Below are 72,089 nucleotides of genomic sequence, written 5' to 3'. Positions count from 1 at the left end.
TCATCTTCTTTAAGTCAAGGAAAATCCAATGAGAGACCATAATCACTTTTGGACTAAGCATATAATATCTTGTTAAAATAGATTTACGAAAAATGGACATCAAATAATTCTAATTACTTGATACCATCCTTCATTGGAATCTAATTAGAGCTATGATTATTCCTTTTGGATTAGAGACAAGGTTAGGGCATTCACAAGAAAAAGAATTCTAAACTCAAAATGCAAATGTTTAACGTATCTTCATAAACAATGGTCAACTACATAGGAGTATAGACTTTCCCATTGGATAGGCCCATTAAACATAGTTGTTGCGACCCTTTCCTCATGTGTAACCAAGCAATAGACTCTTAATCCATGAATACTCTATTTTCTTTTCTTTAGCTTCTATTTGAAATAAAACTAAAGGGGCGACACTTAAAGTCAATCAGATTATTACGTTTTAAACACGTACTGATATGAAACCTGTATGGGCCAAGCAAGGAAAGGTATATGATATAGAACTCCACTTTGATTCCTCATCTCAAATAGATAGGACAACATCCTACATGGATAATTCTTCTATCTACTTTTTGTGAGATTCGAGAGGAAGGTAAGCCACGGGGTTCTAGAGCATAGCCTTCGAAGAGAAAAACCTTTTTTCTAAAAGTGTACATGTTGTGTTTATAATTTAAGTCCTTCAATGCGTCCCCTTCATGGGCGGAGCATTCAAAATGATATGTATGACATTAATCTATCTTAGTATTAGATCCTTCATGTCCTTAAACACTCTTAAAGGCGAAGTATTCGAATGGATAAATCTATCTTAGTATTAGATCTTTCATGTTCTAAAATGAAAGACGTTAGATGGACTAAAAAATTGGTAGACGCATATGATGAGAGAAAATCCTGCTGGTAGAAAATCATTTCTAGGAAGTTGATAAAAAAGGGATTTCGTGAGGAGCGAATTAAATGCGTAAAAATATTAACAAATTATTTGTATAGGCTATCAATAAAAATCGATTTGAGGGCAATCGTAATCGAATGATCGTGGATACTATCGACATATAACTTGTTTGATTGACACAAATATTAACAATTTATTTGTTTAGGCTATCAATAAAATCGATTTTATGACGATCATATACAAATGATTATGGTATTATCGACATATAGCATGTTTGGTTGACATAAATATGAACAAATTATTCGTGTAGGGTATTAATAAATAGTGATTTTAGGACGATCATCTATGAATGATCATGAATATTATCGACATATAGTGTTTTTGATTGACACAAATTTTAAAAATATTATTCGTGTAGATTATTAACAAATAACGGTTTTTTAGAGTGATCATACCCAAATGATCGCGGATACTATCGAAATATAGTGTATTTCTTTTGATAGAAATATTAACAAATTATTTTTCAAATAATTATGGATATTATCGACATATAACATGTTTGGTTGACATAAATATTAACAAATTATTCGTTTAAGGTATTAATAATTAGTGATTTTAGGGCGATTAGCTATGAATGATCATGAATATTATCGACATATAGTGTTTTTGATTGACACAAATTTTAAAAATATTATTCGTGTTGATTATTAACAAATAACAATATTTTAGAGTGATTATACTCAAATGATCGCGGATACTATCGAAATATAGTGTATTTCTTTTGATAGGAATATTAACAAATTATTTGTGTGGGCTAGTAATAAATATTTAATCAGACGCAAAATTTGCCGCCTGACGGGCTCGAATCTAGAACTTTAAAAGAGGCTGGAGATATCCACCTCTTGTTTCCGATAGGTTAGGATAGGTTAGAAGAGGTAATAACTTTTTACTCTAGCTAGGACTTAATTTAGCTTTTTATTCCGGTTAGAGCTTGATTTAGCTTTTTACTCCAGCTAGGGTTTGATTTAGCTTTTATTCCGACTAGGGAATGATTTAACTTATACTCAGACCAGGGCTTGATTTAACTTTTTAATCCAGTTAGGGCTTGGTTTAGCTTTTTACTCCGTCTAGAGCTTGCCTTAGCATTTTATTCTATATAGGGCTTGATCCTTTTTTTCTAGAGAATGAGTGATCATGAACTTGCAATGCATCCAATGAATGGATGTCTTATAGTACTTTGGAGAGGGTTATTGGCCCCAATATATATTGTTTCAAAAGATTTGTTTTTCAAAGTTATCTTTATAGCTATTTAAAATGGTTAGTTGTCGGTTTGGTCAACCAAATTTTATTCACAAGAGAACATAGCTCTTTTTACGGAAAAAATCTTTAATATTATAGTACTGTTTTTCATATGTATTTTTCACATGGTTCTTCTCAATTGTTTGAAATGTGATAGTCTTGAGTTGAGTGAATATTTATTTACAAGAAAACACAACTCTTCCTAAATTATTTTGAAAATTGTCTCTAATATAGGTGATGCATTTTTTTATAAAATGCCTATAGTATTAGGCTTTGTTTGGATTGGGGTTATTGTAATAACCTAGAGGGGAAAAATGAGTAATGGTTGGTGATGATTTTGAGGAGATTAGAATATTTTTGGTAAAATTATTTAAAGGGTATTGATATATAATAATAAAATAATAAATAATAATTTAAAATAAAGGGTATTTTAGTATTTTTGGTAATGAATTAAGTGATGTAATTGATGAGAGAGAGAGTGAAAAGATGTTTGAGTGGGTTGAATTATTTAAATAACTCCAACCGAACAAGACATTAGTATTTTATTTTAAATAAATGACTTTACACCTTTGGTAAATTCAAAGTAGTTGATTTGGTCAATTTTTTTCATTTTAGGAACCAAAATAAAACCCTAACCACTTTAGCCATCGTGATATTTTGAATTCAAAATATTTTCAGAGATGATGAAGTGGATCTCGTGTATGAATAATTATCCAAAATTTTAATTCTTATAAAAGTTGGGTTAAAACGTTAAATCTTTGATTTTGTCTGCATATTTTAATTACATATTTTTTCTTACACGTGACAATTGAGATTAGAAACTAAGTGAGCAATTCTCTACAAATCAATGTCACATCCCACTAGTTATTGCAAAATGTGAACTAGAATATTTAGTTTTGTTTAATAGATGAGTCACTAAATGAAAATATACTGAATCATCTTCATTTTTAACCACATGATCATCTTCATCATACATAATTCTTAATATATTCTAGCTATAAGATTTGTTTAGAGACAGAATTATAAGAAGTGGCCCACCCCACCGCCAAAGTTATGGCTGGGGAAATTTCATACCAACCAATGTTGGTGGGAGCCTCTAATTATTATATGAGACTGAGAAGTAGGATTCCCAGTATCTATGACCAGTGTCCCAATAATAAATTGGCACTCTCTTCAAGAAATAGATTTAAAAATATATATCCACTTCTTTTGTTTTCATTTGCAAATATATTATTTTTATTTAAAGATGGTAGTAGTTTTCGTTTAGGGAAAAAAATTTATTTGTAAAAATTGCTTAACTTAAATGATAAAAATTTGTGTCAACAACAATAAAGATCTAAAGTTAAGGTGGGACTATAACTTTGAAAATAATAATAATAATAAATTGACTCCATTACTATTTAAGTTTCAAATTTTAATCATTTCATTTAAAATAAATTTTGAACTTTAATTTGTGTAATATGATTTTCGAATTATCTTAAGTTTAGTAATGTTAGTTTTTTCTTCAAATAGATGAGTTTAAATATAAAAGTGTTACAAATATAACATTATTAGTTTGCAAATAATAAAATAGAATAGATGTTAAATAATAAATATTTGTAAAAATTAAAATTCTAATAAAAATCGTCTAATAATCGTGCAATTATTTCAAAACGACTCTAAAGATGAACTGATGTGACTTTTATAACGATTAGTAATGAAAGAGAGTCAACCGAACAAACTAAGCGGTGTCAGACAAACTAATTAATGGTGAAAATCTCTACCCAAAATTCTGACTGACAGTATAAAATTTCTTTGTCTGAGAGTCGGTAAACAACGATGAAAAAAGTTATGTCAAATAAAAAATAACAATATACATATATGATATTAAAATAACGAGAAACTCGTACAAATTATTAGAGTATAAATGTCTTTTAAATTAAGACAAATTCTAAAAACACTTTATTAGTAAAATAAAAAATAACTTCATATTCAATAATATCATCTACTTTGCTGCAAAGATGAGATTGACACGAACCAAGAAATAATCAACAACATGATTGAAGAGTATAAACAATAAACAACTGATGCGGTGCGAGTCGAAGAGGCGTTTATGCGAAAGTTGCAGCATCCGAAAATATCTCGCAAGTGTCAGATTTCGACGATTGCCTAGTGTTTTTCGGGCGGAAATGTGGTGCTGTGAAGAAGTCATGGTTTTGCCATGAGGTATGATGGTTTAAGGCCATCTGACGACGTTTAGGGGCTCAAAATCGCATTTTTTATTAGTTTCGGGTGTTTTTTGCAATTTATTAAAAGTTGTTTATTTCTTTTGCAAGCTAGGGTTTGAGTATTTAAAGAATCTTAAAACACTTTGTTATGGAAAGATTATTAATTAGAAAACGAGGTTTCCTCAATATCTATCAACTTTCGGTATTCGTAAGAATCAACGAATCTTGATAAAGGTTCATCCTAGCCACGCACGCTGCATCAGTTGGTATCAGTTTCCAGTCGACCCTGAGGTATGCCGCCCCGAAGACAGCCGCGCAACCCTACCCCTGGTGCTGATGATGGTGACCTTGCTGAGTTGCGACGTGAAAACGCTGAGTTTCGCCGTGATAACGACGATTTGAGGCGGCGGGTTGAATGGTTGACGCAACGGATGGATGCATCTATGCACATGCACCACCCTGAAGATGATGTTACGATGACAGATGAAAACCCTCTCGGTGGTCTTCGGAATCGATCCCCTGAACGCCCCAATCATCGCTGGGAGCAGGCTTTCAGGGTGGACATCCCTAAGTTCGATGGTAGTCTACCACCGGAAGAGTTTATTGATTGGCTTTCTCAGGTTGAAGAGATTCTGGATTTCAAGGAAGTTCCTGCAGATCGTCGTGTACCCCTTGTTACGATCCGCTTACATGGTCGTGCACAAGCATGGTGGCAGCAGTTGAAACAGACACGTGTTCGTCATGGTAAGGCAAAGCTCACGAATTGGGACAAATTCAGGAAGCATATTAGGGCTGCGTTTCTACCATATAATTACGAACGTAACCTGTACCAGTGGTTCCAGAATCTTCGTCAGGGTTCTCGTTCCGTGGATGACTATTCCACTGAGTTTTACACCTTTGTGGCTCGTGTTGACCTGTCTGAGTCCCCTCTCCAGTTGGTTTCTCGCTATATTGGTGGCCTTCGCCTCCAGTTGCAGGATATTTTGAATATGTTTGATCCCTTGACTGTTTCTGAGGCACATCAGCGTGCTTCACAGGCTGAGAAACAGCTAGCCAGGCGCGGTTCGGGTAGCTTTGGAAAACAGGTTGTCCCCACTAGTGGCATTGGTTCTTCTTCCCAGCCGGCCCATCCCACCCCAGCCCCCCCTCGCAGCACTACAGCCCCCCCGCAGGGACGTTCCAGTGGCTTGCGTTGTTTCAATTGTGGTGAAGTTGGCCATCGCCAAGCAGAGTGTCGCAACCCAAAGTCCACCAATCGTGGTCTTTTTACTGAGGTGGATGATCCTGACTCTGCTCTTCCTTCAGATTCAGCCCCAGTGTATGATGTTTATGATGATGAGGCAGCGGAGGAGTATGTTTCTGGTGATGTTGGCCCCCTTTTGTTGATTCGTCGATCATGTTTAACCCCTCGTGCTCCTGACAACGAGTGGTTACGCAATAATCTGTTCCATTCCACTTGTACCATCGGTGGCAAAGTTTGCACCTTCATCATTGATGCTGGGAGTTGTGAGAATGTGATTTCTGAGGTTGCAGTTTCGAAGCTGGGTCTGTCCACTGAACCTCACCCCAAGTCTTATCTCCTGTCCTAGCTGAGTCAAGGTACGGATGTTACAGTTTCCAAGCGCGTACTTGTTAATTTTTCCATTGGTTCCCATTATCGTGATGCTGTATATTGTGATGTGGTTCCTATGGATGCTTGTCACCTTTTACTTGGTCGCCCTTGGCAGTTTGATCATTCTGTTATACATGATGGGCGTGCTAATACCTACACGTTCTTATTTCATGGTACCAAGATTGTGTTGATGCCAAATCAGCCCAAGAAGGGTGTTGCCCCCACTCATCATGCGTCCCCCCTACCACCTTGTTGTCTCGGGGTCCTTTTCAGACCGCCATGGTCGAATCGGGCATGGTGTTTGCTCTATTTTGTTCGCTGATTACCTGTGGTGCTAGTTCTGAGGTGCCTATTCCAGTGCAGCCGCTGTTACAGGAGTTTGCAGATGTTTTTTCTGAGAATCTGCCTTATGCCTTGCCTCCTTTGCGGGATATCCAGCATCACATTGACTTGGTTCCAGGTGCTGCCCTACCCAACCGTCCTCATTACCGCATGAGTCCCAAAGAACATGAAGAGTTGCGTAGACAGGTGGAGGACTTGCTGGCTAAGGGACACATTCGAGAGAGCCTTAGTCCCTGTGCTGTTCCGGCCCTTCTTACCCCAAAAAAGGATGGGTCTTGGCGTATGTGCATTGATAGTCGTGCTATCAACAAGATTACAGTGCGTTATCGGTTTCCTATTCCCCGGTTGGATGACTTGTTAGATCAGTTGGGTGGTGCTTCTTTGCTTAGCAAACTGGATCTCAAGAGTGGATACCATCAGATTCGTATTCGCATGGGTGATGAGTGGAATACTGCCTTTAAGACTCGTGAGGGCTTATATGAGTGGCTGGTTATGCCGTTTGGTCTGTCGAATGCTCCTAGCACCTTTATGCGTGTGATGAACCAGGCTCTTCGCCCTTTCATTGGGAAGTTTGCTCACAATCATGCTGTTAATCGCTCCACTAGTTTCAGTCCTTTCCATGTGATTTACGGGCTGTCTCCGCGTGCTCCTCTTGATTTGTTAGCGCTGCCCAGCAAGGTGCGTCCTCATTCCACTGCTGCGGATTTTGTTGGTCAGTTGGCTCAGGTTCATCAGACCACTCATGACTGTTTGGTTGCTGCTACTGCCAAGTACAAGGAGAAGGCTGATTCGAGAAGGCGTGCTGTTGATTTTGAAGTTGGTGACTTTGTGTGGGCTATTCTGACTAAGGATCGTTTTCCAGCTCATGAATATAACAAGCTTGCTGCTAAGAAGATTGGTCCTGTTGATATTGTGGAGAAGATCAACCCCAATGCTTATCGTTTACGCCTTCCCAGCCATGTGCGTACCTCTGATGTGTTCAATGTGAAGCATCTTGTTCCTTTTGTGGGTGAGTCTTCTTCTGATGAGGATGATGCGGTTCCAGATTCGAGGACGAATCTTTTCTACCCTGGGGGGAATGATGCGGTGCGAGTCGAAGAGGCGTTTATGCGAAAGTTGCAGCATCCGAAAATATCTCGCAAGTGTCAGATTTCGACGATTGCCTAGTGTTTTTCGGGCGGAAATGTGGTGCTGTGAAGAAGTCATAGTTTTGCCATGAGGTATGATGGTTTAAGGCCATCTGACGACGTTTAGGGCTCAAAATCGCATTTTTTATTAGTTTCGGGTGTTTTTTGCAATTTATTAAAAATTGTTTATTTCTTTTGCAAGCTAGGGTTTGAGTATTTAAAGAATCTTAAAACACTTTGTTATGGAAAGATTATTAATTAGAAAACGAGGTTTCCTCAATATCTATCAACTTTCGGTATTCGTAAGAATCAACGAATCTTGATAAAGGTTCATCCTAGCCACGCACGCTGCATCAACAACTCACCAAAGACTGAGAATATTATTTGTAATCACAACATGATTGAAGAGTATAAACAATAAACAACTCACCAAAGACTAAGAATATTATTCGGATTACAAAATTTCGAGACAATAAATCCGATTCAACTAAATAGAATATCGTATCAAACGAAACACAACATCAACTCAAATCGAATAGTAGTAATAAGAGTAATTAATGCATTATCCAATGCTAAAAAAATTCATCGAGAAAGCCATGAAGAGAATGAATTTGTAACTTTTATAGAGAGCAAAATGGAGAGCCTCTCTTCACTCTAACATAATAATTTTTTTTATTAATTTATCACATTGATAAATATATATATAATTTTTTTTGAATTCTCCCAAAATTTCCCACATATAACACATATTTTAATGTATTCAAATTAAATTTAATAATTTGAAATGCGTAAATCACACCAAAATATATTAATTTTAAAAATAAATACGTCTAAAAAACATAAATCATACACAAAGTTATATCGTTATGATATTTTATGAAAATATATAGTAAATTTATTTCTCAATGAACTTTCCCAAATATTCTACACATCATATCTTTTTAGTCATCTATTTTTTTTTTATAATTTGAAATGTATAGATCTAGTAAAATAAGTCTAAAACATATTTATATATTCTTCTATTTATAAACTTCACGTTTTGTTTATTTGAAATCAAATTTGAAATGACAAAAATTTTAACATAATTTAAAGATAAATTTTTTTAATGAAAACAATCCAAGTTCATCTCTCACATAGAAAATAGCCCAATAATTAAGATTGCAAGATGATTTTATAGGTATAATTCAAATTATAGTTCAATTTGTTGCATATGTATTATACAAATATGTTAAAATTCACAATTTAAGTTTCCCCATTCTCCATTTCAAGTAGGAAATTATTTATTTGAAAACAGTATCGCCAAATGATTTTAGAAAAATGTCATTAAAAGATACGTGTATAAACGTATTTTACTAGAGTCTCTATAAGGGGTTTGTTTTCGGTTACACCCGGGAAAGGGTTTTCACGCTATATTCTCTACACCCGTCAAAAGACGGTTTTAATTTATTAAAACAAAGTCTGTTTATGATAAAATTTATTTATAATATATTTTTTTATTAGTAGTCTGTGGTCCTAAACAAAGATAAGTTTAGATTACGTAAATAATTATACAAAATTATTTAAAAGGGCGTACATACGATTCCTTTGATATAAAACTGAGTAAAAACCCTAGAAAATATCATAAAAGTGTTAGAATTTAAAAATAAATTTTAAACGGGTTCTTAGCCAAAATATTTGTTTAGAAATATTCCAAAAATATTTAACTATAATTTTTTTACCTTTCAAAATAATTTGAAAATGGATTAGGGTTCCAAAATTATAAAAATAATTTTGGATTTTGAAATGGCTTTAATACCGGAATCCTAGGGTCTGGGTCCGGTTTTAGTCAATCTGGGCTTGGGTGGCTTGGCCTAGAATAGGGTGGTCTAGATTAGGGCTCGGGGGCATGGGTCTATGGATCGGGAGGGCACGGTCTTGGGTTTGATAGGCTCGGTCATGAACTCAGACTGCTCGGTGATCGAAGGGCTCGGTCTTGAGGTTTAGGAGGCTCGGTCCTTAACCCAGGCTATTCGATCCTAGGTCTGGGAGGCTCGGTCCCAAGTTTAGGCTTTCTCGGTCACGGACTTGGGAAGCTCGGTTCCATGTTAGACTTCTCGGTTCGAGGTTAGAAACCTCGGTCGCATTCCTTAGTCCTTGCTCAAGAATACCGGTTCTCGCTCTCAGTCCAGACTTAATAACATCGGTCCTTGGTCTTGGTCTGGACCGATGATTCTCGGTTTAGTTTCTCGGTTCCGATCATACAAGACTCGGTCATCGGGGACCGAGTGTTCTTGAATTGGTCAAGAATTGTAGGTCTTGTATATTTTGATATAGATCATGGAATCATAATCTATAAGTTGCAATCAACTCATATGATGACTGTAAGGAATAAAAGCCCTAACCTTAATCACGATCAAACGATCTCTACAAAAATCAATTTCTCAAAACCATTTTTAGGTCAAAATTTGGGATCTTTTGAATTAGACCATTTCAAGATTTGATTTTTGTTTCATTAGCATTAAAATGATGAACATAATTGAACACAACCAAAACAAGAACATCATTCAATCTCTGTAACAACTTTTGAAGATGAAATTCAAACTCATTTTTTTAATATTTCAGTTTGATTAAACATGACCGGGATGATGTTGCAATGATCTAGAAATCATCCTAACATGTTTAACAACTATTTGAATAAAAAAAAATCAAGATTAAAACTCAAGAACATAAATTTTAAAAAATCCATAATTTCAATTCAAATTTTCATTTGTTTTTATTTAAGGTTGATTTAATCAAATCTCTTTCAACATAAAGTTCATATAACATCTAAAGATTGATTTTAAACAAATAAATTACATAATTGAACCCTAAAACAGATCAAACCGATCAAACTTAGAAAAAACTAATTTTCAATCACAAATTGAAATTCAATGGATCTGGAAGCATACCAACAACTGGGGAACACTCCAAGGAGTTGTTGAAAACTTTCCCGAAGCCTAGATCGAAGTTGTGATCACTAGAGAAGATTTTACAAAAATATATTCTTGGTCGGAATTTGATTTCTTCGATTTGAACTGTAATATGTGATTTGTGTTTGATGGATTGGAAGAGGATCACCTAAATAGTATCTATACTAGGTTTATGTCAGTTGAGATGGAGGAATTTAACTCCAATTTTGCGATTTGAAGTTTTATCCTTAATTCTATCCTTATCTTTGGCAAACTAGTTTTAAGGTAAGGTGGCGATTCTAGAAACATGGCTATTGATGGTGATGATAAGGCGAGCACGTGGGAGCAAAAACGGAAGGATTATGTTGATTAACAAAGGAGATAATCCTTCTGGAAGATCGTTGGAGTTTGTCACGACTGTCTGGAATTCGCGAAGAAGATGATCAAAATGACGTTGTATTGATCAGTCCAAAATGCACCCTTGGCATTTCGTTCGCATCTGGGCGGCTGGGCGAATGGGTGTCATCGTCCAATTAGTTGATTCTAGGCGGCTCAGGCGCGCTTTGGCTTCGTTACATCCGGTTGTGTGGATAATTCCAGGGTGCTAGATGAAAATCCAGTGCTTATACGATGGATGATATCCTAGCTGCAATAATTAAACATAATTTTGGCTGCAACCAATTATAAATTTTACCTTAATAAAAAAAAGTTATTTAAAATCGAGTTTTAATCCCTTTTTGCGTTTTTCTTCATAAAAAATTCCAAAAAAATATTTTTTGGAAATATAATAAAAATTAAGTTCATTATTTTTATTTTAGGTATTTTGAGTATTTATTTAATTATTTTGAGCCATAAATTATACATAATTTATGATTAAAGTCATAATTAAACAATTTTAATCCCTATGAATTTAATTTAAGTAAAATTAATACAATATTTTTATACCAAATTATTTTTGAATTTTTATTTAATTTTTCTAACTCTAATTTGATCTTTAACATCCTTTTATGCTATTTTGAATTTAAAAATTCAAAATATTTTTTCATATTATTATAAAATAATATTTTATTTTTAAATTAGGGTAGATCAAATTTACATACTTTATTCATATTTATTAAATTAATTTTAAATTAATTTTTAATTTTAATTAAAATATATATTTTTTATTTCTCCCCATATTTATTTTACCTAGTTTTTAATTAAAAAATTTAAATAATTTATTAAAAAAATAATTTTATACCTATATATTAAATTAAATTTTAAAAATATTTTAAATTTAACTTTTAATTCAAATTTCCGAATAAGTTATTTAAAAATGTTTTTATGCCTTCTTTCCATATTTATTATTTGTACAATTAATTAATTTTCTTTTATTCATTATATATTTTATTTATTATTTATTAAAAATGATTAAATATATATACCTACATAACTCTTCGTATCTATTATATTCACAATTATTTTATCTCTTTTTTTAATTTAATATAATTTTACATTAGATTTAAAAAATATCTTAATCTTTATTTAAAATTTTTAAATAATTTATTACAAAAATAATTTTATACATTCTCTATATATTTATTATTTATATAATTAATTTTTTTATTACTTATATATTTTTTTTATTGATTATTCAATTATTTTAACTGTTTTATGATTAATTTGATATAAATATATATTAGATTTTAAAAATATTTTTACTTTAGTCAATTTTCTTTTATTTTATTCATTATATCTTTTATTTATTAATTCATTATTCTAACTTTTCTAATTATTTTAATATAATTATATATTAGATTTTAAAACTATTTTTCTTCAATGTTTAATTCAAATTTGTTAATAATATATTAAAAAATTATTTTTATACCTTATCTGCATATTTATTATTTATATAATTAATTAATTTTCTTTTTTTTATTATATATTTTATCTATTATTCATTAACAATGATTAAATATATATATATATAATTTTAAATTAAATTCAACGATCACAAGAAGTTTAATGATTAAAGTATTCATATTTTATATTTTAAACTAGAATTTGGTAAGAATTTATAAATATCAAAATAATGCATATTTGATGTGATGACATATATGAGTCCCTACTCAAATACAATTTAATATTATTACAAAATGTTTGAAGTTAATTAACGAATAATATGTGGTTAATTGAGAAATGATTTAAGCGATGTCACCATATTAGTAAATCTAAAATTTATTTTCGATTGTCAAAAAATGATCAATATTATTTTAAGTGAAAGAATATTATGTGTTTACTAATTCTTTCTAAAATAAATAATTTAATAATTATTTTTATTTAACTATTATTAATATTATTTTTTTCATAACTTAACATGATAATATATTTATAATACAAATTTAATATATAAAATAATATTTTAAATATTCCAAAAATTAGTAATGAGATAAGGTAAAAGGTCCGTACAAAATATTCTAAAGTAAGGTAACAAGATTAATAACGAAATCAATTAGAATCTTTAAATTAATGTCACAAAATTAGTAGCTTAAAACTTAATTTGGGTGAAAAAAAATAATAATTAATTTTTTAAAATAGAAATTAAACTATTTTCTTAATTTAATCATTATTATTATTTATTTTTTATCCGATTATAAAATATTTTACAATAAAAATATTATAAGTAAAATACCATTTTAAATGTGCGGAAGATTAATACTAAACGATGATAAGAGTTCACTATAAAATGGTCGAAAAATTATAATAATATTATTAATGAGAGGTTGGGTAAAAATATTGTATTTATTTTACCCAAACTAATCCCAAAAAGGGGTTGAAATAATTTAATTGTGATTTTAAAGATAAATTATGTATAGTTTATGGCTTCAAATAATTAAATAAATATCCCAAAATACTCAAAAATAAAATAAATGAACATAATTTTTATTATGTTGTCAAAAATATTTTTGTGAAAATAAGGGAATAAGATGCAGTAGGATTTGTGTCAAAACTGAAAAAAAAATGGTTAAAATTCGATTTTACATAACCATTTTATTAAAATTCGTTTTTAAATCGCCTTCATTACCCTAGGCTAAGGTTTCAAACCATACCTAGAACTAGGCTGGCAAGGACAAAACTGAAATCAAAGGATAAGGTTTCAGAAGCCAAATTCGATATGAATTCGACTTCGAAATTGACCTAGTTTGAGTGTAAATACTCCTTAGGTCTTCTTCTTCCAATAATCACGGCTTGTTTGGAGATTTCCATTAGAGCTTCGGCGACTAGTTTTTGAAGAAATCATTCTGGTGATTTAAGCTTCGATCCAAAGTTCTGAAAAAGGTTTCTAAAGACCATTGGAGTGTTCTCCAATCAATAGTAAGCTTCTAGACTTACTGTAATTCAAATTGTGATTCAAAATTGAAAATGTTCATGTTCGATCGGGTTGATCTTATTTAGATTTCAATTTCGTGTTTTCTATAGTTAAAATCAATCCCTAGATGATGTCCAAGCTTTCTCTTGAAAAAGATTTTATTAATTCAACTTCAATAAAAAGTATTCAAATTTGATTTGAAAATCTGGAAAATTTTAAATTCGTGTTATTGAGATTTTAAGCTTGAATTTTGATTCAAATAGTTGCCTAACATGTTTGTAAGCATTTAGGATTATTTTAAAATGATATTACATACATCCCAATCATGTTTGATCGATCTAAAATTTTAGAAAAATAAAGTTTAAATTTCAGTTGGAAAGTTGTTACATATCTTGTTTGATGTTCTTATTTTGGTCGTGTTCGATTGTAAACATCATTTCGAAGATGTTGGAACAAGAATTAGGCCATGAGATGACCTCATTCAAAAGTTCCTAAATTTTACCCTAGAAATTGTTTTGAAAAATCAATTATCTTAGGGTTCAATTGATCGATTTAGGATTTGGGGTTATGATCCCTACATTAAATGGAGTTGTTAACAACTTACAGATCATGTTTTCATGATTTGTATCAAAAGATAAAAACTGTATTTTTCATGCCAAATAAATAACACTCGGTATTCTCGGACCGAGTCCTGTAGGACTGAGCACCGAGAAACAGGACCAAGAGTTCTCGGTCACGATTGAGACCGAGGACTGAGAAAATTGACCTAGGAGAGAGATCAAGAACCGGTGTTCTTGAGATAGGATAGATTCTTAGGACCGGTGTTATTGAGGAAGGACCGAGAAATCTGACCGAGGGTTTCCAACTAGGATAGAGAGTTCTAACCTAAGACCAAGACTCTTAGGACCTACGACCGAAAAAATTAGATCTGGGATCGAGACTCCTAGACCTAGGACCGAACAATCCGAGTTTAGGACCGAGCCTCCCGAACCCCAGGGCCGAACCCTCTAGTCCTCCGACCAAGTATCCCGAGCCTTGATCCAGAGCACCCTTAGTCTAGACCGAGCCCATCCGGTCTCCAACCAGTAAAAACGAACTCAAGCTCTAGGACTCTAGTCCCAAGGCCTGTTTGATTCTACTTTTTAAAACCCAAAATTATTTTTATAATATTGGAACCTCAATCCATTTTCAAATAATTCCGAGAGATATTGTACTCAACCTTTGTTAACTGCATTCGTAGGTACTCTCACCTTTAAAGAATTTTAAGAATTTTGTACAATTATTTACGTAATCTAAACTTATTTTTGTTTGGACTCCCGGACTACTAATTAAAAGAAATAAATGTTATAAATAAATCTTTTGATAGCCATATTTTTTAAAAAATAAAACTATTTTTAACGGGCACGGATAACATAGTGCGAAAGCCTTTCTCGAACGTTACCAAATAAAGAACCCATTATGAAAACTATGGTATAAAGTACGTTTATATACGTTTATTTTACTGATTTTTCTAAAATAAATTGGTTATTCTGTTTTCAAATAAACATTATTTTTTTAAACTAATTATGTTTAATTAATTTAAATCGAATTGCAAATTAAATCATCATTTGGTTGCAATAAATATTCAGATTATTAAAATTGGAATAAAATTAATTATTTTTACATAAATAATTTTAAAAGCTGATAGGTACTGACAAAATATTTTTATAAAAACATTTATTTAAAAAAAAAGATGCATGTCACACAAATAAAGGTTGAAATTCATCGAAACTCGGATCACCATATTGCCACGTGTCATCCACGTGCTAAGCTACGGAGCCATGAATTTTCCATACGATTACAAAAGTCAGTCGGAGATTAGTTGTACTTAGATCATACAATTATAATTAATAAGTCTAAATTCATTTTTGGTGAAAAAATATCAATATTAATTTTAAAACATATTAGTTTTTAATAAGCTTTCTTTTTAAATTAAAATTAATTATTTTTTATTTAAACATTATTTCTTTTATTTTTTTATAACACAACCTAATAAAATATCATACAATAAAATTATAATTAATAAACAAAATATAATAAATAGATTACACATGTATTCAAATAATAAAATAGATTGATAGAAGATAATTGATAAATAATTGACATGTTTTAAATAATTGATAAATATTTGTTATTTTAATTTATAATATAATTATAAATATATTTTTTTTTACACAAAATATTATAAAATTGAATTATTATTAATATTTAAAAAAAATAATTAATGTTATTATTTAACTAAAAAATTAAAATTATTTATATAATAACACTTATGTATAAACATATGTAGTATTGAAAAATTTATGGTGATGACATAAAAATATGGTTCAATATTATTTTTTTAGTAAACATTACCAATATATTTTAATTAATATTTTGATTTTTGATGAACAATAAATTATTTCTACAATTTTTGAGAAGATAGAGTAGAAGCTGAAACAATTATGTACGAGAGAGAAAAACCACAAAACATATATTTCGTTCAAATATTATTTTCGTCAATTTGAGATAATGTGATAATTCACGTTAAAAAAAATAGAAAAATTGAATTAAATCAATAGAACGAAAAAAATTAAAATTTTGAATAAAAATGACTATATTTGTAAGATTTTATTTAAGTTGTCCCAATCTCAGAAAATATCTATAAAAGAAATATTATAATAAATGTGAGATTAGATAACTTTTGTACAATAAACAAAAATGGAACAAGTAAAAGAATAACATACACACATTTCTCAAACTTATATATTTTATATAGTTAGTGTCTAACAATTATGATACTATAAAATTTATATCAAACACAATATAATTGAAAATTTTATGTAATAAAATTTAAATAATTATTAATATTTTTTAATTCATGTGTAAAGTTGTAAATACAAATTGAAGTTAAATGTGTCCTTTTTAATATAAAAAAATTTAATCAAGGTAAAAATATATGTTTATTGTATTTGATTAAGTTTTTTAAACTATTAAATATAACAACTATTGATATATTATATTTTGTGAATCATTTTTTTATAAAAATTTTAATTTTTAAAATTTTATGTTTTAATTATTTCGCTTATATATTTATCCGTTTACATTACACGAGAATCTTTCAAGTATATAATGTGTTTGAGATATTGTTTATTTAGAACTCAATTAATAAAGTGATTATTACAGTATTTTAGTTATTGGTATGATACGACTTATTATGTGTAGAAATTGGTTATTTATTTATTATTTAGGTTGGATTAAATAATAAATAAATATGTATTATAAATAGGGTTGTGATTAGGGATGACAATGAGTACCCGTATACCTGATACCCGTGGTTACCCGATGATCAGGTTCGGGTATTTTAAATCAGGGCTGGGGTCTAGGATGTGGAGTGAAAATGATTACCCGATCGGGTTCGGGGTCGGGGATAGAGAGTGTGCAAAACCCAAACTCGATACACGAAATACCTGAAATATTAATATTATATATATATATATATTAAAAATTTAAATGACTTTTCAAATTTTACATTAATACCATAATTACAAATTTACATTAAATATATTAATTAATTAGTTATATCAACACTCAACCACCCACTCCACCACGCCATCATTAATTTAATTTATATTCCTCATACTCTCATTTCTTTAATAACAAATATTTTCCCTCACTATTCACTTTTTATTTTAAGATTAACATCTCTTATCTTTCTTTTGTTTCAACATTTTTTTCTAATTTTTGTTGAACTTCTCTTTAATTCTTATTGAAGTTCATATATGTATATTGTTTAACTTTTACCATATAACTATACAAGTAAGTAATATTTTCATATGTGTTTTTAATATTTAGTATTTAATATATTTGAAAATAATAAATAAAAATTCATATTTTAATCGGGTAATGGGGTATCCGTCGGGTATCGGGTACCCGACGAATCAGGAATGAGAATAAAAATAGATATACCCGTCGGGTTCGGGGTCGAAATGAGTAATAAAATAAAAATTGGGTTCGGAGATGAGTACTTCACTACCCGATGAGTAGGGTACCCGTTGGCATCCCCTAGTTGTGATCCCCGGTTCATAGGAATCCGTTTTATATTATCATAACTTCTATCGTTAGAGAGAAACAAGAAATATGATATATTGAATTGGAAGAGCCAACCTCTTGTAACTCAAAATCTTTGTCAATGAATTGGTACGCTTACGATTAGTTAATAATCTCAACTTATGGACATAGAGAATTATAATTTTACTTATAATTCATTATGCATATTAGATATTATATGTAGTATTATAAATCAGGAACAAAAAGAAATTCTATCAAGTTATTAAGGAGCATGGACTAAGAAATTGGCTAAGATAGGTACTTTGTTATAAATTAGACTTAGGGAGAGATGTTTTAAAAAAGGATTATAATTTAGAATGAAACTCTCTCTTATTTTATTTTTCTATCTTATAATAGTGGGTTACATCCTTATTTATACTCATAATCTTAATTTTTAGAACTCACTTTAGTGTTCCATCTCTATTTATAATATTTATAACTTTCTAGAACTCTATAGAATTTTTTAAAATCTTCAAGATAAGATTCTCTAAAATCTTCTAGATAAGATCTCTAGAATCTTCTAAATAAGATCTCTAAAATCTTCTATTATATATTATGATATTTGGGATATATTATATAACCAAACTAATACTAATCTAAAAGATTAAAATTCAAATTAAGTTTATATTTCAAGAAATTTCGGATAGGAAGATGTTAAAGCGCATTTATCTCTATAAGAACCGTGCGTTGCGTTTCGATGAGTGAAATGTGAGAGAATGGATGTCATAATCGAGTTTTGAATACAACAACATTTTAATTTATTTTTCTTTGAAAAAGTAATTAGAACTAGGGGTGTTCAACCTTTTATCATTCTGGCACCGATTTATTTTCCGCAGGAACTCCCTTACCGTCCTGTTACCGCATTAAATTTGGGATGGATTGGTTCCTCATCACTGGATTTATCATGAATTCCATATCAAGATCAGATTAGAATTCGGACACATCAATATGTTCTCATTTGTCTCTGAGTGCTTCTTCCGTCGGAAAGGAATACTTACTTCAACCGTAATTGTTCAAATTGATTTTGGTTGTTTTTTTATAATAACATGATTGTTTAATATTTTATCATATATTATTAAAATTATCTTTTATATAATTTATCATATATAACTTTTTTTTTAAGAATATAATATAAAAGTTCCTTTAACAAATTTCCGAAACCGAATACAATGGGATAATACTAAAATATGAGAAATAATCCTCTTTTCTAGCATAGCGGAAATATGATGTGGATATTCTCACCTTAAGGTCTTGGGTTCGAGTCTGTCAGGCGGTAAGTTTTACGTCTTGTTAAATGGTTAAGTGTGTTTGCAAGTTACATACTTAATTACGTTTTCAAATATGATAAATGAATCATGTACCCCATCATCCTACATAAATATATAAAATAACATTAAATTTATAGTATATTGTTTAAAAAAATTAATAACTGAAATATTAAACAAAATTAAATGAAATTACAATGTTGTCTATTTATTTTAGTCATATATAATATTAGTTGGATTACCTTGCAAAAAAATTCATACAAAGTGTTCATCACAAGCTGATTATCAAAGAACTATTTTGATTGTCAAAGAACTATAATTGATGATCATCTTCTCATATCAAGGGATTAGACTACACCTTTTTTCTTCTTCTGCAAATTTATAAAATTATCACAACACACTATTTATCATACAAGAGAAAAATGTAATCTTTAACGATTATTAAATCTATAAGTCTCATGATTGTAAAATGGAAATATATATATATATGTCTTTTTTTTAGAAATGGCTTACGCCATTAATTAAAAAGACCCGAAAAAGGTAAAAGCAGTACAAGAGTTGAAATTGAGTTTATAAAAATTTGTTCAAAGTCAACACACGATGGCCATTAGGAATCCACATTTGGCTAAAGAAATGCGCACGAACATGAAGTCAAAGTACAAAAGTGAATAAGTAATGAAACTAGCAATCAATCAACTAAAACAAGACGGTAGGGGGTGATTTCCTCGGACTCGTCTCTATTGTCTTTTCCCTTGTTCTTTCTTTCCTTCTTTCTTGTCATCCTTAGGTCATTTTGGGATATATTTCCGGATAGAGTTCTGGCTTCTTCGTCTTCGCTAGCTTCTCTTGTCATTTTTTTCCTTTTGGGCTTGAGTTTGGAGTTGATCGTATGAGTTATTTCCCTTAAGGTGGTTTCTTTAACAATGTTGCGGCTTTCTTTAGTTTCAGAGCTCATGGTTTCGAGATGCTTTATCATCCACGTCGACGCCGGGTTTTTAAAACCTAATTAGTGGGAAAAGGGCCTCAATTTTAGGCTCGGTGGGATCGAGATCGGTTTGGCTCTCGTTCACGTGTTCGTTGTGAATTTCATTTTCTTTGAGGATTTCAATATAGGATTTCTTGACCACCTTAACATTCTCTTGTTCGGGGTGGTCACATACTTCTTTTTCTTTTCCCCGTCCTCTTTTTCGGTTGCTCGTACATGAATTCAATGGTGGTCATGTTTCCATTCTTGCATCTTAGCTCGAATTTTTCCGGTTTTATACTCGTTGAGTCGATCTCAATGCAAATGTAGGCAAAGGTGACCCGTTCAAACAAGTCAAAGTCGGGATCGAGCTTAAGAGGTTTTTCAATGAGTCCGGTGAGGTAGGCAAGTGCTTTGGCATTACAAAGGTGCGGTGGGATGTTTCTTTTTCTTTTTTTTTTGGGAAAACAATTTAGTGCCATTTCATTAAAAAAACCCAAAAGAGAGAAAAAATACAAAAGTTTAAGATCAGATCTAGACAATTTTTAGATTTAACAATGAAACAATAATTGAATTATAGACAATAACAATAATCAATTAGCGCATACAGCGTTTTTACTTTTATTATACTTGTGACATTCTCAAACGAAATATCTCATATATGGCAGAGCTTTCTATTCTCTTCATTCCTTTCGATTCCTCTCCAGGATTGAATGAGTGCATTTCCATCTGAAGTTATATCTCTCCAAATATCTTCAGCGGTTCTACTTCTTCCACTGTGAGTTCTTGAATTTCTTTCTTTCCAGATATTGTAGATTACTATTCCAAAGTAGCATTTCAACATACTTACATAAAAAGATCTTCCTTTTGCTTTATTCTTCATCCACTCTTGGATTTCTTCCCATATTCTTAGTCTCCATGCTAAAAGTGAGGAAGAAGTAGCCAAAGTTGTTGACTTTGACATTTTTGAGTCCCTTTTCGCTCCATTATCGGAAAAGGGCAGCCTTGCTTGCTCGGAATGGGGCCTTGTGGGTGCCCATGAAGTGACCGTCGACAACTCGCTTCCAATCGTTGACGCATCCCTCTTCAATTTCCAGGGGGAGTTTGATTTGGAGCGGGTGTTCGAGCATTTTAATTTTTAGGCTAGGATCCACATTGAACTTGCCTCCATTAGCTGTCTCATTTTTCCCCAAACCTTGTTAGTTTGCATGTTCAGTTTGTGTTTGTTTGTGTAGTGTAGGCATAGGTTTTAGGGCATTTATAGAACTCCCTCATGACACTAACCGACCATAGAACGATTTCCTCATATTCGGCTTTGTCGAATGATTTCCAATCTTGCTCGAATTAGATTTTTAATTCGCAAATAATTTGATCGCTCCTTTCATTGGTCATGACAAGTTCAAACCTTTAGAACTGGGCGAGGGACTTGAGAATTTGGTTCTAAATGCCCACTAGATTTGCGATTTACGATTTATTGAGGTTTTGTGTGGTCGGGATGTAGATGTCGTGACATGCCGTAGTGGCTGATGTGAGCCCGAGTGGAAAAACAGTATTGTGACCGGTCAATGTGGCAACGACATGGCATGTCGAAGGAGTAGCGCTACTGGTTTAGTTGACATCAGCTAGGCCGGTCGGGGAGGAGGCTACACGACCGGTCATTGGAAAGACATCATGGCCGGTTGGGAGATGAGTCAGGAGACGAGCACGACCGGTTGATAGACCAGCCATGTGACTGGTCGATGCAATAGTTGAATTGAAGGCATCGAAGAAGTGACAGCCCTTTCAACCAATTTCTCCAGACTCCCTTTAACTTTCCTTGTGCTTTTGGTTCGGTTGAGGAGGCTGGTCGAGTGGAGGCTAGTCGAGCGTAGGCTCATCGTGGCTCAATCGGCGCAGCAGACAGCCAAATGCCTTATTAACCAACAATAATTCAAACATGTAACAAAAATAGATAACAGTAATCTGTAGAAACATAAGACAATAGAGAATTCAGCAAAAACCACCCAACCCAGACCAACTTGATTGAGGAGCAAACTGCACAGTAGACGACAACCAACAGATCCTCAAAAAGTAGCCAAAAGAAACCAAAAACAACAGTCAAATCCAACTGCATAACAGAACGGTACTAGACAATATTGTGTCGTCCGTGCAGATCGGTCTGTACCGCCTGTGCCAATTGTGCTTCCCGTTCCGATCGTGTCGTGCCACCTGTGTCGATCGCGCTTCCTTTGATCAATGATGATTTCGACACCGATTTTATGACTTCCGACTTAAGACAATATCGTGTCGCCTATGCCGATCATGTCGTGGATGTGTCTATCATGCCGCCGTGCCGAACGAGCCGCCTGTGCCGTTCGCGCTTCCTTAAAAATCTCTAGAGCTTTTCTCTCTCTTTCTAGAGTTTTTTTCCGGCATAAATTGAGTACAACAATAAGTTAGGTCCATAATATATATATATATATATATATCTTTTCATATAAAGGAATTGTACTACAACTTCCTTCGGTATGTTTGTAGAAATAACATAACACACTATTTTTCAATAGTTATATATTCAACACTTACATATATAACATGTGTTGCGTTCTTTTTAATAAAAAAATTGACACTAGATTATAATTCGACGAAAAGTATTTATTGAGAATAACCAACTTTTAAAAAAAATCAAATTAATCATACATAATGGTGTTCTATAATAACAAAAAAGATCATGCTAATGAAGACCTTAAATCGTCTTTATCTAACTCTAGACACTAAAGATAAACCATAAATTTAAAAAAAAAATGCAAGTATGAACTCACATATACAAAAATCATCATAACACACCATTTATTATTAGTTATATTCAACACTTTATATATACAAGAGGCAAATGTAATTTTAACCGATTATCATATCCATAAGTCGCATGAGTGTACAGGGAAAAAACGTATATCTTTCTATATAAGGAATTGTACTACAACTTCCTTCTATATGTTTGTAAAAACAATATAACACACTATTTGCCATTAGTTAGACAATAAATTATAATTCGACGGATAGTATTGATTGAGAATAATAAATTTAATACGACTGAATTTAACTTTTTTTTTAAACTAACTCAATCATACCTTATGGTGTTTCATAATAAAAAAAAGATTATGCTCATGAAGTTGGGACTCCAACATTTGTTTTGAGTTTGACACGTTTATATTTTAACTATTAGAACACTTGTGATTATTGAATTTAATATGTAATTTTGTGAATTAATATATATTTAATCATTATTAATGAAGAACAAATAAAAGATAGAATGAATAATATTTTTTTATTAATTATATAAATATTAAATATGTAGAAAGAATGTATAATTTTTTTATAATTACTTGGATATTATAGTAAAAGAGTGATGTGAAATTTTTTAATATTTAATATATAATTATATATTATAAAATAACTAATACAAATAAAATTAATTATATATATAACTTTTATTAAACAATTTAGTAAAGAAAAAAATATAATATTAAATTAAAAAAAAATAATGTTGTATGTAATATGTAAAAAATAAATGGTAGACTAAGGTTTAATATTGAAATCTCTCTGAGCGATTCAACGCTCTATTGTAATTATAAAAGAGAAGATGTGAAAAGGAAAAAATAATTAAGAATTCATTTATGGGCAGGTCAACCCACGATCCGACTCAAATATCCATTTACTCTCACATATATATCCAATTAACCACAATTCTCGATCAGACAAAATAAGCAAATTCAAATTAAGTATTATTATATATATATATATATATATATATATATATATATATATATTATATTGTTATGAATGTCGTGTATTCATCAAATTTTGTGTAGAATTTAAAATATAATATCTTATTAGTTTAATTGGTTAAAGAGTTTTACTTATTTTGTTAGGTCGTAAGTTTGAAACATACATATAGCATTTTTTTAATTTTATTTTGTTAGTTCCAAATATTCATTTACTCTCAGATATATATCAAAATAAGCCACAACTTTTGAACTAGTAAACCAAGCAAATTCAAATTAAGTATTATATATATATAAATTATATTGTTATGAATATCACACGTTCATCCAATTTTGTATAGAATTTAAAATATAAAGTCTTATTAGCTTCGTTTATTAAAATGATTTATTTGTTTTGTTAGGTTGAAGTTCGGAATATACATAGCATTTTTAATTTTATTTTTAACTGTTTCAAGTTTATGGGCGTGTCAACCACGATTCGACCAAAATATCAATTTACTCTCATATATATCCAAATTAACCAAAGTTTTCGACCCGACAAATTCAAATTAAATATTAATTATATATATATATATATCATTTTTATTACTATCAAATAAAAACAAATATTAAATAAATTACACTATTAATTTATTTTTATTACTATCACATAAAAAACTATTAAATAAATTACATTATTATTTCATTTTTATTATTATCACTTAAAAGAACTAATGAATGTATTTTTGATAAATGTTTTGTGCATTTACATATCAAGATATTCTTGCTTGCTCACAATGATTATACATGGCAATTAACGATTTGGCAAATATAATTACATTAGCATTATCCTAGTTATTATATTTAATGAATATCCATAGCATTAATTATTTAAATTTGTTATTTTACATGCCTCCTTTTAATAATATGAATGCATGTAAGCCTAATATACATATAAATAACAAATTGAGACTTCTTTTTTCTCATATTTCAAAATACATTAAAGAAAAAAATCTCACTTTTATTTGAGTTCTTCCATATAAGCATCATGGCTGCAATACTAATGGGAATATTGGTGGTCAACCTCTTTGTAACAGGTTCAATTTCATTTTTTTATTTGTTTAAATACTGTAAAAAGTGTTTTTTTAACTATAACATAGTACTTCTTCAAACAATTGATTTATATAATATTTATACATATAAAATGTAAAACTAAACATTATAAACTAAAACAAGTTATAAAATTGTTTTTAAACAATCTAAAAATATTACTAATTACTTTATATAAACAACTATAAATTAAGTTCTTTCTAGTTCAAAATGTGATATTCTTCTCACATTAGTTATATGAAAAATATAGGTGCACTATCCATTGGAGTGTGCAATGGAGGATTGGGTGACAATTTACCATCCGATCGAGAAGTTGTGCGACTTTACAAGCTCAATGGTATTGAAAAGATGCGAATTTATGCCCCGAAACAAGAAACCCTACAAGCTTTAAGAGGATCCAACATCCAACTCATTTTAGATGCTCCAAACCCTCAAGAACTCGCGTGTGATCCTTCATTTGCATTGCAATGGGTTCAAACTAACGTGATGACTTACTATCCAGATGTCAAGTTTCATTGTATAGCAGTTGGGAATGAAGTTAATCTGGATAGCAACATGGCACAATATGTTTTCCCCGCCATGAAAAATGTGCACAATGCACTCATTTCCATGGGCCTCGGAGACAAAATAAAGGTATCAACCGCGACATCCTCAGTGTTATTGGGAGTGTCGTATCCTCCATCGGAGGGTTCTTTCAGTGACGAGGCTAGATTGTTCATGGATCCAATTATAAAGTTTTTAGTAGAAACAAAGTCGCCTTTTCTAGTGAACATTTATCCTTATTTTGCTTATAAGGGTAATCCCCAAGATATTCAACTTTCCTATGCCTTGTTTACGGCACCAGAAATCGTGGTGTCGGATCAAGGTCTCAAATACACAAATCTTTTTGATGCCATGTTGGATTCTACGTACGCTGCTCTAGAAAAGGTAGGTGGATCCGATTTAGAAGTTATTGTGTCGGAGAGCGGATGGCCATCGTATGGAGGATTCGCGGCAAGTGAAGAGAATGCAGGGACTTATTATAGAAATTTAGTTAACCATTGTAAGAGTGGTAATGGGACTCCAAGAAGAGCTGGGAAGCCTATAGATGTTTACTTGTTTGCTATGTTTGATGAGAATTTAAAGAATGGAGTAGAAACTGAGAAACACTTTGGTCTCTTCACTCCTAACAAACAACCAAAATATCAACTTACTTTTAGTGGAGGAAGTCAATTGGCAAAGAGGGTTAAGGAGTTAAGTCTATTTTTATTGGTCTTACATTTAGGTAGACATGTTCTTTAATTGCTTACAAGTTATCAACTTTCATTTAATAGGGAAAGTCATGAATTAGAAGATTAGTAGTGAAGCATAAATGTATTGTTCTTATGTATATAAATAAATGTTATTTAATGGTTGACAAAATTATTTATTGAATATTCTAGTTTCATTATATATTAAATATGAACTAGGATGACACTCACACTTTTGATATTTTTGATAATTTATAACTATAAATATATAAATTATTTAATTTTAAATTTAAACTGATTCTTGATTTTCGGTGCACCATGGGAAAACCTCACCAATCAGGACGTGAATAGTTAATATTTAAAATTCCACTGGAAATTTGGGCAACCGAACCGCCCATTGCAATTTACAACAAATAGATACTTACATTAGGGAGATTGCCACAAATAGATACTAAACAACTTATGTGTGGACGGAGTTAATTGTGATAATTTTAGTTATTCTGATTTTTCCTAAATAATTTCTGACAACATAACAACATAGCAACATAACTTTGTTGTGGCAATCTCTACTTTCATTAGATTTGTAAGAGTGTTGTAGAAGAAAATTCACTTACATGAAAAAAAATATAATAATATTTTATAAGAAATCATATGGAGCGAAAAATATATTGAAATGAAAGTTGAAAAGAATGATATGTCATCTTCTGATTTGATTGAAATTTTAATAAGAGAGAATTTTCTGATTTTTAATCCAATTAAAGGATAACACATTATTCTCTATACTTTATATTTCATGCTCTTTATACTCTTTTTATATTGTTCTAAACCATAAATTGTGTATAGGTAATTACAAGCATATATTACTTTGCTACTAATTGATTATCTCGTTAATTGTTGCTATGTATTCTTTTTAATCTTAATAATGTGAAGGCAGTTATGAATAAGTTAAGATGAAATCTTGAGGGTCCTTCAGGCCTTTGCCAGTAAAGTATATGAGATTGTGTTGTCTGTAATATTCTGCAAGGAACATTGAAATGTAGATTACAAATTTTGAAGTTTATTTTTTCATTTATGTAAACATCATCAACTATTTTCTATGTTTCTTGAGAACTATTCCATAAACTTTTGCCAGCAATATGCTACAACTAATGTAATATTTTCTAGGTTTCTAGAGATTTCACAAAATTCAACATGTACATGATGTGGATTTTTTTTATAGTTAATCATTGTGCATTGTGCTTCTAAAATAGTGGAGTCAAAAAGAGATTCTCAACTAGACTTCTAAATTTAAGAGTGATTTGATGGGAGACCTTAGTCTTGCAAGCCTATGCATTCTTCATGTACTAATTAGTTATAACAATTAACTTAATTTAAATAAAAAATGAATTCTTTAACCTTTTTGGAGAATATTAGTTATGATAATTAGTTTTGTGTAAGAAGAGTGATACTCTATTTGAGAAGTAAATTTTAAGTTTTTGCGAGGAATTTTCAGATACAAGTGTAATCTTATCATAAATATAAATGATTTGTGAGGTAATTGGAGAGAAATATTTTCACACTTATCTGTAATATTTGTAACATTTTCACTCTATTTTAGCTATTTGATTTTGGACATGTTACTATCCATGCATGTAGAATCATATCACATATCTATGATTTTTTTTAAATAATCAAATCATCTTCATAGAAAACCTACATGATTTAGATCGTGAAAATTGACATTTAATTCAAAGTGCTTTCAATATCTCATGTTTCTATATGATTTTACCTATTAGATTTTTCAACTTCTAAGTATACGATTTATTTTAATTCAATCAAAATCTTGAATTAAACTAACAATAGTCATGGATAAAAACATAAATTTCAATGCAGTTAGAAAGGTATATATCAAAGAGAATATCAGAAAATCATCAATTTGGGAAATAATGGGAGGGGAATGGAGACACAATGGCATGGTAATACAGATAATGGAGGACAGCATCTTCTCTTTTAGTTATTTAGAAGAAATATCACAAATATTTTCTACAAAAAAAATACCATGGGTTATTCACAGCCAGATGATGGTAGCAAAGACCTAAAATGATGTTGATCTAATCAAATATATTAATCTTTCAATGACGCCGATTTGGATCCAACTGCATCGCCTCACTCAAGTCTTATCCACGGAAGATACTAGCCGAAGAATCGCGGATGACCTAGGAGAAATAACAAAGATTGATGCACGATTGATCAATTAGAAATGGATATATAATTTTGTTAGGATCCGAGTAAACATTGATGTAACGAAACCGATCAAAACAGGTAGGAATATCACAAGAGAAAGAAAATCAAATATTTGGTAACTTACAAATGTAAGAAGTTGGGTGATGTCTGATTTGGTTGCGATACACATGTACATGGACATGATGTTAAGTAATGTTCTAACCCAGTAGATCACGAGGGAATAAAATTTGGCTTTTGACATGAAGTTTACTCATTTAGTACAACTCCACTACATGCCATGGTAAGCTCTAAAATTATAACATATAGTTTCTGTCTAACAGGATCGGATCGGCGCATATCAACATGCGCCGAACATTAAAAAAGTTCACATTCACATAGGAGATGATGAGATCAAAACCAATGTGGCAAAACATTCATGTGATTATCATAAAGATGTATGTAATCTAATTAAGCCTTGTGAATCATTTAACTTGACGTGTTGAGTTGTGAAACTTACATTTATAATAAACTTTACAAAAGCTAATTAAAGTTTAATAGGTTTTTGTTTGTGTTTGGGCTTGACCAAGAGTTATTTAGATTTTATTATTTGAATGTTTACCATATAAATATGTTGTTGTTAAGAGTTTTACATATTATAGTAAAATTTTAGAAATAAAAAGTGTGAAGAAAAATTATGTATTCCTTATTCTTCATAGTGAAAAAAGTAATTCCATCTCCATCCGTCCAAAGGTAAAAGTCTTTGGAGTGGCAGATGAAACTGATTATGCGTTATGGAGGATGTAGATTGAAGATTATCTATACGGAAAGAAGCTTCATGTTTCTTTGAATGAGAAACCAAAGAAGATGTATAAAGTTGAATGAAAACTCCTTAATAGACAGGTTTTGGAAGTTGTCGATTGACGCTAGCCAAAAGCCCAAGACTATTGCTCACAACGTAGCAAAGGAGAAACCACCACGGGTCTGATTAAAACTTCCACTGATATGTATGAGAAACCATTATAAATAATAATAAATAACATTATAAATAATACATATCGGACAACTACGATAATTGAAAGTTCGTCGATTTCTCTAGATAGTTTAACATAAAATACTAAATTATATATATATATATATAACGATATATTATAATGTTAAAAAAATGTGTTTCTATATATATATATATATATATATATAAATGAGACGATATATTAAAAAAATGTGTTTCGCAAGATTTTATAACATAAACTCATCCGTACATTTATATCATTAGTTAAATCTTGTTCAATATAATGTCACAAAAAACCATCATTCATTTTATTGCGAAGTTATTTCTTCATGTTCTTTATTGCTGAAAACGGTCGTTTAAAAATAGCGGTAGAAACATTTAATGTCAAAACATGATGAATTAATTTAATCAACTTAAGATAAATTAATCAAACCATTTTATTAAATTAACAATTCTGATCTTTAAATTATGTATTCAGAGATATTACAACACATCTAAGTTGATAAGGCTTCATCTTTATATATGAACGCCATATATATATATATATGTGATGAATATATATATAATCATACAGATATATGATTAATTAGAACACTTGAGGGTGAATGATGTATGTTGTTAGAAGATGAAATTAGAACACTTTCATTAGATTAATTTTGAAGAGTAGAAATTTTACTTAGAGAGCTTTCACTAGTTTTTCGATCTCTCTTATAAAAAAAATAAGATATTAATGTCTTTCATTTTTTTTTAGTAAATTAATGTTTCATTTTGTAGATACATATACACTATTTATTATATAATATTATTTAGGTAAATAATTAATGTCTTCAAACTATATTTATATTGGTTGGGAGATAAGAAATTGGAGTATAAGGATGAAAAATGGAAGGAAAAAACTAAGTAAACATTTATCGAACAATTGAAGTGTGTAAACACTCATTTTTTATCCCCAATTTATAATTTTTAAATAATGTCAAACCAATAAATTTATTATTTTAAAATTTTCTATAAGGACTATCCCATTAAATTAAAATAAATAATTAGTTTAAAACAATAATGAGATTTCAAATAATTAGATTCTGAATTATTATTGGATATATAAATAAATAAATAAATAAATAAGTTAGATTGAAAATATATCTAGAATTAATGTTGTTTTTATTTGTTTTACCCATTTTAAAATAATAATAAATAAATAAACGTCACAGATCACACGAAATGCACGACCGCGACTCGAATGGCAGCGGGATTTATAGTGTAGATTGTTTCCTTGAAGGATCTAGAAAAATAATAACCGAACTAAATAGACTAATGGGCCCTTGAAAGTTATCGAGACACGAATGACACGAATTTACAAATGGGCCTTTAAGTAATCTCTTGAAGTTGAAGCTATTATAAATGTATATTTAGGTCATTATATATAAAAGGGATAGAGAAAGGATAGAGAAAAAAAGACAATAAATAGAGAAAAAATTGACTCCAAAATCGTCATCAAAGCTGCTTCGAAACTTTCTGCAGAATATGGAATTCACCATCTAGTGCGATATAGAAACAAGAGAGCAAAATATATAGATTATATCATTGTTAGGATGGAGCTATTTTATGTTTTTGATGGGTTGAGAAAGGACCAAGCTAGGTCAAGTTCTAGGAGTTTAAAAGCTTATTCAAGCTTTTAGTAGTTGTTCATGCCGATTGTATGCTTTTAATTTACATGCCAAGTTACAAATGAATTTTGTTTTTAACACATTTGAGTTTGTGATTTTTTTTAACCGATTAACACTATTTCATTAAGAAGCCTAAAAAATAGGAGGGTTAATAATCCAAACTAGACAAACCCTCTTTTGATTGTAAGATGACAAACAAACGACTCAAAAGTTTCTGAATGGTAACAGTCAAACCACATTACAAACTCAGATTACAATGAACAAAGACTATAATTTATCTATCACAACATGTATTGTCTCTATTTCCGTTTTATTTATAATATTGCATTCTTCCACGTCCCCTTCATCTCTCGTTCTTCATGAAGAGAGATTGAATTACAGCAAATGGTGATATATGCATGCTCCCATTGTTTAATTTTTCTCTGTATGAACTCGTACTGATATAATAAAATGTATTCTTCTTCAGGATTTCAGGCTTTTGTCAATGTCTTTGCTTCAGTTTTACGTGTTTGAGAATCAACAACTTTAGTTTTCTCTTTGCTTTTCTTCTCTACTATATCTTTGCTATTATCTTTTGTCTCTTCATCTTCCTTGTCTTTAGGTTTATCTACTTCAGTATCTCATGTTTTATCAATTTCATTGATTTCTGTATTATCTAATTTATCTTATTTTCTTCTCTACATCATTGCTTTCTTTCTTCTCTAATTTTTCATTAATTTCTTCTTTTGCATTTTTCCTCGATGAATGCCTTTAGCATTCCAAATATGCTCTTTGATTCTTGATTATTCCGTTTCATTTTTATGTTTTTCTTTTTTTTAAGCTTTTAGGATTTTCTGCTCTTCCTCAATTATTTTGGCACATTAGTGCTAGCAAGTTGAAAAGTATTATAGAAAATACACATATGTTCCCTGCATTCATATGAGATTTCCATGAATGTAGATTTTTATTTTCGGTCAATTAATGTCATGTTCTTTGGCAGCATACTTTGAGAATGCACTTTAATGATTATTCTAGAAAAAGTAAGTTGTTCTCCTTTTTTTGTAATTGGGTCCAATTTTCCCAATAAACTTGCAAAATGACTTAAAGATTATGTATTGCTGTAACCCCTAAAAACCCTTATCCCGTGGAAACATCGAGGTTTGAGTATTTTAACATCGATTTGCATGTCATGAATCTTTTCAAAATAAAACATTATTTTAAAATATTTTAAATAATTCCTGTCAGTTTTTAAAATTAATTAAAAATAATTAATTTAGATTAAAATTTAAATAATTTGAAGATTTGCCGTTATCAAATTATAATTTGATTTTTTAGAAATATGTTTGTTTAAATTTATTAAAAATAATTAATTTAAAAGATTATTTATTTGAAAATAGAGTCGCCAATTGATTTTTAAAAGTCAATGAACTAGCATATGTGTACAAACATATTTTAACTAGAGTTTTTTTTTAAGTTCGTAGTTTGATAATACTCGGAAAAGGGCTTTCGCGCTTCATCCTCCGTATCCGTTTTGAAAATGATCTTTACTTATAAATTTGACTTTTGAAAATCGTTTGTATAACATTTTATTTTAACTGATTATTCTTACAGACCTAAACATGCGTAGGTTTGTGCGTATTTAAAGAATTGTAATAACAATTATTTAAATGATGGTACATGTTGTTGATGATGACTATGGAAAATATCTGAAGAACAATATTATTTTAAAAAGGCATTAGGTTTTAAAAATAAATTCCAAACATGCCTTTATCAAAATATGTTTTTACGAAAATATCCTAAAAATATTTTGAAATCCTTTTCTAACTTTCAAGATTTTTTTATAATGATTTGGGTTCAAAATTACAAAAATAATTTTGGAATTTTAAAAGAGAAGACACATAGGCCTTAGGACCAGTGTCCTAGGTCATTAGTTCGTTTAAACAGTCATGGCTAAAAAGCCCTCGGTCTTGGTCAAGAACCCCTCGGTTCGGGTTCATGATCCTTGGTCGGGGTGTTAAGGCCTCTCGGTCCTTGGCTAGAATTTTTTGTCGGGTGCTACAATTCCTGGTTGGATGCCTCGGTCTAGAGTGGAAGTCATTAGTCTTCGGGAGTTCTCGGTTAGGAGCGAGACTCCTCGATCCTAGGTCTGAATTCTATGTTGGACCTCTCGATCCTATGTGGAAGTCATCGGTTCTAGGTTTGAGAATTCTCGGTTGGGTGCGAGACTCCTCGGTTCTAGGTCTGACATCTCGGTCGAATGTAAAAATCATCGGTCCTATATGAAGAACATTAGTCGAACCTCTCGGTCTTAGCTAAAAACCTCAGTCGGACCTCTCAGTCCTAACCAACGATCTTCGGTCGGACCCTAGTCCTAACCGACGATCCTCGTTCGGATCTTTCGGTCCTGGTCGGACCCCCGGTCCTCAAGAACATCAAAATTACAGGTTTTGTAATTTTGATGGGGGCTTGGATTTTTTATCTAAGGGCTTGGGTAGCACAAAGCTCCCATGATATTAAAATCATCATCCTAATGTATAATTTGACTTAAGTGATGATTAATTCGTTCAAAATAGTTTATGACCAAAAATTGGGTTTTTGGTTTTAAAGTTGTTTTGAAGTGTAAGGAATTTGCCAATAGCTTTCTTATACTTCATATACTTGATTGATACGAAAATATGAACACTAGTTGTTCATTTCGACCAATTCAAGAACATAAAATATTCATTTATTTTGAAATTTTTGATTTTGATCAAACATGATCCAAATAGTTGTCCAGCATCATTAAAAACATGTTAGGAAGTTTTTTAAGTTGTTGTTCTTGAGGATTAGCTCAAGAATATAAAACCGATTTTTTAAGTTTTTAAAATTCAAATTTGAGTTTTTCTTTCTAAGACCGATTGATCGGTTCTGGCTTTCACATAAAGCTTTTAAATGATCCTGGGATAGATTTCCAATCATCAAATTCAAAGACCATACATCATATAAACTTATGAAAACTAAAATATAAAAATTTTAATTTCAAACTGGAATTATGAATTAAAGGGTAATTGGAAGCTTACCAAGTGTTAGAGAATCATCCTTAGACCTTAAGAAAGCTTTAGAGATGCTCATATCCAATCATTAAGGCCTTATGCAAAAAATTCGAAACACTGAGCTTCAATGGTAGATTTTTTATTCCTACTAATTTGAGGTTGGAGATTGGATCTTTTGCCTTTGGAATTGCTAAGGGAGTCAAGTGGATCGAATCATCCAATATCCATTTATGGTATTTTGTTTGTTCTTTCGACCAGTTGCCAGAATATGCCTTAATTAGGTCTATGGTGATAGGATAAATGATCACCGAGGTAGGATAATCATTTCACCTTTTGAATTAACTAAAATGGTTTATTGTAGGCGGAGTTCCATCTTTGAGAAATTAAACATGAGACTTGTTCTTATCCTCCGGCGATCGCGAGAAAGAACACAATCGGGGGATGAAACGACGTTGTTTCAGGCACGGACGCGGAGCGATCCATTGGCGTTCTGTTAGCACGTCGTTACAATCTAGGCATTTCGTCGTGTTTCATCTAACAAACGTTGGTTGATTTGTTGCCACGCGGACGTGCGCTCCTTTGGCTGCAGTGCACGACGCGACGTGCTCCTAGGCGTTGGATGAAAATCCAGTGTCCATCTAAAGGTTGCGGTTTCTACTATAGTAATCCTTCTAAATTTCGGCTACACCCGATTGCGAATTTTTTTTTTGAGAGGGGGAAACGGTTAAAACCATTTCATTAAAATCCCAAAAGTGGGAGGGTCGTAAATCAAAACTAGACAAACCCTAACTATAATTGAGGATGATAATCAAAAGACCCTAAAAAAACTGATTAGTAGCATTCATACATTCTAAAAAACAGATATTACAAACAGAAAAGACTACATTTAAACCTAACCATCCCAGACTTGGATTTTTGCATGTCATCTATTTTCATTGAGATGCATTATTCCTCTTCCCCTTCCTCTTCCTCTTCCTTTAACGATAAAAAGAGATTGTATTGAAGAGGATGATGAGTATTGTTGATTCTCATTTTAAATTCTCTCTTTGTATGAGCTCGTTCTGATTTGATAGAAAGAATTATTTCTGAGAATTTCAGGGCTTTTACCTTTGTTATCTTCAACTTGAATTTATGTATTCTTGTCTTCATTATCTTCAGTTTTGACTTCAGACTCCACATCGGTTTTGGAATTTTCTTTATCGACTTTAGAATTCTCTGTTTTACCTTTGAAATTTTTGGTGTTTTTCTCTTGAGTTTCCTCAACAACAACTTAAGGTTCATCTTCCTTTTTCATCCTGATCTTTCGCATTACAGAAAACTTTATTTTTCTCTTCACATTGATTCCCTTTACTTACTTTCTTTCGCTGTTTTCCTTTTTCTCAGAATCTTTCTTGTTTTCTTCCTCTGCATTTTCCTCATTTTTGTTTTTTTTATCATTATCCTTAACTTCCACAATATGCTCTCCCATTCTTGATTCTTCCGTTTGATTTCCCTTCTTTTTTTCTTCCCAAGCTTTCATGATTTTCTGTTCTTTCTCAATTGTTTTTACATATTTAGTACTAATATGTTGGAAAGTATGACAGAAAGCACATCTATTTGACCTCCATTCATATGAGATTTCCATGACTGTGAGCTTTCCATTCCTATCAACAACTGTCATGTTTTTTGGCAGTGTACTTTGAGGATGCACTTCAATGCTTATTCTAGCAAAAGTAAGGTGCTCTCCTTCCTCTGTAATCTGGTCCATATATAATAGTATCCCCAATAGACTAACAAAGTGACTTAGTGCTTCTACATTATACATGTGTGTTGGGATGTTCCTAAGTTTGAACCATATTTGGGTTGTTCTTTGACTTATTTAGTAAACTCAATCAATTCTTCATATCATCTCTCCAATTTCATACAGTTGAATATACTATTTTTAATTTAAATCATTTATTAATATTTAAAATTAAATTAATAAATATATAACATTATATATATAATATTAATTATTAAATAATATTATAAATATAAAACATAAATAAGTTTGGCGTATAAACTGAATCAAATATACCCAAGTTTAACGATTAAATAAACTGAGACCATATCAAACGTACTTTAGAATAAACTGAATAAATTGACGTCAATAAACTGATCAGAATAAGCTGAATCAAACTAACCCTAAGTTAATATTTTTTTTTTGTCAACCCATAATATTCTTTTCCAACCCTATTTATTAAAGATAAATATTGCTAATGAGAAGAGACATTTACAATAAAATTGAAAAAAAAAAAAAAAAACATTATTGTTTTGTAAACAGTTTTAAATTGGGGTTTCACTTTGTTGATCTTAATTGACCCAAAAATTAAGTATGTAAATTTTCATTAATAATTTAATTAATAAAAGTGATGGATAGGATGAGATAATGACATGTATTAGGCTTAAAATATATTTAATCAAAATGAATTTTGAAACTAAGAAGAAACGATCGTTTTCTTTTTCGAGGTTGGGATGATAGAGATAGAACAATAAGAGAGAGAAATTTGTTTGTACTTTGTAGCATAGGATCCACGTCAATGGGGGTTTACGTGTCTCAAAAAGAGGCAATTTTAATTTAAGATATCTGCCAGCGTCAAAAGGATGTTAACAGGGTGGTGCCACACGTTTCAATATTACACATAATATATTAATTGTAAAGATGACCCACAAAAAAAAAATAGCCTTTTTGAAAAAAACCACGTAAATTAAATGAACTATATATTCTTAATATTGTAAATTATTCTTAAATTATAAAAAAAATGTTCTAATTAATAGTTTGAGTGATTGTTAATTTAGATTAAATCTATTTGATCCAAACATGGTAGACATTGGATAACAATAATGTCGCTATTATTATTTAATCCTCTATCATGTTTGGTAGGCTAACTACTTTTAGAATAATTCATATTTTTCATCGATGCAAATTAATTTGTAATCTTATTCATTCTAAATTTCGTTTTAATATAAAACTTATCTTGTGATTCAGTTAAAAAATAATAATATAGCATATATATGATCCATTTCTTTGACCGGCCGGTTGTTTAAATGTTTTTCAACATTATTACCACATTTTGAATTGTTGAAATAATTTGCTGATTTTCTGTATATTGTTAAACCACAGAATCATACGAAGGAATTACGATGATGGGTTATGCTAGTTCATTAAAAAAAAAGAATCATATAATATAATTTAATGTTTATCGATTCGATCCGTTTAAAGGCGCTAATAAAATAGTTAGTGTGAAGTAATTTGTGAGATTTAGAGACTTTTAAAGTTTTTCGGTCTATATTAACTAAATATTATGATGATTTTAATGTATGCTTTAGATTATTTTTGTTTTCGGATCAATTTGAAGACTTGAATGATTTGTTTGATTTGTTCTAATAATAAATTATAATTGAATAAATATTTATTAAGTCTATTTAAAACGTTTTAAATCAAATTTAATAATATAGGAGTATTGTTAATTTTTTACATTAAAAATCAAAATTCTAATTAAGTAGTGGAATTAATTCAACATTAAAGTATACTAGAATGTAACCCGTGTACGTATTTGCACGAGTAATATATAAAAATTAAGAAAAAGAAATTACGGTAAAAATGTGATAACATTTTTAATTTTATTTTTAATTGTTTTAAATTTATGGACGAGTCAACCCATAATCCGACCCAAGTATCCATTTACTCTCGCATATATATATCCAAATTAACCACATCTCTCAACCCGACAATCCAGACACTTTAAAATTTAAGCATCATTATATATATATATATATATATATATATATATATATATATATATATATATATATATATATATAATTTATATTGTTAAAATATCGTGTGTTATCAAATTTGATGTTAAATTTAAAATATAAAGTTTTATTAATCTAGTTGTTTAAAGGGTTATATTTATTTGATTAGGTTGAAGTTTGAAACATACCTATAATATATCATTTTTAATTTTATTTTTAATCATTTTAAGTTTATATGCATTAGTCCACAATCCAATCCAAGTGTTCATTTACTCATATATATATATATATCCAAATAAATCCAAATAAAGCACAGCTCGACACACAAATCCGAATACCGAATACTTTGAAATTATATATATATATATATATATATATTTATTTATTTATTTATTTATTTGACTTCATTCATACTTTCCAAACTCAAAGAATCTCTAATTTTTTAGTTTATATAATTATAATTTTATAAAAAAAAATTAAATAAATATCAAGATAATATGGGCTTTCTATGTCCTTTTAATTGAGAGAATTAAAACGTCCTTCTGTTTAATTTGCTTTTTTGTTTCATGGTCAAGCTGTTTTTTTGTTCTCATTGAGTGACCAGACAAAATTATCTAATTAATTAATTATGTAAATGAACTTAATCAAATAAATACTTGATAAATTTATATTCATTTAGTGATAAATTATCAAACATAAATAACATTATTAAATAATATATTTTAATTTAATTTGAAAAATTATTAATAAAATGGTGAGAAATTAATAATCACAGAAAGAAATCCTAACTATCTAAAGGATATGAATATACTAGGAACACATCTTCTTTATATAAAATTAGAAAAGTAAGTAAAAAATAAGAAAAGTATTTAGTCTTAAACTCTTAGATTAGTGTGAGTTTGAGTTATGAAATAGAATAATTCTATTTACAATGTAGTTTATGATAAATATATTAGTCAAAGTGATTAAATTTATTTTTAATTAATCATGGTCAAATTGGCATGCACGTGTTAACTTATTTGGCTTAATTTATTTAAATAATTTTGTTTTTTTACTTATTCATTAATCAATTAATTATTTAAATAATAAACAAAACCTATTAGTTTAGTTTGGGTGTTTTTAAGGAAGGATGTAGTTTAAATATAAAATTCAGATTTTAGTGTATGTCTTTGTGAATCAAACATTTTAGTTTAATAAAAAAAGTATGAGTTTGTTTAACTACTAACTAGTAAGTCTATTATTTATTGATTTCTTATTATATTTTTTATTATCACTTTCATAATAAACAATGAAATAAATAAATAAAAATAAAATACATCAAACTTCAGAAAAAAATAAAAAATAAAATATATATATATATATATATATATATTTTGATGGTTGATGTTTATTATTTTAATATTTTTTTCTAAAATTTAATTATTTAATATATATTTATTATTATTAAATTACTTAATTTATTAATTAAAATAATTTTAGTTTTATAAAATTTAGATTTTAAACCATAAATATAATTATATTAATTTAACTAATTAAAATTTTAATAAAATCCACTAAAAACCTTGCCTAACAAACATTAAACAAATTCAAAAAATAAGATCCTATCTAAAAAAAAAATAATATTAAACCTTGTTAGATTAGTTAATTTTTTTTAAATCAATCCTAATAAAAAATAAAATCATTCATTCATGCTCTCATTAATCACATTATTAAATTTATTAATTAGAATACAAAAATATTTTATCATTATATATTATACATTATTGGTTGAATTATTTTAAAAAATTCATTAATAATCAAACATTAATTTATTATCCCTCTAATCAATTACATCCATCAATTTATTAACCAAAACATTAAAAAAAAATTTATTTTTAATTTAAAAATTATTTATGGGTGATTTAAAAAAAAATTAAAATATATTAATTTATAATAATAAAATAAATTTTGTCATAAAATTAAAAATTATTTATATATTTTAATAAATAAATTGAGTAATAGAGTTGATGAAAGAAAAATTAATGATATTTGATTAAATTAAAAAAAATAAAATCTATAAAATTCTAAAATTTTTAACTAAAAAACATATATCTTTTAAAAATCAATTCCCATCCATTTTTTTAAACTAAAATTCATTTAAATAAATCCTTATCCAACCAGCTCAATAAAAAAGAATACCAAACTCATTCAAATTTCAAAACACCTAACATTCAATATAAAAAAAATAAACAAATATAAAAGATATTCTACGCGTCAAGAACTTAGAGAGCGGTGAACGCGTGTCAATAACCAGTGATATCAACGAATCTCGTTTAAAACAAATTATCCACGTGTCGATATTAAACACAAAATTTACTAATAAAAATAAAAAACTAAAATATATTCATAATAATAATAGAGGACAATGGCATAAATGTGAATAACACGCCGATGGGTCGTTTCAGGGCCACATGCGTGTCAGATTAGAAATCCCCTTTCTCTCTCCAAAGCGTTGTCTATTCATCATTCGTCCACGTATTATCAAACCAAAAAGCCTTTTACACGTGGTAACATATAACAATTAAGATCAAATATCAACGGTCCAGATGTTATTTTAGCCATTCAGAATTCTACGTCAAACCAACTGCACATGTCGGATCTCTTTGCCCGTCACGGACCTGACCGTGACAGCTACGTGTCCGTAATTCTACCTCCCCTCCTCAGATATATTGTGATGCCTTCTTTCACCATTTTCTAAAATCTTCAATATTTTGGATCTGTGATCTCTCTTCGTTCCTCAAAACTAAACTGAATTCATTCATTTGAGTCTTTGATCATGTCTGGTATGTGTTGTGGAGTTGTTGGTGAATCTGAGAAGAAGATATCAACGCCTGTTGAACCGAAAACATCGAGAAGAAGGAGATTGGAAGTTCCTCCTTTGAAATTCTTAGCTACCGATTCTACTCCTGTTGTTACGAATGAGAATTTCAGGAAAAAGCAGAAATTGAATGAGAATTCGAATTCGGCGAGGTATGGCATGACTTCTGTTTGTGGAAGAAGGAGAGATATGGAAGATGAAGTAGCAGTTCATCCTTCTTTTTCAAAACGTGGACATTTTTTCGGTGTTTACGATGGCCATGGATGCTCGCATGTGAGTTCAAAGTGCAAGGAACGATTCCATGAAATAGTGAAAGATGCAATCGAAGATAGCGATGAAGGATCATGGAAAGAAGTAATGGAAAATTGTTACTCGCTTATGGATAAGGAGGTTGGAGAATGTTTCTCCACAAGTTCAGATTCATCAAGATCCAACTGTAGATGCGAACTCCAGACGCCACGATGCGATGCTGTTGGATCTACAGCAGTTATTTCTCTCGTTACACCTGATAAACTCATCGTCTCTAACTGCGGCGATTCTAGAGCAGTCCTTTGCCGTAACGGTATCGCAATTCCGCTTTCTTCTGATCATAAAGTGAGTTTTCTAATAAGAATCGATTGATTGAGTTTGTTCTTGTTTTAGTTCTTATTGTTTGTTCCGATTTCAGCCTGATCGTCCAGATGAGCTGAACCGAATCGAGAGCGCCGGCGGACGTGTTATATACTGGGATGGAGCTAGAGTTCTTGGCGTTTTAGCAATGTCAAGAGCGATAGGTGATAGTTATCTGAAACCATTTGTGATATCGGATCCGGAAGTAACGATTACAGATCGTAATTCGGAAGATGAATGTTTGATTCTAGCTAGCGATGGTTTATGGGATGTTATTTCAAATGAAACGGCTTGTAGCGTCGCCAGAATGTGTCTCCGGTCGTCGAAACCGTCTTCTCCGGCGGGTAGTGCCGGCGAGGGCGAGAGATCTGATAAGGCGTGTACGGATGCTTCGATCTTGTTGACTAAGCTTGCATTAGCGAGACGTAGTATGGATAATGTGAGTGTCGTCGTTGTTGATCTCCGGCGAGAATAGTAACGGCGGCGGCGGCGATAACCGGAATAAAAATATCTTTGTTTTTTTTTAATGATTTTAATTTAATGGTCTAGTACAGTTTAATGTATCTTCTAATGTTACGGGCAGAAGAAGCTTAAGACCCGACCCAACCCAACCCGTGTTCCTCCTTTACAAGTAAAAGTGGGGAATAGAACCTACTCTGTCTGTTCTTAAAAAAATTGAACTGATAAGAAAAGTTTATTATATATATTAAGCTAAAAAGAATGTTGTTATTAAATATATATATTTTTATATATACCGATTTCTGCATATTAATATGACATTTGTTAAAAGAAATTGGATATTATTTATTTGAATTTGTAATATATACAGTTGTGGTTAGTTAAATTTACACAATTAATTTGTTACAATTAATAGACCCTGACCAAAAATTGGACCTGCATTGATGAATCAATACGTAGAGTTTAAATAATGTGATTTACAAATTAAATAAAATATGAATCAAGAAGTTGAATGAATTGATGTAGAGTATACATATTGTAAAATATAAGATTGGGAGGATTTTTAGATAGAGACATATTTAAAAACTAGATAAAGATGAATTTGAGTTGGAATGAATGAATTATTGGAAATGATTATTTATATTGATTTATGTTATTAGTAAATTCAATAACATTTTATTTTTATTTGTTTTTGTAAGAAATGAAAATAGTCCTCTTTGGCTTTTATAATTACTCCATAGGAATAAGTAGTTAAATATTCAAAGAAATAATAATTCATTTTGACTTATATACTTGTAAAACTGACTCGTTAGAATGCATGTATAATTTGTACATATTAAAATTGGTTCATTTATAGTTTTGTTATAACTATTAATTTTTTTTACATAATTATTATTTTATTCTCTCTCATTCTCTTCCTTCCTCTAGCCATTCACCCTACAATATACCGCGTTTAGTTTTAATAATTTTGCAATTAACAAATTATAATTAAACACAAATTTAAACTCAATTTTCTATATATTTATTTCAGTTGAAGCGTGTTCTTTTCAAATATTATTTTATTCATCCTTTATGGATTTCATTTCATTTTAATTATTTTATTTGTTATTTTTTATATTTTTTATATATTTAATCTATTTATAATCATTTTATTTATTATTTATTTAATTTATTTTAATCATTTTATTCTTTCTTTATCATATATTTAATCTTTTTAAAATTATTTTATTCATTTTTTTTCATCTATTTTATCTCTTTATAATAATTTTATTCATTATCTCTCAATTATTTTTAATTTTTTATATATATTAATATAAAATTATTATAATAATAATAAAACATAAATTTGAATATATTTTACACAAAAATATAAGGGTACACGATAAATTTATTATATATATAAGATGAGAGTGAAAATTTTAAAATTTAAATGATGTGCAAATTTGATAATAGATATAAATAATAATATTTTTTATTATTATTAATATTTTTTAAATCACTAGTAAAATTACAGTATGCAAATCATTTATTGAGAGTTGAATTAATAGATATAAATAAATCATAATAAAAACTTATTTATATTATATATATATATATATATATATATATATATTTAAAATTATATGTTAATAAAAATTAATATATTAATTAATATAATTTATTTTAAAATATATTATTTTTGAATTTAAATAATTTATTAATATTTAAAATTATATATTAATAAAAAAATAATATACTCATATAATTTATTTCATATATTAGTTTTTAATTTAAATAATTTATTAATATTTAAAATTAAATTAATATATATATAATATTAATTATTTAATAATATTATAAATATAAAAAATAAATAAACTCGATGTATTTAAGTTGAATCAAAATTATACAACATTAACAATTAAATAAGATGAATAATATCAAATATACATACGAACAAGCTGAAAAAAATTAGCTTCGATAAAGTGAGAATAATCAACCTAACTCTTAGCTTTTCACTATCTCTGGCGCCGTAAATCTTTTACCAATTGGAACCTTTCTATAATAATAGACGACCACTCCCAACCAGACTTACTCGACTCCTACAATTATTTCCGACCAGGCCGCCTGTTACAAGCGTAACATGCTGGCCTCGGTCCGGGCTTGATTGCGGATGGCCAGGACCGAGAGGTACCCAAAAAGAGTCGCGGGTGTGCGGCAGGGTACCGGAGATGAGGAAGTCTAGGGTCTGGCGCTTTTGTGAAGCGCCAGGACCGAGAAGAAGCGTGTCGAGACGAAGTCGTGTGCGGGCGACTGAGGTGCAGGGTTTCAGCCGAGTTGTCTTGGCTGTGTGTTGGCCAGGACCGAGAGGGGCCGAGAAGAGTGTCGAGGGCGTGCAGCACTGGCCCCAGAATGCTAAGTAATCAAAGTTGCTGTCGGACTGAAGGGTTGAGTACCAGGACCAAGAGAATGATGTTAGCATGCGTTTGTCAGACCGAAGGGTTGAGTACCAGGACCGAGAGAATGATGTTAGCATGCGTTTGCCGGACCGAAGGGTTGAGGACCAGGACCGAGAGATTGATGTTAGCATGCGCTTGTCGTGGCACGAGTGTGGAATGCCAGGACCGAGAGAGGTGTTGGCAAAATGTAGGTCGGGGGCCGGATTGCGGAAGGCCAGGACCGAGTGGAGGCCGAAGTGGGGTCGCGTGCGTGCGACCTAGGGCCGAAAGAGTAACAACAGCCAGCGCATGGAGTGTGCGGGCATCAGGTGGGAAAAGTGTGGAGAAGGTAGCATCAGACCGTGGGAAGGTTAGCCTTGCGGAAGCATCCGACCGAGGGGGAAAGCTGACCAAGTGTAAGCATCAGACCGAGGACCGAGGACTGAGGACCGAGGACTGAGGACCGAGTATTTCAGACATGGGCCGGATCATTGTGCATGAGTTAGGCCTCGATCATGGATCGGGCCTTTGGCCGGTTTTGGACCGGTACCCGATCCGACCCACATGGCGACCGAGGAGAAGTGCGTCGCTAAGTCAAAGATGGAATAAGTCTCAGCCACGACCGAGTATTTCGGGAGGGCCCGGTCAAGACCCTATAATTTCGGAGGGCCAAGTCTGAGATGACTTTTTCAGCCACGACTTGGCCAAGGCTGCTGCCTGAGTCTCTAGGTTTCCCAGTTTGTTATTCTTAGGGCTATAAATATATCATGAGCTGCACAAGACGTTTTGTTGGGATCCGGTTGGGTTTTGTTGGATTTTTGGATAGAAAAATATCCCCCACAAGTGAGTGTCATTTTGTGTGCAGCCTTGATAATTTATAGCCTCTTTATAACCGATATTTGTGAGTGAATATATTACAGAGTTGGGCGTTTGCCCGTAATTGTTGTGTGTGTTTATCTTTGCTGAATGTTTGATTTATCATTGTGGGTCTGGGCAGAATTGTTGAGTGAGTTGTTTATTTCTTTGTGAGAAGTGAACCTCGGAGTTGGCTGACTGTTTTGGTGCGCAAAACAGGCCGCACAAGGGCGAAAAACTTAGTAAAAATTCCGCTGCATAATTGCCTTTGTGACACCGCCTCCCAACAATCCTTGACTATAGACAGTGACCGGTTACAATTTCTCCACTTTTGAACTTTTGTATTTCATCTTCAAAGTTGATGTTTCATTTCTTTTATTACTTTGGTATTTTTCTACCTTCCAATCTTGAAATGTTCTTTTATTTTCAATGTCCAAAATGGATATGGTTGAAGCGTGTTAGATGTTACAAATTATCGAAAAGAAAGAGACACGATAATTCTTATTTCTTTTATTTTTTTAGTTTTTGAAAGTTGTTGTTAAGAAATTTAATCCAAAATGAGAGATGTTACGAAAAATGTGATTTCAGATGATGTTATCATTTGAGATTGCATTATTGCTTTTTAATTATTTTTTTTTTTAATCTTTTTATAAAAATGCTGCTTAATTAACTTTTTAATTATGGGTTACTTTGACAAAATATAGTTGAAATACCTTTAGTATAAGGTGAATATATCTAAACAATATTGGGCATAAACTATGAGGATGAAATACCTAACTAAGTTGTAGGTCTGCATCGTGGCAGACCCAGACAGATGGGGAGGCAACCTACCCTTAAAAGTCATCTCCTTGCCCCCAAATTATATTATTAATTACTTAATTGATTATATATATATAAATAAAAGTTATTAGAATAATTTAAGTGACAATAATAGTCCATAAAATATAAAAGAAATCAAATGTCACAATTACGAGTGTTATGCTTAACTTCTTAAATTAAAAAGAATAAAAATAAAAATATATTATGAACTAATTAAAAATTTCTTTTAATTTTAATTTTTTTTATTGTATAGTATGAATGTTTTTATAGAATAGATATTATAATTATGTATATGTTTTATTTTTGTTAAAATTTTTATTTAGTATATATATATTTTTTTAAATTTTATTGGCCATAATTGTTTTTGGGACTCCCATTCTCTGGCCGGCCATGTTTGTCGAAGAAATCACAACCGAACATAATATGTAGTCGATGGTCGTGTGGATACGAAAGTGTTTTCAATAGACGCAAAAAGGTCCCAATTTGTATTTAAGGGTAGTGAGAAGACAGTTTGGTCCGAAGTGTAGAATTTATATACTTAATGATCTAACAACTCTTTTATTTAGATCTAATACGGAAAAATAATTTAAACTTACCTCCAGCCATTCTTCTTAATACTTTAAAGTTTCGATCTTCTAAAACCGATTTATCTCTTATCGATGGTGTTTTTCTTAGATGAGATAATGGCCTTAGGGACCTTAACACTATATTTATAATCCCTCTCTTTCCATCAAAGAGACCTTAATGGGTAGTTACTAGTTAGTGGGTAGTTATTCCAATTATTAAACTTTAATTTATTAATTAAACCATTTAATTCCAACATTCTCCCACTTGGTTTAATAAATAAAATCATATCACAATAAGAAATTTGATACATGAATCATAGCGATAAATCCTCTAAAATTGAGAATCATCTTCTATGTATCATAATGCATCACATTTCTCAATAACAACCCATAAAACTCAATGAATAAACCATATGTTTATTCTAGGTCTGAACTTTATTATTTCTCAAAAACGATCAATATGAGCATAACGTAAATCAAATATGAGAAATCATTACTTATTAGAGTTTCACTTAAAACATTGTTCTTACAATAAATAAAATCATAAAACAGAACTAAGTCCCATTCGTTCTACATGATCCTTGAAATTCTTTGGTGGCATGCCTTTAGTCAAAGGATCAGCAATCATCAACTTAGTGCTAATGTGTTCAATGACCACTTTCTTTTCCTTAACACGTTCTCTAATGGCTGAGTATTCAATGTCGATGTGTTTACTTCGACTACCACTCTTATTATTCTTAGCCATAAAGATTGCAGCTGAGTTGTCACAAAACAATTGCAATGGCCTAGAGATAGAATCCATAATTCTAAGCCCATCAATAAAACTCTTCATCCATACACCATGCGAAGTAGTCTCAAAACACGATACAAATTCGGCTTCCATAGTGGAGGTTGCAATCAATCTCTGCTTTGCACTCCTCCAAGATACAGCTCCACCAGCAAGCATAAAAACATAACCAGATGTTGATTTTCGTGAATCAATACATCCAGCAAAATCTGCATCGGAGTAGCCTACCACTTCTAGAGTATCAGTCCGTCTAAATGTAAGCATGTAATCCTTCGTTCCTTGAAGGTATCTCATCACTTTCTTTGCAGCTTTCCAGTGGTCTAAACCTGGATTACTTTGATATCTTCCCAATACCCCAACAATAAATGCAATGTCAGGTCTTGTACAAACTTGAGCATACATCAGGCTTCCAACAGCAGAAGCATATGAAATGTTTTTCATTTGTTCTCTTTCGAGATCATTCCTTGGGGATTGGTTCAAACAAAATTTATCACCCTTAACAACGGGAGCTATACTTGGTGAACAATCTTTCATCCGAAATCTTTCTAAAAGCTTATTGATATAGGTTTCCTGAGACAGACCCAAAACTCTTCTTTTTCTGTCTCTATGTATCTTAATGCCAATGACATAAGACGCATCACCCATATCCTTCATATCAAAGTTCTTAGAGAGAAATTGTTTCACCTCATATAACAAACCCTTGTCATTTGCAGCAAGTAGAATATCATCCACATATAGAACAAGGAAACAAAACTTGCTCCCACTGACCTTTTGGTATATACAATGATCCATAACATTCTCTACAAAACCAAACGAAGAGACAACATCATGGAATTTCAAATACCATTGACAGGAAGCTTGTTTCAATCCGTATATGGATTTCTTAAGCTTGCATACTAAATGCTCACCATTACTAGAGGAAAATCCTTTAGGTTGTTTCATGTATACCTCTTCCTCTAGTTCTCCATTGAGAAAAGCCGTTTTCACATCCATTTGTTGCAATTCTAAATCAAAATATGCAACTAATGCCATGATTATGCGAAGTGAATCTTTCTTTGATACAGGAGAAAATGTATCCTTGTAGTCAATTCCTTCCCTTTGAGTGAATCCCTTAACAACAAGTCTTGCTTTATATCTTTCAATGTTGCCCATTGAGTCTTTCTTTGTTTTGAAGACCCATCTACATCCAATGGCTTTTACACCATCAGGCAACGCGACAAGATCCCAGACTTCATTGACAGTCATAGAATCCATCTCATCCTTCATGGCGTCATGCCAGAATTTTGATTCTGCACAACTTATAGCTTGTGAAAATGTTTCAGGATCATTTTCGGCTCCGACATTAAAATTCGATTCTTGTAGATACACAATATAATCATCAGATATTGTTGATCTCTTTATTCTAGTAGATCTTCTTAATGTTGGATCAACATTATTTTGTAAAACTTGTTGATCAACTGGTTGCATAACTCTCTCAGGTAACTCTTGAGAAATTTGATCTACTGGTTCATTTTCAACAACTTGTGGATTTTCAGTAATTGTTCTTACAATAACCGATTGTACTGGAGGGTTATTGTTAACAACAATCAATCTATCACTTGGGCATGATGGTTGCACATCATAATGATCTTTATCTGGAACGGTGTTCCAGGATCGGTCGCTCCCACTAATCAAGTCATTCTCAAGAAATTTTGCATTTCTCGATTCCACAATTCTAGTGCTGTGAGTAGGACAATAGAATCTATAACCCTTAGATCTTTCGGCATATCCAATAAAATATCCACTAATAGTCCTTGGGTCTAGTTTCTTTTCTTTCGGATTATAAACTCTTACTTCACACGGACATCCCCAAACGCGTATATGTTGCAAACTCGGTTTCCAACCTTTCCATAATTCAAATGGTGTTTTTGGGACAACCTTGGTTGGAACTCGGTTTAATATATACACAGCCGTTTTTAGAGCATCAATCCATAATGCCTTTGGAAAATTGGAGTTACTCATCATATTCCGTACCATGTCTATCAAAGTCCGGTTTCTTCTTTCTGCAACCCCATTTTGGTCCGGAGAACCAGGCATAGTATATTGGGGCACAGTACCATGTTCTTGAAGAAACTTAGCAAATGGACCAGCCACTTGTCCCTTCTCAGTGTATCTACCATAATATTCTCCACCTCTGTCTGTTCTCACAATCTTAATTTGCTTATCGCATTGTTTTTCTACTTCCGCCTTGAATACTTTAAAGGCGTCTAAAGCTTCATCTTTAGAATGAAGAAAGTAGATATACATATATCGTGAGTAATCATCAATGAAAGAGATGAAGTATTTCGGACTAACCATATCCATATCAGGACAACAAATATCTGAATGGATAATTTCTAAAATGGTTGTACTCCTTGTAGCACCTTTCTTGGATTTATTGGTCTGCTTTCCCTTAATGCAGTCCCCACATGTATTAAAATCAGTAAAATCTAAAGTACTAAGTACTCCATCTTTTACTAATCTTTTAATTCTATCAATAGAAATGTGTCCCAATCTACGGTGCCATAAAGTAGAGGAATCTTCATTTATAACACAACGTTTTACACCAGATTGATCATGTAAAGTATTATAAGCAGCGTCATTTTGTAAATTAATAGAAAAAAGACCATTCAACAGTGTACCATTTCCAACATTACTAGATTTATAGAATAAAGCAAACGACATTCCATAAAAGTTGAAAGAGTATCCCAAAGGTACAAGCTTTGAAATAGAAATTAAATTCCTAGTAATGTTAGGAACATAAAAGGTCTTTTCTAAACACAAATTAAAACCACTACTTAAAATTAAATAACATGTCCCAACAGCCTCCACACGTGATTGCATCCCATTTCCGGAATAGATGCGTTCTTCATTTGGTGTTGGCTTCCTTAGGTTTCGCATACCCTGTAAGGTATTAGAAACATGGATTGTAGAACCAGAATCAATCCACCATGTGTTATAATTAATATCAACCATATTAGATTCATAACAGACAAAAGAGATTAAATTACCTTTCTTCTCAAGCCATATCAGATACTTTAGGCAATCCTTTTTAACGTGTCCTCTCTTATTACAAAAGAAACACCTTATATCCTTTGGGTCTTTCTTAATCCCTCCGGTTGCCGATAATTTTCCTTTCCCTTTTGGCTTATGAGATTTCTGGTCTTTTCCATGTGTAACTGTAAATGCACTCTCACCCAAATCCATTGACAACCTATTCTCTTCCTGAACACACATGGTCATAAGTTCATTAATTGACCATTTCTCCTTATGTGTGTTGTAGGAGACTTTAAAGGCTCCGTACGCAGATGGAAGGGTCGCTAGTATGTAGTGCACCAGGAAAGACTCTGACATATCAACCTCAAGTCTTTTTAGTTGAGCCGCAATGTCCCGTAGCTTCATGATATGCTCACGCACACCCCTCATAGTAGTGAGCCTCGTGGTTGTGAACTTGATTATAAGAGTACTGGCAAGAGCTTTATCAGAAGTTGCAAACTGTTCATCAACTCCTTTCAGTAATGCTTTGACATTTTTATGCTCTTCAATTGAGCCACGAATACTCTCAGATATTTTAGTCTTTATGAACATCATACTGAGACGATTAGATCGATCCCATCGTTCATGAAGAAGTAAATCATCCGTAGTACTCTCATCATCAATGATTGGCTCATCTTTCCTTATAGCATCATCAATGTCTAAACATCCCAAATGAAGCAAAATCCTTTCTTTCCAGATCTTATAATTATCACCCACAAGTTCGGGAATCTCACACTTGATATCAGTAACAGTACCAGGTATCATAACTGTAAAATTCAATTATACATGTTTAAAATAAGTTGAGGCAAATAAACAAAATCATGTTTACCAATGTAAATCATGCTTAAATTAAAATATATCTAATGACATAAAACTTGCCTGTGGGCTAAAGATTCAATTCAGTCAGATACATTCATAACCTTATGATAAAACTATCAAATCATTCATTTTCTTAACTCCTGTGGGTAATTAAAAAAATATATAACATGATATTTCATCCCAATTAATCACATACAAATAATAGAAATTCCTGTGGGATAAAATCTATTATATTAATGAAATTAATTACAATAATGTTAATATGATTCCAAACAATTATTTTTCAGCCTAACTAAAGATGCTGTGGCTATTCTTTAATTAGCTAAATCAATCGAATCATTTGACATTTTAATTCACAATAACATTTATAAAATATACTCAAATTATAAATAACGTGAATCAACCATAATAATTAAATGAACGAAACTTTCTTGAATTAGTGCAGAAATATTATAAATAAGTTTCATTAACAAAGAAGGCAGAAGTTTTTAAGGCTTTGATACCAAATGTAGAATTTATATACTTAATGATCTAACAACTCTTTTATTTAGATCTAATGCGGAAAAATAATTTAAACTTACCTCCAGCCATTCTTCTTGATACTTTAAAATTTCGATCTTCTAAAACCGATTTATCTCTTATCGATGGTGTTTTTCTTAGATGAGATAATGGCCTTAGGGACCTTAAAACTATATTTATAATCCCTCTCTTTCCATCAAAGAGACCTTAATGGGTAGTTACTAGTTAGTGGGTAGTTATTCCAATTATTAAACTTTAATTTATTAATTAAACCATTTAATTCCAACACGAAGTCGTCAGGACAGTCCGGGCAGTCCTAGGGTAAACATAGAAAACTCACGAGTTTGTGCAAACCAACCCTGGACAACCATAAAAAAAAAAGTAATTAGTAAATCTAATATGCCAAAATATTTAATTTTCTAATTTATTATCAAAAAAATCAATTATTTACAAATAAAAATATAATTTATATATGTTAAAGTAAAAATAACTTACCCACATTAACATGTTTACTATCCCATAGTACACAAGGAATTGATAAGGAGAAAAAGCAAGCAAAGTTGGGTATATTCAGCTTTAATAAAAATAATATATATATATATATATATATATATATATATATATATATATATATATATATATATATATATATATATATATATATATATAAATATTAGTTTTATTCATAGTTTTGATTTCTTACATTAACTTTTAATACAGGGAAGTGCGTTTCCGAGTTTTGGATTGTTCTAATTCTCGGTAGAAAAAAATGGTCGATATTCTTTTTATTACCTCAAGTCTGGTTTAAAATTTTGATAAAAAAATATTTTTTTTTTAGATTTAAACTAATAACAAAATAAAATGATCAAGTTATTATCTTAAACAACTAAACTACAACATTTTGTGATTAAAATTATTATAAATTTAATGAAATATTTTTCTATTTTTAATAAATGGGATGTCCTTGAAAGTGAGTTGCCCTAGCCCGATGGCTTGACGGGCTTACCCTAGGGCGTCCGACCCTGATAAAGGAAGGTTAGGATAGGGAATGACTTGATATCACATCAATAATTAGAAAAAAGTAAAAAAGTGTGAGGAAGAGAGAAGAAAAATATTTTTTTTTTGTTAAAGAGATTGCGACACGTCATTCCCTTACCCAAAATTTCATCTCAATTGTTTTTATTTCGACAATAAAAATAAAAATAATATATTCATTTCAAAAATTAACACGATGAAAAGATAGGTTAAATGAGCCAATTGTATTAATAATTTGTATATATTTTTAATAGTTTTCTAGGTTTAAATATACTAATTGTACACAAACTTAAATTAGTTTTTTTTTTCAAATTTTTAACTACTAAATGTCATATTTGTCTGAGTATATATGCATGATATTTTTTTTCTCAATTTCTTTCTAATATTAAGTCAATCGATATTTGTTTAAATTCGTATATGAAGTAAAAGTAATTTAGCAAAATTTTGTTATATGTATTTTTTTATGCGAAACAAATTCATAAATTAAAATTATTTTTAAGATGTATCAATTATTTTTTTTTTTTGTTCCTAATTATTTGTATTCATATAATAAAAATAATCTACAAAGTCCCAATTCTAATACATAAATTTTTAGGTTAATAGGGTCACAAATATGTATAATTTGTATAATGGGATAAAGTATTAACAACACAATTTAAATAATTAATTATTAATTATCATATATAATTAAAAAAAAGTTGACTTAAACGTATATACTTGTATAATTAATCCAATTAGACGTATGAACTAATAAAATATCTCAATTAGACTACCATTTAAATCTAAGTACTATACAAAATAAATAAACTCATTTAAGTTCTATTAATAAATAGAGTTAATTTTAATTTTTTAATTTATATATTTATTAATTAAATATTAATATATTTTTTATTTCCTTCTTTTTTATTAATGAAATCATTTAAATTTAATTCATTCTTCATTTTTTAAAATTATTTTTATATTAGTTTATCTTTCTTTTATTTTTTTTATCTGTTTTTAATTCTCTTAGCCGTCTTTAAATTCTCATTTTTTAAGAGATTTTAATAACATATTTCTAAATTTTGTTTTACTGTAATATTTTTTGTAAAGAGTTTTTTTCTTATTTAATATAATATAAAAAAAATAAAATTTTTAAATTTTTATTTAATTTTTAATTCATAACTTATAGTAGTAAGAAATATTATTTTGTTTAATATTTGTTTATTATTCTTTTGTTGTTTGATGAATGAGTTACTATTATCATTCAATTCTTAATTCTTAATTAATTTATTTGAAGGATTTGAAGGATTTTTTTGTTATGGATGAATTAACTCACTGTTATATTTAATTATTGGGAATTGTGATTAAACAATTTTAAAATAATTAATAATTAATACTAATATTAATAAAATATATATAAAACGAAAATATAAAATTAATATAATTAATGATGAATACTTATATAAAAATAATAAAAAATTTATGAAAAAGATAGAAGGAGAGAATTAATTAATTAATGAAAAAGAAGAAGAGAAAAATATATTAATATTTAATTAATAAATATATAAAATAAAAAATAAAAATTAACTCTGTTTAGTAACATAGATTAAATAAGCATATTTTTATTATACTTAAGTTTAAATGATCTTTTATTAGTATATACATTTAAGTGAGCTAGTTATATAAATATATAAGTATATATGGGCGTTTTTTCTCTATAATTTAAATAAAAATTAAAAGATAACACAGTAATTATTAAGTTTAAATCTATCTTATAATCTCATACTAGTTAAATTTAATTATTAAAATTTAAATTTATTTATTACTCCTATTACTTATTTTATATTAGTTAACTTTTTAATTTCTTTTTATAGTTAATCTCTCAATTAAGAGCTCTAACTAATACTTTTATAAATATATAAACAATTATAAATGTTATCAATTCAATAAATAATATTAATGTTGTATGAATATGTTAACACCAAATCCTCAAATCCTAATCAATTGAAGAAAAAAAAAGTTAAAAATTAATTCTTTGTTGAAGAATTTAATATTGACAAAGAAACTAAAAAAATAAAAAGTTAATCCAAGTGATTTATTTTGAATGGAAAATGAAAATTTAGTTGTTAGGTCATTTATCTAAAGAGGAAAAAAAAGAGAATATGACAAGATAATTTGAATTCTTGTTCAAAAGTTGTTAAATTAGGTAATTGTGATAACAATTGCATATCTTCTATCTGACTTATTTTAAAAATCTAATCTTCCGAACTTAATAGAAACTAAAGAAGCCTAAAATAGAGTTAAAATTTGAAATGAGTTGAAATATTCATTTCTCAATAGTCTAATAGAACATTTCAGATTTTCAGTTCTCATTGATTATTTATTATTGTGACTTCTTGTAACTTCATCATCCATAAAATTTTATGTTATTCTATTACTATTTTTTTTTTTGTTTTTTTAAACATTATATCATTGATAGAGATTGCGTGTCAAACGTTATTACAAGTTTATTTAGTTTGTGCATTGTTTAGTCGTCAAAGACTCAAAGTGTAAGAACCTAATGCACATCTCCTTAACGATTAAGTTTAATCTTTCTTATTTATTTTTACATCATTAATTTTAAAATTTCTTAAGTTGTCCTCAAATTATAGATCTCTGTTTCAATAGAGAAGAAAAGTTGCAAGAGATTATTGAGAAAACAAATATGATTGTATGATATTGACGAGGGTATGAGTATGTTTGATACAAAAACTAATCAAATGAAAAAGAATCCCACTATTCCAAAAGTACCTGATCACAATACAATATTTAATAAATGGATCCCTCAAGAAGAATAGATACAAATTTGCCCATAAACTCATTACAGAATCAATACAAATAAAACAGAAGCCTTCAATCCTGTCTATCTGGATTTTGTGTCTTCCTCAAGGATTTTGCAAGTCAATCTGCGGAAAATTTGGAATAATTTTGTGGTTATTTCTATATACATTTAAGTTATTTTAAAATACAATATAGTTTTTTATTATTAAAAATATGAACTAGTACAAAAATAATGAATTTTATAAGATGTTATAAAAAGACAATATTTGGAAAGGTAGATTGCTACTTATGTTAATACAAGCTTTGTTTTTGTTAAGGCTATCAAATTAAGACATCAATCATAAATCAAAACCGCAACCTTTTTATTTTTTTTATGACTCCAAAATTATCATTTTTATTTCAACTTAAAACATGATAAGTGAGAAGAATTATATTCGTTCGTTGTTTTAATCGGGGTTATTCTAACTATTGTTAAAAGCCTATTAATATGTTTTTTTTTAATAATCTTCTTCTTTGTTTGATACTCCTAATGTTGATGCCTTTTTAGTTGAACTATTATAGTTTTGGAATTTTATTTCAATTGTTGTTTTATTTACTAGTAAGTAATAAGTCTATATTTAGTTGGTCTTGATCCATCCATATGGGTCTTTATATATATTAATCGCTAGTTATTTAATTAACAAATTGCCATCGCCTCTTTAGTTATTACGTCTAATTCGTTACATCTGCTTCTCAACGGTGCATTAATTATGGATCTTCTTTATTATGAACTGCTTATTTTGGATGGATTACAAAACCCACAAATTTATCTAATTGAAAATATATATCATCAATATTTTAAAATCTCTTCTATTTGATTTTGAGGTTGAGAATATATATATATATAAATAAGAATCTTAAATATTATAATTATATTCCCTCATTTTTTGTTTGTTAAACTCTATAGAGAAAGATGAGACTTACTCTTAGTAGAATGGTCCTTTTTACAAGGAATTGCATTTGTATTGTTATTATATATGGGTAATAAATATTGCACTCTATATATATTAAACTAAGTTTGATATATGTATATATAATTTTGTTTGATTGTATATTTATTTTTATTTAAAATTGTATTTTTTACATTTTTTTTTTTAAATTGCTCTTTGTATATCTCTTTTTATTTGAATTTATAACATCAAGATCTAAACCATGCATTTATAATATTATAAAATCATTAATTTGTGTTAAGAATATGGACAAATTCCTCTTAAACGTGGTATATCAATTTTATTTTATTTTTCTATGTCCTACTACAGACAAAACTTTCACATTCAAGATGACTTCTTCAAATTCATTCTAAAACGACGGTGCATCTGCTCTGTTCTATTTTCAGACAAAAATGTTGCAGACTAAGGTGACGGCGATGTTGTTACTTGTCTCCTCTATATTTAGATTGTGTTGTGCCCCAAAATCATTTCTAAACAATAAAAAATATTTATTTTTTTGGGAGGGTCAATAATCAAAGCTAGACAAATTTTAGCTATGATTAAATGATGACAATCAAATGACCCTAAAGAACCTAATTAATACCAATCAAACAAACAATAAATATAAATTACAAACAAAGATTACAAACTGTAACAAATCCTAATTATCACAATCATGATTTTTATTTCTTTACCAACTTGATATTTCAACATGTTGTCTTCCTCTTGTCTTTCCTCTTCCTCTTCTCTTTCCTCTTACAATAAAAGGAGGATGAACTAAAGAGGTTGATGAATACTGTCTATTCTCATTTTGATTTCTTTCTTTATATGAATTCATTCTGATTTAATATAAAGAATTATTATTTAGGATTTCCGGGCTCTTCACCTTTTTATTCTCAACTTGAATTTCGAGATCATTGTCTTTATTTCCTTCAACTTCAACTTTGGAATCCTCAACAACTTTGAATTCCTCTGTATCAACCTTGGAATTCTCTTCTTCCTCTTGATTAACCTGAATACCTTCCTCTTTATTTTCATCAGCAACCACTTCAACTTGATTTGTTTGAGAATCCTTAACTATCTCTTCAACATGATTAGGTTGAGGTTCCACCTCTTTCTTCGTACTGCTTCGTATTGCTTTCTTCTTGTACATAATTTTCTTTATCTTTTATTTCCTATTCTTTAACAATATTTTGCTATTTGAAAATAGGCACCTTTGTTTCATTTTCCCGCATCTTTACTTTCTGGCCTTTATGAATTTTCTAATCTTCTTGTTTAGCAAAATCACATTTTGGGCTTGCATGTTGGAAGGTATTGCATAAAGAGCATCTTTCTGGCCTCCACTCATAAGTGATTTCCATGACAGTAGGTTTTCCTTTTTTTGTCTACTACGGTCATACTTTTCGGTAGTGTGCTTATAGAATGCACCTCAATGCTAATTCTAGCAAATGATAGATGTTCTCCTTCTTTAGTAATTGGATCCATGTATAATGTTCTACCCAATAAACTTGCAAAATGACTAAGTGCTTCAAAATTGTACATATGTACATGTATATTCTAGAGCTTGAACCATATCTGTGCAGTTTCTTTTGGCTTACTCATTAGGTTTAAGTCTTCAGACCATTTTTCCAATTTCATACAATTGGATCCTATATATGTATGCCAATTTTCTAGAATTTCCTCCAAATTAGACCCCTTCTTGAATTTAAGGAAATATAAATTATGGACATTTGCCGAAATCTTCTCCAATCCTTTTCATTCCCATTGCTTCAATAGTGCATCTTTAGTAATTGGGAAGGATACTCTGTTTTTCCCTATGTAGTTTCCCACAATTACATTTTCCCATTCCTTTATATAGTTTTCCTCTAATTCAGTAGGCAATTTAAATTCAAATGAATAATTCAATACCTCCACTTTTGTCTGTGTATTTCCCAAATAGATTTCCCTTTATAGACATGATCTTTTGACTTTTTTGCATTGTTGTTCTTCCAGACTTCATTAGTTTTCCATGTTGAGTTGTTCCTGATAGTATATGACTTAAATTTGGGATTCTTTATCAGTTTCTTCATTATAGCAACTGACCATTGAACAATTTCTTCATATTCTTCTTTTTTCAGCAGATTCCAGTCTTGAAGATAGTGTATGTTGAGTTAAATTGTAATTTGCTATGCTTTCTCTTTATTGATGAAAATTTCTCCCCTTTTTGGCATGCATAAGGAGCTTTGTAATCTGATTCTTGAGCCCAAACAAATTAGCTCATTATAGCGTATCTTCCAAGCTCCTTCAGTATCCCCCTATTTTCCTGCATCATTTTCAACAGGAAATTTCCTATAGTAATAGTTGGAGCAGATTGCTTACTTGTGTTGGTATCCTATTGTTCTTTGATAACTTCTTCAACAATTCTTTCAATTTCTTTGATTGCTGCTTCCTTGATTCCTTCCAGCACAAAATTCCTACATTTTTTAGATTTATTATTTTTGTTTTTCCCTTTCCCATGATAGAAAAAACAGAGAGAAAGAACATAGTAATTGCAGAAAACCTAAAAATGATCACAGATAAACCGCAATCGAGGGAAAATTCCAGCAATGTTTACAAATGCACAAGAGACCCTAGACTAGATAAACTTAATGGCTCACTTATGAGTTATGACGCAAGACAATATTGTGTCGTCCGTGCAGATCGGACTGTGCCGCTTGTGCCAATCGTGTCGTCCGTGCCGATTGCGCTTCCTTTGATAAATGGTGATTTCGGTGCCGATTTGATGATTTCTGACTCAAGACAATATTAATAAAGAATATTGATGTTTAAAGAAATGAAGATATCTGATAGTCATATAATTAATTAAAATGTAAATAATATGATAGAAATCGCGAAATGTAAAATATGATATTGTAATATAAAACCCGTAATATGTTTGAATCGGCCTGAAAGACATGACTTACACTAAAAACACGGCTTTCCACTTAGTGAGAATGAGTTGAGAGTGAGAATAAATTTAATTTGATTTAGAGACGAAATGAGTTTATTTGTCAAAATAAGTAATAATTCAAATCGGAGAAACACAACATAGTTGTAATATTCAATTTTAAATAGTTATCAAAATGGTTCAAATTCCAACAACAAAATAAAAATTATTCATACTTAGAATTATGTTTTTAATTTTGTACTATTTGTAACATCCTAACTCTTTCTAAAGAAAAATAAATATTCAAAGAACAATTTAAAACAAAATCATATATAAGGAGTATTTAAAATTTAATTAAATGGATAAATACATATTACCCCTATAACAATAATTATCTTAACTTTTAATAAATTTAAAAGAAAGTGTATTATTTAGAAAAGAAGTATTAAACCATTGGTAGTCTTCATCATTCTCCACCCTTTACAATAAATTAAATAAAAACATATCATCCAAAATGTTGGGTTTTGCCTAGATTTTTTTGGTATGGAACTCTAAACACAAATGATAATCTTACTAGAAAAGCATAAACTTAGCTAGTTGTTGCTTGTGTGAATCCAATATGTAATGTCCAATGAATTGTTGATTCATTGTCTGCCATGGATATTTGCATACTTTCTCCCTATTTGAGTTTTGATATTATCCTTGTTTAATAATTTGAAGTGTTTGAAGAAAGAGTGGTGTTTTTATTTTTATTTTATTATTATTATTATTATCCCAATTTTTTTCTCTCCAATTTCCAAAATAATTAGAACTAGATTCAACCCATCAACAACTTATTATTCTCATCAAATCATTTAGATTATCATCTAAATAGAAAAAATAAGTTTATTATATTTATTATCTAATATATATTTTAAAATAAAAGGGGTCCATACTTGGGACTTGGGAGGTGATAGATGTCAACACATTTGCTGCTACTGTAGTTCTTTATGGCCTGTAATAAGAATGCAAAATGGCTAATATTAAAGGTCTCACAAAGATTTTAATTTATTTGGATTGTGAACATGTTACTTTTAAGTGCATAGTGGAATATGAATTATTGGTAAGTTTGTTCTTAGATCTCATTTTATGTTGAGTTTTTATTATGTAGGTAGTGTTGGTGTTGAATATCTCAACTTTTATTGAGGATTGAAAAGTTTCTACTTTTGAATTTGGAGTTTTGAACTTCAAATCACAATAAACATAATTATAACCTTTAACCAGCTAAACTAAGTTATTTTAGTTTTATAATACAAAATTATTATATGTTTTTAATATAATATAAAATATATATAATTAAATATAAAATTAAAAAAAATTACATATAAAATAAAATTAATGAAGTATAAATCAGTCAATGAGAATAATGAAAAGAAATAAAAGATGTATTTTGATGTGTTTAATTAATAGCACTGTAACTTGACATGTGTATTATGGGTGTTGGGACTTGGGAGCATATACTAAGGTGGATGGATAAGTGTTACTCTTCGATCGGTGGCTCCACCATTTGATTCGAATCCTCATTTCTGTTACAAGTAATGTGGACTCTACAACAAACAATATTCTATCTTTTCTTCCTTTCTACATTCTACAATACAGATTGCCCACACCCCCATCCTTCATCTTTTGTTTTTTTTAAACATATATTACAATCTATTTATTTTAAGTCAAAAAAACAAAATAAGAAGACGAAAAACTCAACGAAAAATTTAGCGGAAGCAAGTCTACGAATCCAACGTGCCTTGCCATGTTGTCCCGCGTCCCGAAACGGTCATTTTGGGACAAAAAAATAAAAAAAACAATTTGTCCCGAAAGCGTTTCGGAACATTTTTTATTTTTTCTCTCTTACCACGTGCGTTTCGGAACATTTTTAATTTTCTCTCTCCTACCCACATGGCATGTCACATCGATTCGTGGACTTAGTTTTACTGAAATTTTCGTTTAGTTTATCACTTTTCATAAAATAATTAGAAAGGAGAAAGAAAAATGAAAAGAAAAAGTAATTTGACTGCCTACATATTATTTGTAGAAGAAAAAAGTGTGTGTTGCCCTAGCCAGGGGATGGCCTGGATCAGCCTTGATGTGGTTAAATAAATTTTAAAAAAGAAGAAAAGAAATCAAAGCAAATACAAGCTCATCCCATCACCTATCTTCTCTCTAGTACATTAAAATAGAGATAATACCTTCATTAGATGGGTAGGTTTTTATTCAAATATGGTTATAGTATAAATGAATATCCTCCATTCCATCTTATGTTCGAATTATGTAAATTGTTTGAATATCTTGTGTATCTAATAATTCATATTCGCCGCAACTCATTGATAGATCACAAAATTCATGTTCTCTTAAAATCGAGTTTTGACACCCGAACCGAAAAGAAAAAGTTATTACACAATACTTTATTTGAGTCAAAAACTTGATTATTTTTAACTTAAAAAAAATCAATTTTTTTTTTAAAACAACTAATTAAACAAAACTAAATACAAAACCATTAACATAATACTAATTTCAAACAAATTTTCGTATTAAACAAAAACGTAAAAATTAAGTTGATATATTGGTAAAAACAAAATTGTTAACAATAATATTAATTAATATATTTCATGTTCGGATCAAATTGATTTAGTTATTTTAATAAACATCCTATCATAATAATCATATTTTTTATATCAATATCTTATACCAGACTTTAATGATATTTTCTTTGTTCGAAATGGATTGATGTGTAAAGGCATGGATCGATGTTCCATATTTCTTATTATGATATTTATGTTAGGGTTAACAATTATTTAAATGAAATCTTATTAAAGTTGTCAATATTCATCCTTTAGAACCAATCAAGGACTTGGACTTGGATTCTGAATGATTATATATCACTTGTTTAGAAAGATAGCATTTGGAATCTCTGGTCCCAATAGACCTTGTTTCCTCTCTCATTTGTGAGGTAATATAGTAAATAAAATGAAAAATTATTTCTTTTATTTACGATATTTCCTTTTCATTTTATCTTTTATTTACGATATTGTTCCTCCTATTGTGAGAGGGAACACATTCATTTGAAAGTAGAAGATCTGCCTAAATAAAGAAATGTATAAAAAAAAGTCTTGCCATATTTTAAAAATATGTTAATTTTGAATAGTTGATTTTTTTTTATTTGCAAAAGATATAAGAGATATTAATATATAATAATAAATTATTTTTGATTTTTTTAAAAAGAGATATTTTAAATAATTGTATAAAAAATGTGATAATTGAGTTGGAAATTGAAATGACATAGTTTCAAATAAGACCTTAAAATAAAGTGTTAAAGATTCATTTACTACAAATAATCCTAAAAATTAAAATCGTTTTATCACCTGAAGAAGAAATGAATTTATTTAGTGTTTCCTTTAATATATATATTTTTTGAGTTTTACTACACATTATTCCCTCTAAATATCGTCCAAAATATCAACGATGCATCCCGCTGAAACAGTCGGTTTGTCACTCTTTGAAGAAATCTCACCGGACGAGTTTGTTGTTGAATACTCTTTGATTTCTCTCAATCTAGACAATCCACCGTACAATGACTGGCAAAAAAACCCACTCTTTATCAAAAGTCAACAAGCTACACAAATCTGTTTAAGCCTCCCAAAAACCCACAAGTGTCTTTGACATAACTCAAACATTCAAAGAACACTAGAGTAAATCCCAAACAAGTCTCACGTAGTCACAATGCAAAAGAATAAAAAAGAATGTGTGACGCATTCTCCTCACACTTTAAACACAAATGGAATCGGCTAACTGAAATAATCTCTCTAATACGAAGTCGATTATCAGTAAAAATATATGCTCCCATGTGCACACCATCCAAAGAACGCCATTTTAGATGGTGGTCTGACGCTCTACAATGCATGTCAAAGACAATAAATTCTCGAAATAGTATCTTTTAAGCCATAACAAAGTTTAACGCTAAAACAATTTTTATTATTTCATGCCATAGTTTCATCAATATCTTACTGTATTTGATTAAACAAAACATTAAGTAACATCGGCTCACCGTGAACAAGTAGGGATGGCAATGGGGCGGTTCGGTTCGGTGAATGACAATACCATCCCCGCCCCGAATTTACCCACCCCGCCCCGATCCCCGCCCCGATTCCCAATTTGGTTTTTAAATATAAACCATCCCCGCCCCGATCGGGTACGGGGTTTCCCCGCGGTGCACCGAAACCGAATAACAATTTAAATTAAAAATATAAATAATAAAATAAAATAAAATAATTCATATATTTAGAGTTATAAATTATCAAAATATTAAATACCAAACAAAAATAACATTCAATAATAATAATTTTAAAGTATTATATACCAAAACAAATAAACTTCCAATAATTATAATGTTTCAAAATATAACAAAAATTCTAATTGGACTAAATCTCCATTTTTCATCTTCATTCTTCAATCCAATTAAATCTCCATTCTTCATCTTCATTCTTCATCTTCATTCTTCATTCTTCATTCTTCATCTTCATTCTTCAATGGTTATGGTTAGGATCACATTCTGTATTAATAAAAAAAATATACTAATAAATAAAATGAAATATTATTATATATATTACATATTTAAATAAAATCGAAAATATCATCGTCATGTCGAGAGAAGACGTAACAAAGATTGTGAAAGACAAAGACGAATATAGAAAACACCCTACAAAAAGACGTGATGCCATTTTGTTTATATTGATTAGTAAAAAACAGTAAAATAATATTAGCAAAGAGTTTAACTAACCTTCAAACTGAAAACACCTTCAAGATTCAAGAGAGAATCATGGATCATGTATGTAGAATAAAGAAGATGTAACTAAAATTAAAATAAATTCTAGAGAGAGAAATGGTAATGAGGATTGAGGAAGAGGAGAGGAAGATGAAGAGATAAAAAGTAAAAAATAATTAGAGACATTGTGTATTAAAGATAGCGTGTAAAGGATGGAAGATAAAAAGATTTTCAATGAAAAAGAGAAAAGTAATGATGACATTAATTAATGATTTCATTAATTAATATATTTTTATTAAATAAATATAATTATATTTTATCGGTTCGGTTCGGGGATCGGTTCGGTGCATGTAAATACCATCCCCGCCCCGAACCCCGGTCAACATATTTCGGGTTTTCCCCGATCCGCCCCGATCCCCAGTCAAAGCAGGGAAAAACCATACCAATCGGTTCGGTTCGGCTCGGTTTCAGCGGGGCGGTTTCAAATTGCCACCCCTATGAACAAGTCTCCTTCGAAATCTAATATTGGATTGAAAATATCTTTCATGGTGTCAAACATCTCGTGTACTGACATGTCCCTACATATTGTAATTTCAAACAAATTTGGAAACATCTTCTCCAAATATTTTTCACCACACCATGAATCATGCCAAAAGCTGACTAATTTTTCACTACCAGCTTTGAAGATTGATTTTTTCTAAAGTCACCCCAATTGCTACTAATGTCTTTCCAAAGTCCACAACTATATGTCCCTTGGACTTGTTTGGTGAATCAACCAAACCAACCATCACCATACTTATTTCTGATCACCTTAGTCCAAATATTTTCTCTTTTGAGCTGAATATCATCAACACCACTTAGAAAGGGGAGCGTTATTAAAAAAAGATACGTCCTTAATTCTCAACCCTCTTTCCTCTCGATGTTAGGCACAACGCTTTTTGAGATTCTAAATAATGAGAGCATGTAGGTAGGCATTGAGGCGATCCCATTCTTAATCAAGACTAGTCTCCCTCTTTAGTAAGAAGTTTGCTTCGCCAAATAACCAACTTACCCTCCATTTTGGCAACAATTATGTTCAAATTTTTCATACACCTAGAGGCACCACCAAGAGGCAGACCAAGATAGGTGATAGGAGCAAACCCTACCTTATATTCTTGGATTTGAGTGAGAAGATTAATATCCACGTTACTAGTGAAAATAATTTCTGATTTTTTACTTTGTTTACTTTCAACCCCGCCTTATTCTCAAACTCTTTGAGAACGTTCCTTAACGCCACAAAGTTTTTCATTAAAGCCTCAATCATGCACAATGTGTCGTCCTCAATTAGAAGGTGAGAAATACTCGCTTGGCCCAACCTTCTGCCACAATTAATCCTCTTAATGTTACCGATCAATTCTTCATTTTGTAACAACAAAGACAAAACTTTCATAACAATCTTGAATAAGAAAGGAGACAACAATCACCTTGTCTCAGGCCTTTGTAGTTAATGAAAAAAACATTTTACTTCCCCATTAATGATCACCAAGAACTTTGCTATAGAGATGCAAAATCAAATGAGTTAATCCATTTTGACCCATACCCATTTTTGACTCATAATATGGAGAAAGGACTTCCAAATTACATTATCATATGTTTTCTCCATGTTCAATTTAAAAAATGTTCCAAAAGCACTAATTTTGATTGCCAAATTCGTGACTTCGTTTGCAATTAAGGAGACATAATAAATATATCTTCCTTTGATGAATGGTATTTGATTCTCAGATATAATTGATGGAAAAACACTCTCAATCTATTTTCCAAACACTTAGAAATAATTTTATAAATGGAGGAAATCAGATAAATGGTCCTGAAGTTTTCTTTAGTTCAACCACTCCTGGGGCCTTGCGGACAAGAGAAATATGAGTAGAATTCAAGCTCTTCTCAAATGTCCAGTTTCGATAGAAATACTCCATGATCTTCATACTTTCGTCCATAAAAAAGGGCCATGCTTTTTAAAAAAGTCAATTGTGTAGCTGTTTGTACCTGGAGCCTTATCCCTACCATTGTCTTCAATCGCCTGTTTCACCTCATCAATGGTGAACGGTGCTTCAAGCATAATAATGTGGGAAGGCAAAATATATTTGAACAAAATTCTCAAACTTCTCATCGGAAACTTTAACCCATTAACTCTAAGAAAGTTGATTACATTTCTCTTGAACGAGCTTTACATAAACTATGAAAGAACTTCGTGTTACGATCACCACCCTCAAGTCATCTTGCTCGGATTCTTTGTTTGATACTAATTTCCTCTTCTCTACACAACATCATTAGTTCATTGGTTTCACTCAATCTCATCTCCATTTCCAAATTAGAAAGACTTCTAACATCTTTAATAGCATCCAAAACTTTCAGCTCAGAACAAAGAGAGTACCTATTAAATTTGCACTTAGTTCTCTCCCCTGATTCACAATCTTTAATAGTTTTCTTAAACTCCTTCAATTTTGTTGTCATTATAATGTATGATGGAGAACCTGCCCAAGTGTTCTCTATCCACCATTTATCAATTCTTGCCATAAAAGAGTCCTTTATTGTCTACTTATTTTCAAACCGAAAGGGCCATTTATTTTATGAGAGCCTTTGAGGATCAGTTGAATTGGACGGTGATGGTAAAATAATTAGTTTATATTATTTTTGAATGTGTTGATATAATACAAGGATTATTGTAATATTTTAATATAATATAAATACCAGATTAAAAGCCAAATAGGCTCATCTGGATTTTCATCGTTTTTCAATCTCATTCTGCCCTAATTCTTTGTCTTGATCTTTAATCAAGAAATTTACATGGTATCAGAGCAAGGAAAACAAAAGAAGCTGAATCTTCAGAGTCTTCATCAACCGATCAGAGTGATCAAGAAGTTGTAGAAGAAGAGCCAAAAGAAAAAGGTGAATCTCCTGAATCTTCATCAACCGATTATTCTTCATCATCCTCATCAGATTGTTTGAGAGATACAACTACAAGAATGACCGGCAAGAAGAAACACGACAATGATCTGTACACTATGCGTAACTCTGATAATACAGGTGCGATAATTTGTACAACTGTTTTCAACTGTTTTCAATGGTGGAAATTATATAGGTTGGAGTAGTGGTGTTCGTTTAGCCCTAGAAGCAAAATCAAAATTAGGGTTTATAGATGGGTCATTGATAGTTCCAAGAGAAGCAGATGACTTCGATCGATGGAAAAGGATGGACTGTCTAGTTCGATCTTGGATTCTAAATACGGTGTCGGATGAAATCAAGGCTAACTACTCCTCCACGACCACAGCCTTGAATTTGTGGACAGATATCAAAGAAAGATATCAAGAAAATAATGGCCCACAAGCATATCAAATCCAGAAGGTCATTAGTAATCTACGACAAGGGAATTTGACACTTGAAAAATATTTTTCCAAGTTAAAGAAGCTATGGGATGAACTGATGGTTCTTGAACCATTGCCTACTTGTGAATGCTATCCAAGAACTCATTGTTGCTGCAGAATGACAAAGTTAGTAATTGAGTTAGATGTTTCTAATAAGCTTACACAATTTCTAATGGGACTGAACGAATATTTCGATAACGCAAGATAACAGATCATTCTTATGGATCCAAAACCAAGTCTGAACAAAGCCTATGCAATGTTGTTGAGCATTGAAAGACAAAGGGAAGTTCAAACATTAATGTCTGAACAGACTGATAATTTTGCAATACTAATGAAAGATAGTTCATATCAACAGAGGAGTCAAAATAATTCAAGAAACAATAGAGGAAGGGGAGGAAACAACAAAGGAAGAAATGGGAAGGTGACAAAATCTGTTTTGTACTCATTGTAGAATGGAAGGGTATAACCAAGAATGATGTTTCAAGATTATTGGATATCCAGAATGGTGGAAAACAAAATTTCCAGAAAAGGCAAATGCAGCAACTAACAATCCCTTCTCATATTGTGACGAACAACCTGAGTCCTCCTCAAATTGTGACGAACAACCTGAGTCCTCCTCAAATCAAGCCCCAAAGTTCAGTAACATAGACATTGCAGCGGTGAAAGAAGTTATGAAAGGACTACAAACAGAAGGCAAGGGTAAAGAAAAATATTACGAATGTATGTTTTCTTTTAAAAACCTTACTAATACTTGTAGTTTGAATGTACATAATAACTCTAAGGATAAACATGTTTGGGTAATAGACAGCGGTGCTAGTTGTCACATATGTTCTAATTTGAGTATGATGACTGATCTTAGAAAAGTAAATAATATGCCATTATTTCTACCTGATGGAACAACAAAAACATGTAAAACAAATAAGAAATGTTAGATTAACTAGAAACCTGATATTATATGATGTAATGTATGTAAAAGATTTTACTTATAACCTAATTTCAGTTTCAAAACTTACTACAATAAACATTATTAGTTGCAATTTTCTTCTACTGGTTGTTTATTGCAGGATGTTAGAGACAATACAATCATAGGCAGAGGAGACTTTTCTCAAAACTTGTACCTATTAGAAACTGATTTAGAGAACAAAATCTTCAATACATGTACTGATTTTACTTTACTGCATAGAAGATTTGGTCATCTTTCTGATATTGCTTTAAAAAATGTTTTCAATTTAGATAAGAATGAGAATTTTCATTGTAGTGTTTGTCCAATTTCAAAAATGAAAAGATTACCTTTGAATAACAGTCAATCTAAAACCACTAAGTGTTTTGAATTGATTCATATGGATATTTGGGGCCCATATAAAGAAAAATCTTTTATTGATTGCCTTTATATACTTACAATTGTAGATGACTATAGTAGGTTTACTTGGACATACATCTCAAAACTAAAAATCTTGTTTGCCAAATATCTTTTGATTTCTATGCTATGGTCAAAACACAATTTGAATTGTTCATTAAAACTATAAGAATTGACAATGGAAGTGAGTTCTTAAGTTTTGAATGTAAGAATTTTTTCAAAAGAAATGGAATATTGCATCAAAAATCTTGCCCTTACACCCCACAACAAAATGGGGTGGTAGAGCGAAAACACCAGCACCTTCTTCAAATTGCCCGTTCTATTCTATTTCAAGCAAGTTTACCTTCATGTTTTTGGTCTTTTTCAATCCTAATGGCAACACATATTGTTAATAGGACTCCCACACAAATTTTAAATTGGAAAACTCCATTTTTTAAATTATATAAAAAAACAACCAGATTTTTCACAATTAAGAGTTTTTGGATGTTTATGTTATGCCAAAAATAACACTCCTCGCAAAACTAAATTTGAACAAAGAGGAAAAAAATGTGTTTTCATTGGATATTGTCTAGGACAAAAAGGATATAGAGTTTTTGACATTGCAACTGAAAATATTTTGTCACAAGAGATATTATTTTTTATGAAAATATCTTTCCATATCAAAGGAAAATAAAATTTTCAGAAAAGATAAATGATTCTATAAATATAGATCATTTTGATGAATCTGATGAAGAATCAGAAGACTCATTTATAGAAGATTCAACTTCTATAAATGATGATGCTGATCATGATTCAAATTTCTGTGAAAACTCTAACCAAAACTCTTTTATACAACTAAGTGAAACCAATGTTTTACAAAATCAACAAAGAAAAAGTAATAGGGAAAAGAAGACCCATGTTTGGCATGATAGTTATGTTGTTAATTCATACAAATCTTAAAAGTGGAACTTCTTATACTCCAAACACTTTTCCATATACAACTAAATGTATTAATAATGAACACTTAGATTTTTTAGAAACTATTTCCACAGTTAAAAAACCACAATCTTACAAAGAAGCTGGAAAAATTAAACATTGTCAGATTATCATGAATGAGGAACTAACTGCCTTAAAAAACAATAATACCTGGAATCTAGTTACACTTCCAAATGGAAAGAAACCAATTGGATGCAGATGGATTTACAAGACGAAGTTAAATCCAAATGGAACAGTGGCAAAGTACAAAGTGAGGCTAGTAGAAAAGGGGATACAACCAAAGAGATGATATTGACTTCCACGATAGCTTCTCTCCAGTTGCAAAAGCAGTCACGGTAAGAATCTTACTCGCTTTGACAGTCTCTAACAATTGGTTTTCGCAGCAGTTTGACGTTAACAATGCTTTTCTCCACGGTGACCTGGATGAAGATGTATACATGCACCTTCCAGAAGGGCTAATTGGAGCAAAAGAAAATCAGGTATGTCATCTTAATAAAAGCCTTTATGGCTTAAAACAATCCTCAAGGCAGTGGAACAAAGAACTTTCAAAAAAATTGATTGAATTTGACTTTGTTCAGTCAATAAATGATAACTGTTTGTTTATTTTGAAAACTGAAAAAACATTCACTGCCTTATTAGTATATGTAGATGACATACTTGTTGCTGGAAATTGTTTACAGACTATTAATAATGTTAAACAATATCTAGATTCAAAATTCACAATCAAAGATTTAGGAAATGCTAAGTATTTCCTTGGACTAGAATTACAACGCACTTGTGCTGGTTTGTTTGTAAATCAACGTAAGTATATACTTCACATACTAGCTGACACAGGATTATCTGGGTGCAAACCAGTTAAAATTCCCATAAAAAGGGGATAAAGTTTAATGAATTGGACAGTCCAGATTTAGTCGAACTAGAAAAATTTAGAAGACTAATTGGACGACTGATTTACTTAAACTTCTCTCGACCAGATATTTATGTTAGTGTTCAACAGCTGAGTCAATATATGCATAAACCATTAGAAGTTAATTGGGAGGCAGCTTTACATGTAGTTACATACTTAAAGGGAACGCCTTCACTAGGACTTTTTTACTCTTGTAATTCTAACTATATGATTGAGGGTTTTTCAAATGCCGATTGGGCAACATGTACAGATAGTCGAAGATCTCTCACAGGTTATTGCATTAAACTTGGAGGAGCTTTGGTGTCCTGGAAGACAAAAAAACAAACTACGGTATCACGGTCGACCGCTGAAGCAGAATACCAGAGTATGGCCACTACAGTTTGTGAGCTAAAGTGGATATCTTATTTGTTGAACGATTTTAGCACAAAAGTGAGTTTGCCGATTCCACTTCGATGTGATAATGAAGCTGCAATTCATATTGCTAAAAATCCGGTCTTTCACGAGAGAACGAAGCATTTAGATATAGATTGTCACCTTGTTAGAGATAACTTTAAACAAGGTTTTATTCAACCTCTACATGTCTATTCAAAGATGCAGGAAGCTGACATATTCACAAAAGCTTTAGATCGTGGTTTATTTTTCAGCCTCCGAGACAAGATGAACTTGAGAGATGTCCATCTTGAGGAGGGGATGTAAAATAATTAGTTTATATTCATTTTTGAATGTACTGATATAATACAAGGACTATTGTAATATTTTAATATAATATAAATACCAGATTAAAAGCCAAATAGGCTCATTTGGATTTTCATCGTTTTTCAATCTCATTTTGCCCTAATTCTTTGTCTTGATCTTTAATCAAGAAATTTACATAACAGACTTGGAGGACAAGCTTTCTATTAGACCGCTTGAATTTCTTAAGAAAATCTATGACAAAAAAAATATAGAAAACAGTCTTATGTATCTTTTATTCTCTAGAATCAATTTTCAGAAAACTCTTTCATTACAACTCTACATTAAAGCCTAATGTTTGAACTAAAACTATTCAAAGATATTAAATGATATGAGGTGGTTAGCCTTGCCGAACTAAAGTGTGCTTTCTATTTCTTTCTTTTTTCAAAGTTATCAACTAGGGCTCAAGAACTTGAACCAGATTTTACAATATGAGCACTTGACTTTTTTCAGCACAATAAATTTTCTTTTAAGATACTAAATAAGGGCTCAAATTACACATTGGCGCCGAAAATACTATACATCAATGCCACATTAAGTTATTAATCATACACATACATACCCTTAGGGCATTTTCATCTTCTCAAAAACCATCACATTGGCACC

The 72,089-nt window shown here is 30.4% G+C and overlaps 2 protein-coding genes across 2 annotated transcripts; both read left to right on the top strand.

The window, feature by feature from the left end:
• Positions 1-24,894: 24,894 nt before the first annotated feature.
• LOC124935249 (glucan endo-1,3-beta-glucosidase-like) lies at positions 24,895-26,237 on the top strand. Its single transcript, XM_047475694.1, has 2 exons — positions 24,895-24,943; positions 25,207-26,237. The coding sequence occupies exons 1-2, from the start codon at positions 24,895-24,897 to the stop codon at positions 26,235-26,237; spliced, it is 1,080 nt and encodes a 359-aa protein (XP_047331650.1).
• A 14,334-nt stretch (positions 26,238-40,571) lies between these two features.
• LOC124935958 (protein phosphatase 2C 37-like) lies at positions 40,572-42,018 on the top strand. The gene is made up of 2 exons (XM_047476402.1): positions 40,572-41,299; positions 41,373-42,018. Exons 1-2 carry the CDS (start codon positions 40,664-40,666, stop codon positions 41,787-41,789), a joined length of 1,053 nt encoding a protein of 350 aa, XP_047332358.1. The 5' UTR covers positions 40,572-40,663; the 3' UTR covers positions 41,790-42,018.
• The last annotated feature ends 30,071 nt before the right edge of the window (positions 42,019-72,089 follow it).

Source organism: Impatiens glandulifera, chromosome 4 (assembly GCF_907164915.1).
Source record: "Impatiens glandulifera chromosome 4, dImpGla2.1, whole genome shotgun sequence".
NCBI lineage: Eukaryota > Viridiplantae > Streptophyta > Magnoliopsida > Ericales > Balsaminaceae > Impatiens > Impatiens glandulifera.
The sequence above is the reverse complement of the archived record's forward strand: the minus strand, read 5'-3'. Positions and strand labels throughout refer to the sequence as shown.

Excerpts from the sequence above, each read along its gene's own strand:
- LOC124935249 (XM_047475694.1), top strand. The coding sequence starts at position 24,895 with ATGGCTGCAATACTAATGGGAATATTGGTGGTCAACCTCTTTGTAACA. Across the intron at positions 24,944-25,206 it reads GGTCAACCTCTTTGTAACAG|GTGCACTATCCATTGGAGTG; the intron begins GTTCAATTTCAT and ends TGAAAAATATAG.
- LOC124935958 (XM_047476402.1), top strand. The coding sequence starts at position 40,664 with ATGTCTGGTATGTGTTGTGGAGTTGTTGGTGAATCTGAGAAGAAGATA. Across the intron at positions 41,300-41,372 it reads CGCTTTCTTCTGATCATAAA|CCTGATCGTCCAGATGAGCT; the intron begins GTGAGTTTTCTA and ends TTCCGATTTCAG.